The sequence below is a fragment of the Lactuca virosa genome, chromosome 5, assembly GCF_052849685.1.
Source record: "Lactuca virosa cultivar CGN04683 chromosome 5, Lactuca_virosa_CGN04683_v6, whole genome shotgun sequence".
Lineage (NCBI taxonomy): Eukaryota > Viridiplantae > Streptophyta > Magnoliopsida > Asterales > Asteraceae > Lactuca > Lactuca virosa.
Genome location: NC_136430.1, coordinates 151232381 through 151304469, shown reverse-complemented (window position 1 = coordinate 151304469; position 72089 = coordinate 151232381). Strand labels below are relative to the sequence as shown.

General features: G+C 38.0%; 1 protein-coding gene across 2 annotated transcripts; it reads right to left on the bottom strand.

Annotated features, from left to right (window-relative positions):
* Positions 1–27229: 27229 nt before the first annotated feature.
* On the bottom strand, positions 27230–36548 carry LOC145115443 (ATP-dependent RNA helicase DEAH12, chloroplastic-like). Of its 2 annotated transcripts, none has more exons than XM_079051738.1 (4): positions 36464–36548; positions 35455–36302; positions 29697–32826; positions 27230–28625 (listed from the first exon to the last, which is right to left on the bottom strand). In XM_079051738.1, exons 2-4 carry the CDS (start codon positions 36289–36291, stop codon positions 27388–27390), a joined length of 5205 nt encoding a protein of 1734 aa, XP_078907864.1. In that variant the 5' UTR covers positions 36292–36302; positions 36464–36548; the 3' UTR covers positions 27230–27387. The 2 variants fall into 2 exon arrangements, with proteins under 2 accessions (XP_078907864.1, XP_078907865.1); XM_079051739.1 differs by having other exon boundaries at positions 36477–36493.
* Between the last annotated feature and the right edge of the window lie 35541 nt (positions 36549–72089).

Genomic DNA, 72089 nt, shown 5'->3' with positions numbered 1-72089 from the left:
GGGGAGGATGTCCCGAAGACAGCCTTCCGAACTCGTTATGGGCACTACGAATTCGTAGTGATGCCGTTCGGATTAACAAACGCGCCCGCGATATTCATGGATTTAATGAATAGGGTGTGTCGTCCTTACTTGGATCAGTCCGTCATCGTCTTCATCGATGACATACTTATCTACTCTCGTAGTAAGGAAGAGCATAGTCAACATCTGCGACTAGTCTTAGAAACACTGCGGTCGGAGAAGCTCTATGCGAAGTTCTCAAAATGCGAATTTTGGATCCGAAGAGTCGAATTCTTAGGGCACGTGGTTAGCAAAGAGGGAATACACATGGACCCTTCCAAAATCAAAGCCATTGAGAGCTGGTCAGCACCGAAGACGCCTACAGAAATTCGTCAATTTCTAGGCCTCGCTGGCTACTATCGCAAGTTCATTCAGAACTTCTCCCGCATTGCGAAACCTCTTACAACACTGACCCAGAAGGGCGTGGCCTTTGACTGGGAAGAGAAGCAGGAGAGAGCGTTCCAAATGCTTAAGCGAGCCTTGTGCACCGCACCAATACTATCCCTCCCCGAAGGGATAGAAGACTTCGTCGTCTATTGCGATGCGTCAAATGAAGGACTCGGATGTGTTCTGATGCAACGAGGTAAGGTCATCGCCTACGCCTCGAGACAGCTGAAGACACACGAGGTCAACTACACTACTCACGATCTTGAGCTAGGAGCAGTTGTGTTTGCTCTGAAGATCTGGAGACACTACCTATATGGAACAAAAAGCACTATCTTTACAGACCACAAAAGCCTACAACATATATTCGACCAAAAGGAGCTCAACATGAGACAACGACGGTGGGTCGAGCTACTCAGTGATTACGAATGTGAAATTCGTTATCATCCGGGTAAAGCCAACGTAGTAGCGGACGCCCTAAGTCGAAAAGAATATTCTGGTCGTAGAGTCAAATCATTGACTATGACTATCCATTCACACTTGTCCATACAAATTAAGGAAGCTCAGCTCGACGCTTTGAAACCTGAAAATGTGGCGGGTGAATCCCTAAGAGGGATGGATAAGAACTTGGAAGTCAAGGGTGGCGGAGCTTATTATCTCATGGATCGGATCTGGACCCCGAAACGTGGTGGTTTCAGAGACTTGGTCATGAACGAGGCGCACAACACTCGTTATTCCGTCCACCCAGGTTCAGATAAGATGTATCTGGATCTTAAAAAGCTATACTGGTGGCCTAACATGAAAGCAGAGATTGCTACCTTCGTGAGTAAATGCCTTACTTGCGCCAAGGTCAAGGTCGAATACCAGAAGCCGTCAGGATTACTCCAGCAACCGGAGATACATGAATGGAAGTGGGAGCGGATTACTATGGACTTCATAACCAAGTTGCCCAAGACAACGGGTGGACTTGATACCATATGGGTCATCGTCGACAGATTGACCAAGTCCGCACACTTCCTGCCTATCAAAGAAACAGACAAGATGGAGAAGCTTACAAGAACCTACATTCGGGAGATTGTACGACTGCACGGTGTTCCCATATCCATTATCTCGGACAGAGATAGTAGATTCACTTCGAGGTTCTGGCAGTCGTTACAAAGTTCCCTAGGAACTAGGCTGGACATGAGTACCGCCTACCATCCACAGACCGACGGACAAAGTGAGAGGACTATCCAAACCTTGGAATATATGTTGCGAGCCTGTGTGATCAACTTTGGGAAAGCATGGGATACTCATTTACCCCTTGTCGAATTTTCCTACAACAACAGTTATTACACGAGCATAAAGGCTGCTCCATTTGAGGCCATCTATGGCCGAAAGTGCAGATCCCCTCTGTGCTGGGATGAGGTGGGTGATACCCAGTTAGCTAAAGGACGAGTTCCTGAAAGCACTCTCACAGGTCCGGAGATCATTCGGGAAACGACAGAGAAGATCGTTCAGATTCGTGAACGATTGAAAGCCTCTAGATACCGACAGAAAAGCTACGCAGATAAACGAAGGAAACCGTTGGAATTCCAGGTGGGCGACCGTGTTCTCTTGAAGGTCTCACCCTGGAAGGGCTTAATACGCTTTGGAAAGCGTGGAAAGCTAAACCCAAGATACATAGGGCCTTTCGAGATTCTCGCTAGGATCGGCCCTGTAGCTTACAAACTTAACTTACCTCGTGAACTCAGTAACGTACATTCTACTTTCCACGTCTCGAACTTGAAAAAGTGTCTGTCCGACGAGACTCTTGTAATTCTACTCGACGAGATCGAGATCAACGAGAGCCTCAACTTCGTGGAAGAACCTGTAGAGATCATGGACCGAGACGTCAAGCAAACAAAGCAAAGCCGTATCCCGATAGTGAAGGTTCGCTGGAACGCCAAGCGAGGACCTGAATTCACTTGGGAGCGAGAGGATCAGATGAAACTGAAATATCCTCATCTTTTTGCTTAGTTATTTGTAACTACTTAATGGCTTAAACTCTAATTTCGGGACGAAATTCTCTCTAACGGGGGATGATGTGGCAACCTGAAATTTTTATCATGTACAATAAACCGGTTCAACCAAAATTAGACTTGTTTTGCTATCCTTTAGAACTGTATAAAGTCTATTTGAGTGTTCTAAACCTAGTACCATCAAGGTAGGAGCCTAGAAAGGGGATAACTCGATGCATATCAAGCAAAATTGGCCCAAACACTCCAACATATGGAGTGTGCGGCCACACACTTGTGTGTACGGCCACACACAAGAGTGTGCGGCCACACACCCATCCCAACCGCACACTCCCACCTATATATTCAACACTTAGTCATTTTGAACACTTTTTCCACTTCTTCAAAGCTAGAACTCGTTTTGTCTCAAGTATCATCCAAAGTTTCACTTCAATCTTTGATCAAGTGAGTGATTCATCCTTTGAATAGATAATACATGACCTTAACTAGCCTTTTCCCTTGATTTGATCCATGAAAACACCTATTTGGTGTTAGATCACCAAGAACACCAAGAACACACACTACTTTTGGGGCTTCTAACTACACTTTTAAGCCTCTAAATCGGGTATACACTTGCAGTAGCTTGTTATAAGCTAAAGACCCTTGAATTTACACATGAAAAACGCCATTTCATATGATCTTCAAGTGTGTACGGCCGCACACACCAAGTATAGCCGCACACACTCTTTTTAGGTCCAAAAATGGCAATGAACTCCATATAAGGCTAAAGCATGAAGTAAGAAACCTTCCTAGATGAGTCTTAAAGCCTTAAAATACGTTTTGGCACATTCCATAGGGAGTGTGCGGCCGCACACACACCCTGGCCGCACACCCTGGCCGCACACACACAAATAGTGTGTAATTTGACCATACACTCCCTTGTATAGCCATATACCCCTTATATACAATCATATATGGTTGTAACACTTCAAAATAAGTGTTTACTAGTCCCTAAGGTGGTTCAAATTCAATAATTAGTTGTTATAAGCACTAATTGTATTCATATATGTATCATTATATGTTAAATAGGATCCGCATGTGTGTTCAAGTCTTCACTTGACACTTAGCATCCTATACCATCCGTTCATCCAAACCACTCACTACAGGTGAGTTCATACCCCTTAATTAACCTTTTAAATGTTTTTAAATGCTTTTATGGGGGGGGGGGAATACAAGTTGAACAATTTTAGTTATTATATCAATCACATGTGATTAATAACTACTAAACAAGTGGATTTCTTACTTTTCGAACTGTGTTATCAAACTGTTTTACTTCAAACTGTTTTACAAACTCTTATACATATCAAATACTTTTATTAAACTCTTTTAAACTTATTTTCTGTTAAATGTGTAACTATATAGATATAGTTATATAAGTAGGATTGAAAGGACTTAGGACTGATAGCTCACCTTACTTCCTGTTCCTTGTTTGGTTGTGGACTTAGGGTATTCAGGTTATTTGTCCGAAGGCCGTTTGAATCCTAGTTATATATTATGTATATGTATATAGGTATAAAGGTTCCTTCTTTCATTCAGTTCAATACCTTTGGGTAGCAAGGGTATACACACATGTTCATACATTCAAACAACATTACTAGTAAGCTATAATAGGTATAGTTTAGGGAGATACTAATACTATTACTAGAACAATGAAACATACAAAGAGTCAGTCCATACATGAGTCAATACTATACAGAGAGAACATAACATACAGATAGAGAATACTATGATGAGAAACAAACAATACCATACAGAGAGAACATACATACATGCTAGACATGGAGAGAACACACAATACAGCTAGCACATACATATAGTAGAACATTACTACAGTTATGTGAGCCACGTAACGGGGCTTGGCATTACCTGTCATGACCGTTTTTGTATCCAGAATCTCCTTAAGTGGGGAGCGTATGAGTTTGTGTATAGATCTATACTGGATTGACTATCCTACACCTTGTTGCTCGATACAGTGGGACTTGCAAGTCTACGGGTGCCAAACGTCATTTCTTCCGACGTCTTACATTGTCGCGTTCTATAGTCGGTAGCAGGATACAGGCCGATCACATGGTACTTTAAATAACAATTGGTTTAATACAACAGTAGTTACTTAATACAACACTACAGTACTATTTCATTTTCCCATTGCAGTCAATTTGTGATATTCACACAATAAACAGTAATGTAAAAACTATATTTTTGGTTCATGATAGTCAGATTTGGGAAAATACATACTCTTATAAGAGACACACACACAGACACTAGATGCCTTGGTAGAAGGCTACTTTTAGTAGGAAACATAGGGTTTTCTAAGGGAGTTCAAACAATTACAAACTTTTTCAAACTTATACATTACGGACTTACAAACACTTTCATACAAATACAGACACTAATATACTTATGAACTCACCAGCTTTAAAGCTGATAAACTCTTTCAAAATAACTTGTATTCTCAGGTCACCATTAGACAGGTACCGGTGCCAGGTTTTGAGAAGATGGAGCTCGTTCAAGACTCATCTTTTATTTTGATGTATATTTTTGGTGTCTATATAACTTGACAGAACACACTTGTATTAAATTATATTATTAATGCAATGGATGATGTTGTTGCTTGTTTACTACTTTGCATTGTTGTGATACTGTACATGACGTCCTCCACCCCCGAACGATTCCGTCGTTCCGGTTTTGGGGTGTGACAGTTGTCGAGTAATTGGCTTGTGCACTGTCAAGTGTTTTTGAGGCATAATAAATGACATGAGGAACTCGATCTTTTCTTTGCCCCAACACTGCACCAACTGCATGATTGCTAGCATCACACATGATTTCAAAAGGCAAACTCCAATCCGGTGATTGAAGTATTGGTGCTGAGATTAACAACTCCTTCAACTGATCAAAAACTTACTTGCACTCTTTGGAAAATTCGAATTCTGCATGATTTTGTAGGAGCTCACACATGGGACGAGATATCTTGGAAAAATCTTTGACGAATCTTCTATAAAAACCTGCATGACCAAGAAACGAGCGTACCTCACGAACACAAGTGGGATAAGGTAAATATTTAATGACATCTATTTTTGATTTATCTACCTCTAGCCCCTTAGAAGACACAATATGACCCAGTATGAGACCTTTGTCAACCATAAAATGGCATTTTTCATAATTCAAAACAAGGTTGGTCTCAATACATCTTTGCAAAATCTTTTTCAAATTACCCAAACATTCATGAAAAGAATTACCATAAACTGTGAAGTCGTCCATCAAAACTTCAATGATTTCCTCAACATACTCCGAAAAAATACTTACCATGCACCTTTGAAAAGTGGCGGGAGCATTGCAAAGTCCAAAAGGCATTCGCCTATATGCAAATGTTCAGAAGGGACATGTGAAATTGGTTTTCTCTTGATCCTCGGGTGAAACGGGTATTTGATGGAAACCGAAATACCCATCCAAGCACCAATAGTGAGTTTTTCCCGCTAACCTTTCCATATTTGGTCAATGAAGGGAAGTGGGAAATGGTCTTTCCGGGTTGAGGAATTGAGTCTTCTATAATCAATACACACTCTCCACCCGTTTTGCACACGGGTGGGGACTAATTTACCTTGGTCATTCTTTGTAACGATAATACCTGTCTTCTTTGGTACAACTTGGACCGGGCTTACCCACTTGCTATCCGATATAGGATAGATCATCCCCGCATTCAACAACTTCAAAATCTCTTTCTTCACAACCTCCATCATTGGAGGATTCAAACGCCTTTGAGCTTCTCGGGAGGGCTTGTAATCTTCTTCCATAAGGATCTTGTGCATGCAAAGTGAAGGACTTAGCCCTTTGATGTCGGCTATAGTCCACCCAATAGCTTCCTTATACTCCTTTAAGGTGGTGACAAGCTCTTCTTCTTCTTTTGTTGATAACTTTGTGGAGATAATCACTGGTAAAGTCTCTTTCTCTCCAAGATACGCATATTTGAGATGCTCGGGTAAAGTCTTGAGTTCCAATTCTGGTGCCTGCACAATAGAAGGAACAAGTTTCTCATTAGACATTGGTAATTTTAGCTTTGGAACATCAAACCTCATTTTCTTCTTTTGATCCATGCAAGATACAACTTCCAAAATCTCTTCATCAATTTTGAATTTCTTGGAAAGTTTTTCCACTCCATCCTTTTGAAGATTCTTGTCTAAAATAAGAGCTAGCACATCGAGATTATACAAATCAAAACACTCTTCGGTTAATGGTTCTATGACATCTACAAAATTCAAAGATGAAATATCACTTGGATATCTCATAGCATCATAGATGTTGAAATTTATCACCTCTCCATCAAATTCCATGGACAATGTACCATCATAAACATCAATTTTTGTCCTGTCTGTTTTCAAAAAGGGTCTTCCTAAAAGAATTGAACTTAAATTTGGTGAGTCATCATCATCCATGTCAAGGACATAAAAATCTGTTGGAAATACTAGTTCATTCACTTGGACTAACACATCTTCTAGCACACCTTTTAGATGTACTAAAGATCTATCAGCCAATTGAATGATTACCCCGGTCTTCTTCAATATGCCAATATTTAAAGTTTTGAAAATAGAGTATGGCAAAACATTGATAGAAGCTCCAAGGTCTAGCATAGCTCGTGGAACATGAAGATTACCTAACTTGCAAGGACCCGTAAAAACACTCGGATCCTTACATTTTTGAGGTAATCTTTTCTGTAACACTACAGATACATTTTCACCCACTTTGACAGTTTCATTCCCTTTCAATCTTTTCTTAGATGTGCATAATTTCTTAAGGAATTTAGCATACCTAGGGACTTGTTTGATGGCATAAATAAGTGGAATATTTACCTCAACCTTTCTGACATCTCTATGATTTCATTGTCTTCCCTTTCACGCTTTGACTTGCTTAACCTTGTGGGAAATGGAGGAGGAGCGACTTTTTCTTCAATGGGAACTTGCTTTGAAGGTGTTTTTGACTTCTCTTCTTCTTTTTCTAACTCCGTCTCTTCTTCTTCTTCAATCATCTTTGGACCTTCATATTATTTGCCATTTCTCAAAGTGATGGCACATGCACTATGCTTTGGATTCTTTTCGGTTTGTGCCAGTAGTTTGCCTTGTGACTCCAATTTACTCACAGAAGTGGCGAGTTGAGTCATTTGTTGCTCCAAAGTCTTGATACTCGCCTTGGTCTCATTTTGAAATGTTTGAGTACTTGTGGCTAAACTCTTGACAATGTCTTCCAAAGACATTCCTGATCCGCTTGAACTACTTCCTTGATGCACGTTTTGAGGTTGGAATTGAGATTGATGAGGAGGTTGATTTGGTTGGAAATATGGTTGATATATTTGTTGATGATGCATTTGATTTTGAAATAGAGGTCTTGCTTGAAAAGGTGGTGGCCTTGGCTGAAAATTGGTATTGGTTTGGTGCCAATTTGGATTACTTCTTGGCTGAAAGTTTCCTTGTTGTTGACTTGAGAATCCCATAGCTTGAACCGGCTCTATATCTTCTTGTAACATCGGGCACATATCAGTGGCGTGTCCAACTTGGGTACAAATACCACAAGGTCTAACTGCTGGTGGTTGCACACTCTTGTCCTTAGCAAGCATCATCACTACTTTAGTCAACTCAGAAAGTTGACTCTCAATTTTTGGGGTAGAAATTTCTTTCACTCCTCTTGGTGTATCATTGTACCATTCTTCTTCTTGAGTTGTATGCTTGGACTCTTCTACCATGTTCTTGATAAGAGCTCTGATTTCTGTTGGAGTTTTATCAGCTATTGATCCACCACTTGATGCATTGAGTAATCTCCTATCCCCTGATGACATTCCCTCACAAAAATATTGTAACAATTGATACTCTGAAATCCCATGTTTTGGACATCTTGAACATAACTTCTTAAACCGTTCCCAGTAAGTATGCAAAGCTTCTCTCTTTTGTTCCTTGATACCAATTATTTCCTTGCATAAAGCTGAAGCTCTCAATTCTGGAAAATATTTATCCAAAAATATCCTTGCAAGTTCATTCCATGTTGTGACTGACCCCGGTGGTAAGTCATATAACCATTCCTTAGCTGAATCTTGTAAAGCAAAGGGGAATGCCCTTAACTTGATTTGATCTTCTGTAACTTCATGTGGCTTCATACCCACACAAACAACATGAAATTCCTTAAGGAATTTATGTGGGTCTTCATTCTCAAGACCACGAAATGAAGGTAACAAGTGAATGAGTCCTGATTTGAGTTCAAAGTTTATTGCTGCAGGATTATTGATGCATAATGGTTGTTGGGTAACATCTTGAGTGGCCCACTGTCTAAAGGTTTGTTCGGGTGGTGGATTTGGAGGTGGATTCCCGCCATGGTTGTCTCCCATGGTATGAGTAGGGATAAAAGTGTGAGATTCGGGTAAAGGTGAAGATGGTGGGGAGGTACTTTTGGATATTGGTGAAGATGTGGTTGAAGGATTTGATGAAGAAGCTTCGGATTGTTGTTGTTTCTTTAAAAGTCTGGCTTGCTTCCTTCTTTGTTTTGCAGATTTCTCTATCTCCAAATCAACTGGTAAAGGTGTACCTGTACGAAAAGATCTTGGCATAAACAATTAGTACTACTGTGTCCACGGCAACGGCGCCAATTTGTTAGGCGTGTCAAAGCTAACAAATAAAGGGTAAAATAACTCCTTAAACACTACTACTTTTTACTAAAAATGTAATACAAGGTAAGTAGGATCGATCCACAGAGACACGAGATAAATGCTTATACCTTTTTGCACAAGGTACAAATGAGATCACAAAAGAGGGGGGGGGGGGGGTTAGATGGAATGATTTAAATAAAGGACTGAAGTAATAAGTAAACAACTGATTAAGTAAAATAAACACAAGATTCGTAAATACTCCAACTTTATGAAAGACTAATTAACAATGTGATTCAAAATATGAAATGATATTTGTTTGATTCTATCTAAGTTGGTATTAGAAGTGCTAATAAGCTCTAGCAATTCACATTCACCATTTTAATTAATTAAAATAAGTTCTTTAATTAATTCTAATCTAACTAACGTAATCTAAACAAGTTCTTAGAATAGGTGGAAAGATTGCATTATGTTTGTGTGAATTTTACCAACAACATTCAATACTTCTCATAAGCTTGGAAGTGTAAGAATGTGTGAATTTGATTTACACCAGGATTATTTTAAGAAAGTTCAATCTAGTATTTGTTACTTGTTCTATATGACAAAACAATTACGGAAATTTGCATATTAGATAACTTGAATGAATCAACCCTAACTCAATTGGCCAAAAAGAACTAGAATTGAAATCAAACCTTCAATTAAAACAAAATCAAATTCACTAGATAGCATTTAAAACAAACACCAAGTCAAATGATTGAATTCACACACATAATTGTCAATACATGAAGTTAGAGAGTTAGGTTTCTAGCCACTCATGACTAGAACAAAGAACAAACCAAGAAGTTGAAATTAAAGTCTTACAAATTGAAATCCAAGTGTTTTCAAGCAATAACTGTCTTCAAAATGCTCCCCAAAATCGCCTCTAGAACTCACAAAATCCACTCCCTTTCTTATGGAACTGGTTGCCCCTTTTTAGAAAGGAGATAAGTTGTTTTAAATTGACGACCTCGTTTACACGGCCCGTGTAAACATAATGGTAACATTTACACGGCCGTGTAAGCAAAAAAAGTAGAATGCTCAATTTGGTCAGGCCTTCAAAGTTCGATGCTTGATAGAATGCATTTACACGGCCCGTGTAAACACAAGGCTTGCATTTACACGGCCGTGTAAACTTCTGTAAAGCTAAATTCTTCATTTTCTTGATATCTTCCTCCTCGATGCTCCACAAGTCCCGAAACTTCATCCATATCTCTTATTCATCACCTCAATTAAGATCCTACCTCCAAAAGTCCCTGAAATATCATAAAAGTGTGTGAATGAAATTGCATAATGAAAAATCCCGAAAAATATGCAAAATGCATGAGTTTAAACCTAAATGCAATGCATTTTTATGGAGTAAAACTACAAAATGGATGCATGAAATGCACCTAACAGACGTGTTTTTTTTAGCTTAAAATCACTTCGCAGACCTTAGAAGAGGCTGGCCCAAGTCTGTGTGGTGAAGACCTCGCGCAGACGTTTTTATGTCTGCACACTTCAAAAAAACAAACGCACTTCAAACCTCTAAGTCTGCGCGTGGTTTGCGCCACGCAGACAGAAGAGACCACGCAGATATGCAGAGAAAAAACAAACACCACCTAGATCTCTCTGAGGAGCTTAGTCAGATCCACAACACTTTCTATGTCTCACAGTTGCATAAGTGCATTCAGTATGAGGAGGCAGTAGTCTTCCTAGATGATATTCAGGTCGATGAGCGCTTGAATTACGTGGAGAGGCCAGTCGTTGTTCTTAATAGGAAGGTGAAGGTTCTACGGAACAAGGAAGTATATTTGGTAAAGGTACAGTGGGAGCACAGGAGGGGATCGGAGTGGACGTGGGAGCCGGAGGCAGAGATGCGGGAGCACTATCCAGAATTGTTTGCCGCAGCAGACTTCGAGGACGAAGTCTAGTTCAAGCGGGGGAGAATTGTAACACCCCGACTCCCAGGTATAAAATATAAAAGCAAAAAGTCATATTCTTGGACCTACTCGACGAGTTGGTTGCCCCCAAATCGTCGTGTAAAAGCGGGTCAGGCCACGTATTTTATGAGGGCTACTCGACGAGTCGGAGGACCCCGACTCGACGAGTAGGAGCTGGAGAATGAAAACCTATTTTTTAGGGTTTGAACCCTATTTAAAGGACCTTAATTCCTTTCCTCCACCCCCTTACTACCCTTGTGAAGGCCAAAAGAACCCTAAACAACTTAGACCTTGTTCTTGAGTGTTTGTGAGGATTAAAGAGTGCTTTTGGTGCATTTTATGAAGGAGGCTTGAAGTATAAGGAGCTTGGGACAAAGAGGAGCTTGTGGATCTGTCTCTACTTCATCTTGGCATCATTTTGAAGGTATCAAGTCGTTACCTTGGCTTATCTTTAATTGGATCTCTTCATGCCTAAGTTTAGTGCCATCTTTAGGATATTTGGGAGTCATTTCGGGTATTGGGGTAAGATCTGAAGTTGTAACTTTAGATATGGACTCCCCTTGGTCCCTATAGCCATAAAGTTATGAGATTTGGCAAGCTTGGGCCTTTCCCTTTTATTTAACCTTTCCCTTAGGCTAGTTTTGGCAATTAGGACCATGCATGTACGTAAATTTGCAACTTTATGTGGAAACCATGCCCTAGGAGGTTGGATCTGCAATATGGAGCTTTCGAGTGGCTTAAAAGAATCTGTATAAAAAATGGACTGCATGAACTCGACGAGTCGCTTAGCCGACTCGGCGAGTCGGATGAAGGTTGCCCGTATTGGGTTCTGCATGAACTCGGCGAGTCAGTAAGAGGACTCGACGAGTCAAATAGGGTTTTCCCTGACATCTGGACACGTAGGGACTCGACGAGTTGGTTGGAAACTCGGTGAGTCAGTTAGGGTTTATGACTTTCTGAATTCTTAAGGAACTCGACGACTTGCTAGATTCACTCGACGAATTGGGTCAACATGAACTGTTGACTTTGACCGATTAACTTTGACTTTGACCAAGGGTTGACCAGTTTGACTTCTGGAGTATTTCGGTAATTTGGGAATTTATGGGAATCGACCATTGGTGGTTGTAGGTGTTGGACTTGGAGCTTCATTTGGTGGAGTTTGATCTTATCACTTAGAGCTACTTGTGAGGAGAGTTCTCCTCACTATATCAACAGGGTCTAAGGCACCAATACCGGCCCTTATCGGATTTGTATCCGGGTTTATTGCATGATATGCTTATTGATTTACATCCTGGTAGTTAGGATGGTGATATGCTTAGTGAAATGGTAGGTCGGTATCCTGGTTTATAGGATGGTTGCTATGTTAGAGATTTGTTAGATCGGTATCCTGGTTATAGGATGGTTGCTATGTTATTGATCGGTTAGATCGGTATCCAATTATAGGATGGTTTCCATGTTAGCGATATGTTAGATCTGTATGACTATCTGTACTTGCATGCTAGCATATGATATATATGTGCACATGTTTGTTGGTTTGGGGGATTGGGTTGAGGCAAGTCCTGTTTTGTGCTGTAGGCCAAGATACCCAGGGCGGACCGGATAGACTGCAGACCCGCTTAGGGCACACTAGTCAGGACGAAGGCCCGGCGAGCGGTTCCGGATAGGCTGAAGGCCCTGAGAGGCGGTCCAGACATGCCGATGGCTCGGAGAGCGGTCCAGATAGACTGATGGCCTGTGAGGCGGTCCAGTCAGACTGATGGCTCATTATGCATGTTGTGTTTGTTTATATGATATGGTTATATCTGTATGGCGTTGGTATTTTAGGGGAACTCACTAAGCTTTGGGCTTACAGTTGTTGATTTTGTTTTAGGTACTTCTGATGATTGCGGGAAGGCGAAGGCGTGATCGTACACCTCCTATTGTTTATGATTTGATTCTGGGATACTCTGACACTGAACTATTTTGAAAACAAGTTTTGTAATAATCATTGGTTTTGAAATGTTTTTAAAAGTTTAAATTTGGCATGATTTTTATGGATGTTCCATAGAACTAGGAGACTAATAGGACTTAGTCAAAGTACTTACTTGGACAAGGTGCTGAAACGTTTTAGCATGGAGAATTCCAAGAAAGGGGAACCGCCAATCCAAAGCAATACCAAGCTGAGTAAGACTCAGAGTCTGAGTACCAATGCCGAGATAGAGGAAATGAGTCGAGTACCATATGCTTTTGAGAGGCCAGCAGGGCCAGATTCAGTGCAGCACGTGCGGGAAACTACTCGATGGATTCTTTCGTTCCAAGGGTTTGAGTAAGTGTAATTTTGGGTTTATCCACTGTCTGTGTTTGAACTATATTTTCAAGAGAATTCATATGCCAATTGCATACCAAGAATTATTAGCGGATAGCAAAAGGTCATTTCCCTAATTACGGGATTGGGAGTGTACAGTGTCATCTTAGTTTATGGTCGAGATCGGATCAGGGGTGTTCTATGGAAGGTCTGCAGTCAGGGTTCTGCAGGATGGTTATCCAACATCGACAGGATTTGGTTGTCTTAGTAACCGTTATTGATTGTCTAGTATTGGAACACTTGAAATGGTAAGAGTGGCTTCCAGAAGAATGGTCATGGGATGGTAAGAAGGATTGAGAATCCTTCCAGTATAGTGTGTTGTAAGATGGTAGTGGAATCAAAGTGGGGGAGAATCGTTCAAGGATTTGGAAACAGGAGCAGTTTTGGAACTGGGATACGTTTAGCATCTTTGTCAGGAAGGAAGACAGTCCAAGTGGTTATATGGATCGAGGATAGTGTGAGTTGGAAGTTCAAAAAACTTACCAATAATGAGATCGTGTTCCCGGAATGTTTGATTGCAAGCCTTAGGAAATCAGGTTGGGGATTCCAGTCAGGACATGAGTTCAGTTTGGGATGATAGTTCGTGTGTATGCTCGATATTAGAGGTGTTCGAATTAGTAATCAACAATTGAGATAGTGTGAGAAAGTATTGTAAGTATGCGGGTGTAACCGTAGCATTCACTAGCAGCCAGATAGTGTTAGAGTGTTGTAAGTCTGCGGGTGTAGCCGTAGCATTCACTAGCACCAGATAGTGTTAGAGTGTTGTAAGTTTGCGGGTGTAGCCGTAGCATTCACTAGCAGTCATATAGTGCTAGAGTGTTATAAGTCTGCGGGTGTAGTCGTAGCAATCACTAGCAGCCAGATAGTGCTAGAGTGTTGTAAGTCTGCGGGTGTAGCCGTAGCATTCACAAGGTTGGCAGATAGTGCTATAATATTGTGAGATTGCGGGTGTAGCTGTAGCATCCACTAGTTTGGTAGATAGCATGGTAGTGTTGTTAGATCGCAGAGGGAACAGTAGTACCCACCGGTTCGGGTGCAGCAGTGAGGATATGGAAGTCCACGGACTGGTTTACGGATTTCGCCAGATGAATTAGACCTGTTTGAGACAGTGATTAGACTGTAGGAACATCACTGCAGTCAGGGAATCAAGGGAGCAATGGACCGTTTAAGGTCGTTTGTGATATAAGACTACCCTTGGTCACGTAGAAATCACCTAGCCTTGGATTTGGTATTGTTAGGACTCGACGTATGGACCCAATCAGTCATATCAGAAGGTCGTTAGAGCTACAACGGCAAGATAACTAGTGGAAACTATTGATAGACAAGGATTTTGTTCGGAAGTCGCGTGGGGTGACTGTGAGATTGCTCTTGGCTCCGCAACTGGGCTGGAACCCGATATTTCAGATGACTGACAAACGAATTAAGACCAGGGAGGTCTCAGTGGATTTTGAAAGATAGCCAGGATGCATCATACTGTTCCAGACAGTTCAGTGTTTCAGGCAGTTCAGTGCTTCGGACAGTTTCAGTGTCTCAAGCAGTAGTGGTATTTTAGGACTTCATATATGGTTAGAGTTAAAGATAGCTTGGGTTATGCTAATTCACTCACAGCGGGATTATCTGAGCCTTGGCCAAGTATAAGTGATCTGCAGGGATAATTGGGTATGTGATTCTGTTTTCTAGTGGGAACCTCGAGTTATCAGGAGTTGAATAGTCAGTTGAGAGATAAGTGGACTGGATTCAACAATAAGGAATTCGGTGTGGGTGTCTGTCAGGGAGTCAGACCATCCCGAGACTGCAGATTTCAGAATGAGTAATGTGATCATAATGCAAGGAATTCGCTTATCTTTGGGTTTTAGAACCCTGCGAGGGTTGGTTACGGTTACCCTGGGAAGGCTAGGGTGTGCTCGGGATTGTGGCCATGTCACTTGAGTGGTTTGGCGTGTAAGGGATGGTAAGGAATGATTTCGAGGATGAAATCTAATTTAAGTGGGGGAGAGTTGTAACATCCCGTTTATTAAATAAATCAATAGACAAATTAACGAAAGAATAGTAACCCTAAAATCAATAATAATATAGCAAGGTGTTGGTCTCGAGGAGTTAATTGTTACAATTTTAGAAGTTAGGGGGTTAAAAGTTTAAGTTTTGGAGTGGTTGGTAAATATTTATGAAGGCATGGACTGCTTGGTAAATTATTGGTACTTAATTTGAAGAGATTGTGGAGGCTAAGGGGCTGTTTGGTAAGTTTTTGACCTAAACTGAAATGAAATTATAGAATCAAGGGCTAAAGGGTAAATTTTGGATTAAAGTTGAAGAAGATTTGGTGAGGAGGGGCTGGTATTGTAAAAACCTTCAAATGTTTGAAGAGAGGCACGAGTTATACCCGGTGTTCCCTCCCGTCGTCTAACCCTAAACCTAAGACACCATTTCACAGCCGCCACCCTCAAGGAGCTCCCTAGCCGCCGTTGCATTACCGAGTCTGCTGCCGCTGCTAACCCTCCATCGGAACGCCACCACGATTATCGGACGTCGGGAGCAACGTCGAAACGTCAGTGGATCACCGAAGAACCGCCGAGACCGGTGCATCTGTTCGTCATGTGTGGGTCGTGCGCCACCAGAAACGCCGGTAAGTCCACCGCAACCCTACGTTTCTCTCTCTCTCTCTCTGTCTCGTTCTTTTCTGTGGGTCCGACGACGGAATCATCGTCATAATCGCCGGTGGCCCTTGAACCGCCATTTCAGCTTGATCCGACGACAACAACCTCCTAGTAGGTGGTTGGGAGCTTAGTTCTCGTGTCATTTATGTGCTTGTGTTGCTTCTATGAGCCGAATGTGTGGACATGCATGTGTTTTTGGCTAGAAACCCACCGCCACCACCTCATGGTGGTGGCTGCCACCGTTTTCTGCCACTCATTGCCGCCACCAGCCACCGTGTAGAGGTGGTTGTGTGTGTGTGTGTGTCATATGGTGTGTGAGTGTGTGTATTCTATTGATAATTGTTGTAGAAATTTTTCTTAGTCAAAAGTGAAGAAAGACCACCACCGCCGCCGTGAGGTGGTGGCTGCCGCCGCGAGCCGCCGTCGACCACCACCACCCGAGGTGGCAGTGGGTGGTGCTCGACATAGTGAAACCCTAATCGGCCCAATAGCTTGATCTTGGACTTCATTAGCATCTGCTTGGGTTAGAAACCCTAATTAGGGTTTAGAAAACCCTAATTTTAGAAAATGTTAGTTTTGGACTGTCGGGACCCGCATTTGGAACGGTGGATTGATGTATGGCCTATGCCCAATTACACTGTATGATTGACTGTAACATACACGTTCAGAAATCGTGTTTTGTAAATGTTAAAAGTAAATAATATTATGAAATATTATGTGATATTGAGTATTGAGTTCTAACAGATAGTTTTTACTAGAAATGAAGTAAAACTATGTTTAGAATCACTCGGAAAATATTGGAAGTCTTATGAGATTCCAATTAAAAGTTAAATATCGAAATTTAACGAAAATATAAAATTTGAAATAAGTAGAATTTTATTATTGAAAGTTGTAGACAATTTCGTTAGAAACATTTAGGCGAAAACCTCATCGAAATCCGAGTTATAACGAAGAAGTTATGACCAATCGAAGATTCGCGACAAAACCGGCACGGCACCGAATGACATAAAAAGTGAGTTTTCGATAAACTACTTTTTAGCCTTGGTGATCTAAATGAAAGTTGTAGTATTTGTTAAACCAAGAATTTTCATAAAAAGAACGTCCAAATCTGACTTCGTATGAGGAAGTTATGATTTTTCTAAGTTTCAGAATAGCAGTAGACAGCTAAAAACTCGAAATAAAGATCGAGTGATTTTTAGCCGACGCGGCCTAAACGAGAATCGAAGGTCTCTTCAATAGTAGTACAACGGTAAAAAGACAGACGAAAACGGACGTCGGATGAAGAGGTTATGAATTTTTAACGGATTTTCCTGTCCCGGTCTGTTAAAAATAATAACATTAAAAATAAAGTCAAAATTAGCCGACGGAGTCCAAACGAAAGTTGTAGAGCATAATTTCACCTACGTGTGCATATAAAGAACGTCAAAAACGGAGCTCGTATGCGATAGTTATGGATTTTTGAAGTTTGGGGCACAAAATTTGAGAAAAATCCCAAAATCCGAGGAATTTCGCATGGTCAGACTTCGGCCACGTCACCCTCGCTCACAGCATGCCACGTGTCCAAATTGATGAGTCATCCAAGGCCAGCTGTCGACCCGTGTCGCACCCTCCTCGCACCGAAGGCTCGGCCAATCAGAAGTCGCCACCTGCCTTCCCCGTGTCTCGGTCTCGCATCAGCCGCGTGTGCAGCCCTCACATCCGACGCCTGGCACCCTCGCATGCGAGCCATGTGCCCCCTTCAGTCCGAAGTTCCTCCTATAAATAGGAGGGTGTGAATCCTCCCAGGTAAGTTTGGAAAATTGCCCATTTTCACCCCTAAATCAATATTTCTTGCATTTCAACTTCCCCCGAAGCCCCGGGATCATACCAAACATCTGAAATACGTTCCGAAGTGCCCGTAGACCCCGAAAAATTTATCTTTTCGGTTTTGAAGCTCAACCCTCGCAGGGCCCGGTTTTCAATAAAACTCTCGGTTTTCAACGAAGAAAGTTATTTATTATAACGAAGTGCTGCACAAATTACTATTTTAACCCCCGATTAATTCACGGTGAGTTCAGTATATAGGAACAATTGTATGTTATGTGTTATATGTGCTATATGCTTTCCTGAGTTATTTTGGTTTTATATTGTTGATCATGTAGAGCATGTCTCGTATCACTTCTGGTATTGGCTTTGAGCCTCTGGCCATGTAGAGCATGTCTCGTATGATTCTGGTATCGGATTTATGCCTTTGGCCATGTAGAGCATGTCTCGTATCACTTCTGGTATTGGCTTTGTGCCTTTGTCCATGTAGAGCATGACTCGTATAACTTCTGGTATTGGCATAGGGCTATGTAGGGCTGAAAGCCTGTATATTCTAGCAAAATGATAATCAGAAATTGTATGTTTTCTATGCCATTTGGGCTGAAGTGTTATTGATGTATATCAAGTATTGAAATTGTTATGTCTCGTTGATTGTATATCTTTGAATCAAATCATTGATTGATATGGAAAGTTTGTCGCATAATTCACATATGCCTTTGTTGTTCCTTGTCCCCTTTGCTTCTGCCATATTGAAGTATATATATGGCATAACGTTATATTGTGTCTATTATTGAACTCACTAAGCGTCACCACTTACCCCTCTCAATGTTTAACAATTGCAGGTAATGAGAATCCAGTATAGTCTTATACTGTTGGAAGATTTAGAATAGTTTATACTATTACTTTTGTGCTTGGGTTTACGTTTGTATAAAACTTTAATATCCTGGGTAGTTATGTAATATACTAAAACTTAGTCGGTTTGTATCCAGTCTTTTGTAATCACACTATCAATGTAAGATATTATTTATGAATATGCATGTAGCATGTTTTGGAGTAATAATGTTTTTAGTATGAAAGTTTTGGGTCTTTCATTGACCCAGTAGATTAATGGACTTAATTGACTAAGTCCTTAATGGGTTAAGTGTTTGTAATTAACCCTAATCATCATTTCATGTGAAATCCTTGATTGTGTTGGGTTTAGAGTTGGGCTTTTCTGTTGGGCCTAGATGTCTGGAGTCTTGATGGGCCAACTATTAACAAGTAAATTGACTAGAACACTTGGATTGGGCTTAAGGATAAGGCCCACTGGAAAGGTTTAGGCCCGATTTGGAAAATTGGGCCATAGATGGGCCATATCTGGGCCTTGATGATTATGATACATTGGACCATCAGAATGTCAAGTGTTGGACCAAAAATAAATGTTTGGGCCTTAAGGCAAGACCATGTAGATGTTTGGGCCCAATTTGGAAAATTGGGCCATAATTGGGCCTTGGTTGATTACTTGACTTTTTGGCTTTCAGGGTATGAGTTTGGGCCTTAATCTTGGACCAAACTAGGTTAGGGGTAAAATGGTCATTTTACCCTAAGCGGGGATTTCAGAGTTATGCATTGGAAACCCAAATGGTTAATTTAAATAAATCGTTATAGCTATATTTAATTTAGACAATAAGTTATATAGTTCAATACATATCGATTGAAGGCAAACGGGCAACAAGTTGCGCCGCTAGCCGTTTCTGGGTTTTATTTTGATGTTGACAGTTTAGGGATCTGTCAGCTAGTAGCCAGAGATTTATTCGCAAGACTCCAGCAGTGCGAGGTGAGTTTTCCTTCAGTAGGAACGGGTCTAAGGCACCAAGGTCGGCCCATATATGTGATATATTAGTAGCTGAGTGTGGGTGGGGCCCGTATCTCATTATAATCAGAGTATAGATATCAGTCAGATTGTTGGATTGCTATACTTGTTGTCTGTGTGAGACTTGTATGTGTTTGTTTATGTATGTGAGTGAGGGTGGGGCCCGTATCTCATTATTATTCGATTGTGGGCGGGGCCCAAATCTCATAGTTGCCGAGTATGGGCGGGGCCCGAATCTCGTAGTATTATTTGAGTATAGATATATGACTGCTTGATAGGAGTAGATACACTTGTTGACTGTGTGATACTTGTATGCATGTTAGTTGTGAAGTGTGGGCGAGACCCAAATCTCTTAGACAGTGGAGTGTGGGCGGGGCCCGAATCTCCTAGACAGCGGAGTGTGGGCGGGGACCGAATCTCCTAGACAGCGGAGTGTGGGCGGGGCCCGAATCTCCATGAGAGTGGGCGGGGCTCGTATCTCCTAGTTGCATGTTATGTGTATGGTATGTGGTAGTTTGGGGAGACTCACTAAGCTTCGTGCTTACGGTTTTCAGTTTTGGTTTCAGGTACTTCGGTTTTCAAAAGAGGAGCTCGGGTTGATTGCAGTGCACACACCATTTGTTCAGCCTGAGATGTTTATACTCTGATATATTTGACAGATGTTATGATATTTTTGGGATACACGACTTATAATTTTTATATGTCAAATGATAATTATGGTTTTATTAATGATTTAAAATGAAATTTTTAGACTGTATTTTTGGGATGTTTCAATTATGTTATATATATATATATATATATATATATATATATATATATATATATATATATATATATATATATATCATCTCCCTATTCTAATAAAAGAATAGGCTTATTCCCTTTTTGTCATATGTCACACTATTAGACTTCCTAATTAATATCATGCCACTTGTCAACCTATTGATTCTCCATTTCAAATTTTAGATTTCCCATTCTAATTACATTAAATTAATATATATATATATATATATATATATATATATATATATATATATATATAAAGGTAAATTTGTAAAAAAAAAAGAAAAAAGAAAACGATCAAAAAGTTGTTTGCCAACGTTTCATTTCTTCCTAACGGTCCAAATTTTCAAATTTTGCCAACGGTGGAAACCCACCGGCGGTATTATACCGGAAGTGAAAAAACATACCGCCAGTGAAAAAACATGTCCGGCGCAGTGTTTACCGCCGGTGAAACCCTCCACATCAGCATATCGCCGGTGAAACCCTCATGACACCGTTTAACCTAACCAAAAAAGAAAAACATCTACTTTTTTGCTGAGGAAATTCATTTTTTCGCAAATGGCATTTGAGGAAATCTGTTTCTTTGTAGATGGATAGGAAAGAATTTTATAGATGCTATATGTGAAATTCTCCCATTTATATGAAAATATTTTTGATTTTTCTCCCTTGAGTACTAAAATGAGTTTCGTGTGCCACTTATCATTTTCTCAAGTATCATCTTTGAAAATCATGGCTATAAATGAGGTCAATTCTTTTTGAAATATAAATATTACAAGTTATTGTATTTAGGACAATGATAAAAAAATATCATGAGGTTATTTTGCAAATTTTCGTTACATAATTTTCAGATATAAAACACAAAATACCTGAGGACTCTCACTAAACCAAGGTATCATTTATGATAACGCACATATGAGTGGTATGTTCATGAAACACCTTAGTATTAACTAAAACGGATCGGGGATACCCCGCTACCCGTGTAGACCCGATCCGTTGGAGTGATATGTTCATGAAACACCTTAGTATTAACTAAAACGGATCGGGGATACCCCGCTACCCGTGGGGACCCGACCCGAACGGATCGGGGATTCCCTGCCTTAGCGGGTAACGGATCGGGGATGTGTATTAGATATCTTACCCGAAATAGGGATGGGGTGGGGACGGGTATTGTACTATCTGTATCGTTTAAAACCCGATATATATATATATATATATATATATATATATATATATATATAGGCTTAGGTTATTTTGTTTTTACTAACTATTGTATGTCAGAATACACAGATCTGGACCAACGGATGAAATTAATCAATGAACATGATTTGAGAGTGTCTGATATTACAATGGGATAACATGTACCATATAATCACACAAATTTTAGCAAAAGGGTATTTTGGACAATTAACTACATTTATAAAAGGAAATTTTCGGATTTTTAGGGATACTTAATTCTCCTAATTTTAAAAATCTGAATTTTTTTAATTAATTCAATTTTAATTCTAACGTAATTTGTAAACATAACCGATTTTAATCTATCAGAATATTTTTTTGCTAGAATGATGTTCTTTCAGAATTTTATTCTATTAAAATATTATTGAAGAATAACAAAATTCTTGAATCCGATGTTGAAAAATAACAACATTCTAATATATTTTTATAAATCCGAACTTAAATACATATTCTTACAGATTAAAGCCTTATACATTTTAATATAATTATACATATTCTAAAAGAATATCAATAAAAATGAATAAAATTCTTAAAAAATAACAACATTCTTTAACTTTGAGTGTGATCAATATATTATGCATTCTTCAAGTTATTCCTATCAAGTCTTCAACATATTCTTCCAGCCATCCTATCACAAATATAATAAAAACTAAGAATGGTTAAAAACATGATATCACTTTATATATTCTGACAGAATACATAGAGTATGACAGAATACATAGAATACATTCTAGCAGAATACATAGAATACATTCTAACAGAATACATAGAATACATTTTTGCTAGTTGTAACTTTAATTGCCACTATAAAGAATTAAAAACTTGTTACTTGCAACTTGCAATCGTATTTCTATATGATAAAACTTAACAAACCAACAATTTGCAATTTAACAATCTTGAAATTTTTGTACAATAGAAAAAATAGTAAAATTTAGCAAACCATTCTTACAACAATGATATTCTATGAGAATGCTCTTGAAAGAATACTCATAGAATGTATTCCTTGGCTCATGATGCTTTCCTGAAAGGTTTTCAATCAATTCTTACACTATCATTTACCATGTTTTCTTTCTTTTCAATCAATCCGGTTAAAACATGAAATACTATGAAAAATTTTCCATTCCAGAATGCTTTAGTAGTAAGTGCAAATTAACAACATAAATTAAAAATTAAACAAAACAAATATTTACAATCCATAACATATAAAATCAAATTAATGCTAAGATTGCTAGTCGGAGAACGCAACTAACATCTCATACATTTATACATATAATAACTAAATATATGTAAAAGAAAAACTATTTCCATAGTAGTCATATTTTTTATTGCCAAATATTATTGCTTTTAATCCCATAATGTAGAACGTACCACCAAAATTCCATAAAAATCTTGGTTTCTTTTTTGGGATTAAATTTTGTGATCAGAACATATAACAAATGTTAAACAAAAAGGGAAAAGAAAGAACGTGAAAAATAAGACTAGAACAAAACGACGACTAATAATTTATGATTTTATTACCAACTTTGTTTATAGATAATCAACATTCATGGGTTGCCACAGATCTTTTTGAGTTTGATTGCTTCAAGCGTTGAATTCTAAGTTTTTTTTGTTGGGAGGCAGCAATGGTGACTTGTGATACGGCGCCTGCAATGGAGGTAAATTGGTTATTAAGTGTAATGGTTGTAGTCATCACAAAGATACAAGCGTGGAGATATAGGGTTTGTGAAAAATGATATCCCTAATTTGAAGGGATATTAATTGAATTAATTGTTTACCATAATTAGTTATAGCAAAGATTATTATTATACCCTTAAATAATTTATTTAATTATTTATTAATTCCTGAATTCTCATTAGTCCTTAGAAGTACACAATAGTTGTTAGAAACATTTGAACCTATATATATATATATATATATATATATATATATATATATATATATATATCTTTCTCTCTCTCTCTATCTATATATATATATATATATATATATATATATATACACACACACACACTAGATGTTTGCGAGCGCAAAGCGGCGGTGATAGATAGTTTTTTGACGAATAGTTTCTTATCAGAAAATAATTATTAAATGAAAAAACATCATAAATGGTCCCTGTGGTTTCCCCATATCTGAAGTTTAGTTCGCGTGGTTTAAAAACATTATAGATGGTCTATGTGCTTTCACAACTTTTGACGATTGGTCCTTATTGCTAATTCCGTTAAGTTTTGTCCGTTAACTGAAAGACATTTTCGTCATTTCACTACCACAATGACCATTTATGATGTTTTCACTTATTTAAAAAAAATGAAATAATATGCAAAGGAGGTCCCACCTTCTCTCTCTCTCTCTCTCTCTCTCTCTCTCTCTCTATATATATATATATATATATATATATATATATATATATATATATATATATATCTTCTTCTTCTTTTTCTTCACCTGATCTAGTCAGCCAAAACCCATGAACACTAAGCTTCATTTGTTCTTCACTGATGAACATTATGAACACCAAGTGTTCAAAGACTAGCTTCCACTTCCTACCTCCCACCGCAACCACCACCACCACCCGCCTTCTACCACATTCTTCCCGCATCTTCTTCCACGAAGCTAATCTTAAGAAATTAAACCTATAGGAACAATGTTCATACCAGAGATCGAAGAAATTGAACCCGCAGAACTCCACCTATCCCCTTCTTCATCCACCTTCATTTTTAGCATCTCGTCCACCCACCTTCTTGATTTGCACGCTTGATCTTGAACCCTTAGCCAAAACATAAAATTCAGAAAGAAAAAAAAAAAAAAAAAAAAAAAAAAAAAAAAAAAAACCCAAACTATAAAAAAAGTGAAAATCTAAAATCATACATAATCGAAAAATCATTACCCCTCGACAAAAAACAAAAACTCAAATATGAAATCCAAAATCACGAATAATACCTAAATCAAAAATCGCAAATAGATTGATGAAGAAGAGGCAACATTCATGACTAATACACCGGATTCAGTTGGGCTTTTTCGCAGGTTTGAAAACTCATCTTCGGGATGAACACACACATACACACACACCGTTCATAGATGAGGGCTTGAATATTTTTCAGAATTCATTTCAGAGACAAGGTGCAAACCCATATCCGATTTATGGGAGACCCCTACCCCGCGTAGGTTTTCTCCACCCCCTTCTCCTTGATTGATATCCAGTACAATAAGACTGTGGCTTCTTTTCTTTTTCTTTTTTTGATTTTTTCTGGTGTAGTAAAGAACAACATGGGATGTCGATTATTGAAGTTTATGGAGGTGGGTGAAGAAGACGATGATTGGATGGATCAATAAGGGTGGATGGTTAAGGTGTTAAGGTCAAGGTTGGAATGGGTAAGGTGATGAACTTGCAAAATCAGGTGTTCTTCCATCTAATAATTAGGGATTTAACGACCATGGTGTTTAGAATAACATATTAGAGATTTGGGGACTAAACCAATCGTCAAAAGTTTTGAAAGCACATTGACCATCTATGATGTTTTTAAACCACGGGGACTAAACTTCAGATCTGGGGAAACCAGAGGGACCATTTATGATGTTTTTTCTTATTAAATTTTATTATCAATTATTATTTAATAAAAAATTATCAATTTTAAATAAAATATTTATGTTTATACTTTATATTTGTATTGTTTGTTTATAGTGTTAATGTAAATTAATTAATATTGGTGTGTCTAGTTTAAAAAAATGTAAATAAATTTATATATACATGAACTTAATATTTGAACATTTTCATTTTACTCGAAATTTAATTTCTTAATTACTTTCTTTAATTCAAGTCTTCAAACTTTTGGCAAGTATTAATAAATTATTTATATATAATTGATTTGTACAAAAAGTTTTATAACTTATACATTTTAAACTTCAACATATGACTAATATATATATATATATATATATATATATATATATATATATATATATATATATATATATAATAAAGCATATGAGTCATATCTTGAATTTTAAGAGGTATAAGTTACAAAGCTTTTTATACAAATCAATTATGCATAAATAATTCATTAATACTTGCCAAAAGTTTGAAGATTTGAATTAAGGAAAGTAATTAAAAATTCAATTTGGAGCAAAATGAAAATTTTAAAATATTAAATTCATATATATAAATTAATTTATATTTTTTAAACTAAACACCAATATTAATTAATTTACATAGTATAAACATGTAATATAAACATAAGGTATGAACATAAATATTTTATTTAAAAGTGGTAATTTTTATTACATAATAACCAATAATAAAATTTAATCATTATTTCCCCCTAAAAATTATTCGCCAAAAAAAAAAACGATTGAACACCACCGCTTTGCATGAGCACACATCTAGTATGTATATATATATATATATATATATATATATATATATATATATATATATAAGTTCAAAATTTCATTAATTAATATTTAACAGATTTCAGTTTACAACACAATTGATAATTGAATGCATCTCTTAGTAAGTTGTGAGTCTATTCCTATTTAATATATAGCTTTTAATTTACAACACATATAATATAGATTTTATGTACTAGAATTTGAGTTTTTTAGACTAAATCGATTTGCAATCTATATGTGAAACTATCTGTCAAAATTTAAGAATGGTGTTGTATTTAGTTGTTTTTGAGGATCAAATATTAACAGTTGAACTTTTTAATTATTTATTTATGGTTTTTATATTTTAGATTTAGAAAACAATAATTTTATTTTCTAAACGGATATCCTCGTTTCCCGAATCCAACGGAAATTTATTTACCCGACCCCGTCGGGATTTAGCGGGGCGGGAACGGGGACGGATGTGGGGATTAGAGGTCGGGTACGGGGACGGAAATAGCAGCCTCCGCCAATATCCACCACGGTTTGCATCCCTATCATCAACCCTTTAGTTAGTAACTCTACTATCATTGAATTAGTTCCTATATGTTCAATTGATTTTTTGTCTAACCTGAACTCTCTCCTTGACAATTAAGTACTCGACGTCAATAAGACAATAAACCTTGATTTCCTTAAGTTATTTTTGTTGTTGAAGTAACGCGCTACAAACTTGTTCTTATAATATGAACTCAATTGCTTGGTTGATGTTAGCTACAAGTTTATGTTTAGCATACTTACTAAAGTTTTCTCCTCCAACCAACATGAAAATACAACTTGACGTTGAGTAATGGAGTAACATCTTTCAATAACTTGACACTGTCGTGTCGTTGTCAATAACTAAAATGCCGTTTGAAAAGGCTTTAAAATAAGTTGACCATAGTGCAAGTTTTTTTAGAAAAGTTTACCTGTACTGCTAGCAATTTATTTAAAATTGATTTTTCATTTTTCTTTCTTTTGCTTATTGATTATATAAATATAAATTAAAGGTTTGTCGGACCCACGATGATTGTATCTAGAATATATTGAGGTTTTTAAGTTACTAAGTTTGAAAAATTACAAACGATAACTCCACCACTATGGATTGGACATGAAACGCCGAAAAAATAACTTGGAATAGTTAAAAGTCTTCTCCCCAATCAACGATAACCAAATATTTACATCTAATATATGCATATACACAGACATCTCTCTCTCTACGAGTATGAGTACGGGTACGAGTAGCGAAAAACAAACACAAGTTCAAATTACTAACCCTTCATTTGCATGATGCACGGCGCTCAAATGACGATAACACTCCCCACTATTATTAAAAACTTCAAGACACACCCAACAAATATGGCGTCCACACCTACACTCCATGTGATTACAGCCGTCAACCTTCTCAATGGCAAACCCACAGCTCGGACATACCCTCACATCCTCCTTCCCTCTCATCCACTCCTTCAAAGACATGTCCGGGTCCCGCTTAAACTCCAAATACTTGTCACAAGACAAAAACGGATGATACTCCAAATGGCAGCGCGTACACGTCTCCACCGAACACGCCCCACAAACAAACGGCTGGCCATCACCACCACCACCACCGCCTTGTTTCTCCGCCACCCGGTACACTGACGGACAATCCGGCGAAGGGCAGTATTTGTATTTCCCACCGCTCAATCCCACAAACGAACTTAACGAAGCCCGAAAAAGCTCTTCGAGCTTTTCCGCCGCCAAAAGCGACCGCAAATCCACCGTTAAAATCATGGCCGGACAGTTTTCATGAGCACAAATCATCGGGAAACCCGAGTGGCTTTTGATGGCGGACTCGCATTGCTCCATCAGACACATCCTGCAAAACTCGTGCCCACATTTTTCTAGGCGGAAACCATCTTCCACGTCACAAAGACATATCGGACAGCTGGCAGCTTGACTTTGACTTTCGGTGTCGGGACTCGTTTTCACGAGATGGTGAATTGTTTCCTCGACGTTTTGCTTTAATTCTTTATTTCCACGGACCGAGATGGTATGGTAGCGAGTGTTGAGGGTGAAATCAGATCCCGGGAATTTTTCTTTGAGCCCGTGGAGGTCGGGGCCGAATTTTCCGACCACCTTTTTCATTAAATCGGGAGGGAAATCGGGCCCACGGAGATGAATATCGAGCTGTTTGGTCTCGTGAAGTGTGACGAGGGCGTTCACGAACCGGTTTTGGGCCCGGTCAATGTTGGTCAACGGGCCGAAGATTCGGATGCTTTGGTTGTGTCTATCGAAGAGAAAGTAAGTGCCTGTTTCACGTTGGATTGATTTCTGGATAGCGAATCCTTCACGGGAGAGAACCAGTTGTAAAATTGGAGTGGTGAGACGAGGGTCGCTTACGGTTTTTCCATTCATCAACTCTTCTAACGGCCGTCTTGATTCTGCCATGATTTTTGTGGCTTTGGCCGAGATTTTGACGCGATATGAGCCGTTATCGTTCCTGTCAAACAAGAATTTGGCGCCTACAAAAAGATAATAGTCATTAGAAAATAATCATAGGTGGCTCTGTTTAAATTAAAATATGTAGTAGCAAGTATTTTTGTTTATTTGGGGGTTATAGCAACCTACTTTTATGGCATTGAGAGTTTGATTTATATTTATTTTCTTGTCAAGGCATAGTACTTCCAAACCTCTACCAATATAGAACTATGCTTACAATTTTTTCTTATTAGAACATTCTACTTGGAAATTTCTACCCACTTATAGCTACAATTATGCTTTTTTAGATTTTATCCATTGTACTTATAAACTTTTTCCCACAGTGAAAATTGCTTTGCATTTGCATGGCATATAATAGGAAGAAATGTAAGGATCCTGCTATAACAACATATAAATGAAATTATGTTACTGTCTACATGCAACCAATAGCAATGTACTTCCAGCTATTCATTTATTATAGTAAACTACTTCCATTTCTTTCTTTCACCCATCTTTTCTTGTTAAGGCATTGTACTTTAAAAGTTCTACCTAACTATATATAGCATTGTACTCCCACTTTTTTCCATGGCTGGACGCTATACTTTGAAAATCTACCCAATAATTTGGTAGACTTGAATGGCATTGCTATAATTTGGTAGATTTTTCAAAGTATGACATTGCAACACAAAAAGTGAAAGTTTATTTCTAAGATGGATTTGATAACCAGCCCAAAAGAATATGAACTTGTTAGCATTAAATGAAAACATATATTATCAGATATACCTTTTCGAAGATGGATTTGATAACCAGATAACAAATGCAAGAAATAGCAACGTACTTTCATTTATTTGTGTATTATAGCATCTATATTTATTTCTATCGATTGCAAGATTCTATTTTTATCTTCTTTTGTATTTTGAAACATCTACTCAAATATAGCATTGCACTTTCAATTTATTTCTTACTAGATCATTATACTCTGAAACATTTACCAATGAAAATAAATTATACTTGTGTATATTTTTCAAACTACAATATTAGAAATGATAGTAGGATGCAGAAATAACCAAACCAACAAAAGTAGGATTGCATTTAACCCAAAAAAAAAAAGTTACCATTTCGAAGCTCGAGGTTTTTCAGTACAGAATGAAGCTGGTCCTTTATAACCATATAAACTGAAGCGGAGCAGGAAACAGTGCTGTGAAACAGCTGTTGACTCTTCATCTTCTGCCATGGCTGACACCCTGACAATGCTTTCCCATCAATCTGCTCCAACGCTTTGGCAGCCTCCAAATGCAAACTCCCATCAAAACTAATTTCTGCTTTCATAAAATAATCCGCCAGTTCAGGTTCAAAGATATGAACACCAACACACTCATTCCTACTATTCCCAACAGGAGGCATAAAAGCCCGGATTTCTCGCAAAAGTGCTTCTTCAAGAGCAACAATGGAGGGATCTTGTATTATCACACCCCGGGGAAGATAAATATCCACTATATTCCGACTGGTTGCGGCTCTTAACTCATCGAAAAGTTCGGCTTCAAAAATATCATTATCGAGCCCAACTAACATCACGCTGTCGTTGGATTTCATGCTGGGTTTACATCTTATAGATCTCCCCCGGATGAAGGCCATTGAAAAATCTTGAATAATGGCCGGAATGTCATCTGGGCTTTCACATTTTACAAAAGCAATCCCCCGGTTTCGCCTACGTGGCCATGAAATTTTCGCTTTGACCGCCGGAAAAGTCAAGAATTTGTTCTCCCCGCCATGTCTCGAGGGGACGATTGTCAGCAAGCCACCCGGGATATCGACTGTGCTCGATTTTATCGCGTTTTCAGCGGCCTCCGGTGTGAGAAAAGTTACCCGGCCCCACTTCTCCATCTTGTCAGTCACCCCGGGGAAGGGGAAGCGATGAACGGAGCAAATCTCGCCGGAAAACCGTGTCTCGAGAAGAAATAAAAGTTCCTTTTCTTCAACATCGGAGGACACCAATATGTCCACCGTGAGACATTTTTTATCGAGTTCAAGGTGTTTTATCTCACCTCCGGCACCGAACAAAGCTACCGGAGATGAAGTATGCCGCCCGGAAAACAGTAATTTTTCAATGCACTCGTTTTCTAACCATTTCATTTCGCGCTCCAATGCAGCATTTATAAACTCGAAAACCCGATCCATGTGTTCAGTGGATGCAAATATGTGGACTTCGTTTCGGTCAACTGAGACCTCGAGCCCAATCCGGTCATCTTTTACAACATCTCTGATTTGGGAAACAAGATGTTTAAGACTTGAATTGGCCTTCCCGCAAAACCGTTTTAGCAACGTACTTCCAAAACCTGTCAACACCTTCGATTGTAGTTTCCGGCGGTCGATTTGCGGGATATTGAATTCCGGGGGTGACAAAGTATGCAGAGATTCAAAATTCACAGCACTAACACAGACCAAATACTGATTTGGCATCGCGATAATTTCCCCAAAAACAACCCAATCTGGGCGTTCATTGAATATTAGTAGAGAGCAGGAAGGGTGTAAATGAACGTGGGTCCCAGTCGATGCCACTTCGTACCCGAGATTATCGTTTCCAGAGTACATTGCAATGTTTTCGGCTAAAGCCGAGAGGATAACATCCCGGAGAATGTTATCGTATTCGGATTCGGAATTCGATTCCGGAGTCCAATGCCAGTAAGTCGGAATGATGATATTGAGCTCATTTTGAAGACAATTTTCAATTTCGATCACGGCTTCTTGACATCTTCGCATAGATTTGGCGTTTATGCTGTTATCCCAACACCATTGATTTCTTTTCTCACGAGGGATTCGTTCCCAATTCCGGTAAACGGAGAGCAAAGTGAATAAATCGCCACCCGGATGGCAGAACTGGACCTTGTAACAATCGGATTTCTGCTTATCTTCTTCTCTACCAACCCTACAAAAAATGCTGCTGGAATTTGCCATTACAGCAGCAAGAACCACCCCTTCTCGCCCCAACCGGTGTTCAAAACATTTGAGAATCATTTTCCCCAGCCTCGGCTCGATCCCTAACTTCACCAACATCCGACCATCTTTCGTTAACTTATGAACACCATTCTCCAACACAACCGCACCCAACTGAACAAGATTCTTGATGGCGGACTCGATAGCGGAATCGGAAGGCGCGTCGATGAAATCAAACGTGTTGACATCATGAATTCCGAGGGCGAGGATCCGAAGCACCGCGATTCCGAGGTTTACCTGACGGATTTCCGGTTCCTGATGGAACGGCATCGAGTTAAAATCGGCTTCCGAGTAGAGCCGGTAACATTTTCCCGGTTCAGTCCTCCCGGCCCGCCCGGCTCGTTGGTTAGCCGAACTCTGGCTAACCCGGCTAACCCGCAGAACATTTGTCCCGGTTGTCGGTTCGTACCGGCTCTCTTTAACCATACCGGAATCAACAACATACTTGACTCCCGGAATCGTGAGCGAGGTTTCAGCAAGATTGGTTGAGAATATCACTTTCCTTTTATCAGGGTAATCCAAATACACCCGGTGTTGTTCGTCGTGGGACAATTTCCCATGTAGTGGTAATGCAACAGTGGACATAAGTTTAAACTGTTCACATGCCCATTCAACCTCCATTTGAGAGGTTAAAAACGCGAGAATTGTCCCCGGTCCCTCATTCCGATGAATCTCGCCGACCGTTCTGACCACATCGGAAACATAATTGGGGATGAAACCGGAATGGGAATGGGAATGGAATGCTCCAGGGACGTATTTGATATCGACCGGAAAAGTTCTTCCGACCACATGAAACGTACCGCACCCGAAAAAGTACTTGGAAAGCTGATCGGAATCGGCGGTGGCTGACATTATAATAAGCCGGAGATCGGTTCTCCGGTGAAGTAAATCCTTAATTAATGCTAACAGGAGATCGGTGTTTAAGCTTCTTTCGTGTGCCTCGTCAACTATGATGCAGGAAATTGAGGAGAAATTCTTGTCGTTCATGTAGTGTTGAAGCAGGCAGTGATCGGTTGTGTATATAACCCTGGAATCGAATTGAAGAGATGAGTAAGTTGGAGAGCAAATGACCGAATTGTCCTCTAAACATCCACGGGTTTCTTCCTGGACCCTGGTGGCCAGTGACATGGCAGCAAGCTTGCGGGGTTGGGTGCAAACTATGGACTTGTTGGCAGCTACTTCTGAATCAGTAAGGAACTGAACCAGCTGTGTGCTTTTTCCTGAACCTGTTTCTCCTACCAATACCATTGCCTGCAGGATGATGAATTCAGTACATAAGTAAACTATTCATTTCTTTATTTTATTAATATACCATCACCATGCTTTCTATTATATTAAACCTTAGCATATTTTTATTATTATTACGACAACCTACTTTAAAAAATCTACCCAAGTACAGCAGTGAAAAATATGGATGATATTGCTATGACTCTGGAGATTTTGCAAAGTACAATGTTGTAATAAGAAGATATTATAGTAAGATGCTAAAAGTAATAGGGATATATATATATATATATATATATATATATATATTCAACAATAGCAATGTACTTTCATTTATTTGTGTATTGTGGAGTGCAACTTTCATATCCTTATATTACAGTGTGGTACTTTTAACATTTCTTTTTTATTAAGGCACTGTACTTTGAAAGATCAACCCAAATATGGCTTTGTACTTTCATTTTATATTCTTATTAGGACATTGTACTTTAGAAAATCTATTATAGAAAAGGAAATTGTTTTGTATTCACATGACATTGCCTTTAATTGGGTATTCTTTTTTTAAGTGCAATGATGTAAAGGAAGAAGTGGTATGTAAAACTTCAAATTGGACAAATGATATTTAGGGTAAAGTATTAAATATTGAAAACCTGAATGAATATAAAATTACTAATTCCAAGGAAAAAGCCGAGCAAGTAATTCAATCTCCAAAATCCTTGTCATATAACAAATCCAACATGGCAAGTTGAACAAAATGATTACATTCGTCATGAAAAAACTCATAAAACACTTCCTGTTTGTACTAGAAAGAAACAGCAGTCACAAATCCAACATGGCAACACTTCCTGCAGAGCTATTTTCAAGTGATGAGGGCATTTACGTCTTTTGCTCAGACGTGATGTCGAGAGTGTTTCACCTTGTTCCATTTTTTTGGGTGGGATACTTTTTTCCCATTGACATCAACCGCAGCCTAAGTCATCTAGATACATACCAGACACAATACATTACAAGGGGTGGGGTTATCCAGTTAGTTCTAAAGTAATATATATATATATATATATATATATATATATATATATATATATATAAAGGTACTAAAATATCTAAAACCACATGATTTTAAAAAAATCTTCACAAAGGCACTCAAATATCTAAAAGCGCCCACTGTTTCATATGAATATGGGCCCCAAACATTTAAACAAACAATATCTAAAATATGACAAACGGTTTGTGCCAATCATTCAAGAAGTTCCAGTTATTGAATGATAAATGACTAGATACCCAATTTAAATAAATAAAAAATATTATATTCCAAAGTTGTAGTTGTAAACAAGGTCATGTATAATTTTTTTTTCATTATGAACAAATCCACAATCATTGTAGAAAACGTCAATCATAAATTCCCAGCCATGGGGGAATGAAATCCAACACATGAATCAGTTAATTAAAGAAGAGAAAAAGCTTTTATTGTGTTACTTAAGTTATGAAAGAGCTTCTAAGCCCAAGGGTTAAGATTAAGAATAACATTAACCAAAATGGAATAACCACTTAGAATAATGAAACTGATTCGAGAAGTTCAAAATTGTATGAATACCAGCCTCTTTTGTATCTTGATTAATTGGATTTAATTGTGAAAAATCCTACAGAAAGATCTTGTAGTCGTGTCTCCAAGTATTCCTTGATCATTTCCTCTAGAAAAGAATCCCCTCTGATTCTATAAATTTTTCTAGTATAACTTTTTCTTCAATATCTACTTCTCACCTCAATTAATATTGAACGAAATTCTACTTCAGCAGAGATTATCTTTGACAATGGTAACAGCCATATCTAGTTCTTATCACAATATACTCTAACGGGCCAAGAAAACTTACCATCAAGGGCAAAATGGTAGCTTTGCCCTTACCAGTAATCAAAACAAATTATGATGATGTTCATATGTCATCCCAAGGATCAAAGCCACCAACTTTAAACTTTATTAAAAAATCCATCCATGAAAGAATGACAGGTTTCATCAAGTGTGATGACTATGATGATATGAATAATAGCAAAACAACAACTTTGGGGTTCTTATCTCATAATATGATGAATACAGGCAAAGGAATCTTTAAGAGTGTTGGTCAACATTGGTAAACAGTGTAACAATACAATACATGCATAACAATAGGCCAGAAACTCTCACACACTTGTTCAAGTCCAAATGTCACTGTAACAACCTGAGGCTTCCAAAGATACATGCTTGTATTACTTAAAAATGCATGAGTTCATGAACATATAGAAAAATAATAATGATGAACCTGATGGATATATGTTTATGATAAAAATGAACATATTTTGGGATTTTAGAAAAACAACGAACATAAGAATATCCTTAAAGGACAACAACTTGCAATTGCAAATACCCTTTCTGAAACAAATGGAGTAAAACTTGTTTGAAGTTATCTTGCAACTTTCTTTAACAAATATGTTTATCACAAATACCTTTACACTAAATAGTAGTCAGGGATGTAAATATTTTGACAGTAAATAGTTAACATTATAAAAACAAAAACCAACTGTGAAAAGACAGTCCTAAACATACCCTATTTCAAGAAAGCAAAGCATTTTGTAAATCTTGATACAAAATAACATTCATATTGATAAGGATTAAAGAAACTCTACCTGTTGGCAGTGTATCTGCCAAATAATCTCCTTACGATCAGCATAAATAGGCAACCCATCATCAAGCCTCCGGCACTCCCTTTTTATCAACCAGTGAATCTTACTCCAAACAATATTGCCTTTCAACTTTAACACCTTAACATCAGAACTATCAATCACCTTCCCATTGACATAATCAAGTATACATTCCATTCCAGACTTGAACTCTCCAATCCTCTTGCCGATCAACAGTTTCTCACGTACAAGCCCTTCCTTCTTCTTTGATAACTCCATGTGTGTCACATATTTCTTGGGCTTCCTTAGCAAGCCATCTATCTTAGCAATCTCGTTGGAAACCTGATCCAGCTTCTTCTCCCATCTCTTCACCAGCTCCCCTTCTATAAACCTTTTTATACGCTCGCTAAACAAAACCCTAAGTCGAGAATTGTACTCCTCTGTATCAGAAGGGACGATTAAATTCTGTCGAAGCCTCGGCATAAAGGAGAGACCCCCGTTCAGTAAAACTTCCCACAAATAAACAATCGTTTCGAGCGCATTAGGCCACTGCTGATAGAAAAACCTACCAGCAACCACACCCTTTTCGTAAATAAAAAAATCGTCAGGGTCGCACGTGAATTTCCCCATCAGAGTTACAATTTCATGACGATTGTAGGTGTTGTGATCGTTGTTTTGGGAACATAGTTCTATTACGAAATTGGGACGTCGGCGGATGGTGGAGGACGATGGAGGACAGTCTCGATCTCGCCTCCGGTGGTGATGATACTGATCGAATGACCAGTTGTTAGCCATATAAGAAGCTCTGTTCCGGTACCCAGGAGCGAATTGATCACTGCGCATTGGAAGAATCGCTACAGGAAACACAAAAGAGTGAGTGAAAACGAGGGTTTTGCAGGTAGGTGAAAAGAACAGGAAGAATGACTATAAACCAAAAACTGATGAACACAAAATATGTTGAAAGAGAAACAGAGATCGTAGAGGGTTTTTGGTAAAGGGAAACCGAGGGGGCTACCTGCTTTATATACCTGTACACACTTTTTCTGCCGAATTAAGGATGCGACATTGTAGAGGTGGGAAAGACAACGTATTTGAGAAGAAGAAAGTCTTTTTTTAAATTTTAAATTACTTTTTTAATAATAACATTATTATCAGTATAAAAAATTACTTATGATTATCTTAATTATTGTACTTTTCAAAAAACAAAACGATTCCCTAACTATGTATTAATATTTTTTAAGGTATCATTTATTTGGGGAATTTGGGACAAAAAGAATTAGGAAATAGTAATTTAATAGACAAAATGTTAATATTACAAATTTACAACTATTACTAATATTATTATGGTAGGTAATCTAATTAAAGTTTGATAAAATTAAAATTGTTATAAGGGTACAAGAATGTAACTAAAAAATCTTTATCTTTATATTAAAATATCTAACATAAAAATTACAAAAATATAATGAGTTATTATTTGATTCACTTGACATGTAAATCAGACATGAATCTAATGATTCCGAATACCGGTGCTTGGGGTAAAAGCATGAAGAATGAAACAACTTGTGCGGCAAGCTACTCTATAATATGTTTGCATTCGATAGGTTATTCTGTAATTTTGATAACTAGATTTAATTTTATAAACAATAGTAGTATGTCATATGAATCCAGCATGTTTTTGTAACTTCAACATCTTGATATAATTCGGATTTACACTTAAAATGAATATGAATATTATGTACGTGCTTCTATATTTTTGCAATTAAGGCAGTATGCTAAAACTAAACGTGATTTCAGCTTTTCTTTTCGATGGAGATCTGTAAATTTAATGAAAATATTATCATCAAATCCTTCATCTATAGAATAAACTATCAAAGCACTTTATATACTTTTAATTCGTGTATCACGTGAAACCATCTCTGGAAGCTTCATATGGCTAGGGTACAATTAAAACTCATAGGTAATCAAAACCACAATAATTCAACCGTTACCAATAAAAAAGAATTTACTATAAATATACTAAAAGAGAGTTTTGTGCATTCTACTAAATATTTTCATTTATTATTGGATCATGACATGATATATACTCAAATTAAAAAGAAAAAAAGAAAAAAAAATGCATTAAATGCGTTATTTATTAAAGAAAAATCTTCAAAAATGTTCTTCGTGTCTTAACTTTTTTTTTACTTCAAAAATGATCCATATGTTTGAAAACTTCTAATGGATGGTCCTGTTGGGTCATTCCGTTAAATTGGAGCCGTTAATTGCCTTTACGTGCAAAACATGTGAGGGTAATTTCGTCTTTTCACTTAAACTCCACTTCTTTACTAAATAATTATCTTACGGCCTTATAATTTATCACCATCAACATTCTCTTCTGAAGCTAGTAAACTGCAAGTGACCCAGTTAACTACAAGCCTTGTAGTTGCCACCGATGATGACCATTGGTCAAAATTACATAAACGAAACCTCTTAGCATGTGAGAATTCTGATGAGTTCTTGTTTAACACGGTGTAAGAGCTCGACAAAGTCGATTTATCATACTTTAGAAGAAAATTCCAACTAATGGTTTGGGCAATTAGCCAAGTAGACTTATCCTTAAAGATAGTGTTTCGTATGTAGACTGATTAGTTGAACTACATTGTACAGTATTGGACTGAACTGGATTAAAAATATTATATGTCCAATTTTTGGTTTAACAATTACATAAAGGGACAATACATTAAAATTACAAAATTGTCATATATATATATATATATATATATATATATATATATATATATATATATATATAGGCCTATGTTATTCTATTCTAACTAATTATTGTGTTATTGTATGAATGATTGTGGGCCAATCATTTTACTTATTTTAAGAAAGTGGTTATTACATATTATTGAATTAAATATAATTGAAAAATACCATCTAATTTAACTATAAGGGTATTTTAGTCAGTTAATATAGATTTAATAAAGGAAATTTGCATATTTTAAGGAAAATTGCATATTTTAAGGGAAAATAGATTCTATTAATTTTAAAAATCTGATTGTATGGATGATAATTCTCCTATTTTGGAAATTCTGACGGAATATGTTTATCAATATATAGAAAAATAACAAAAATTATTGAACCATACAAGAATACACATTCTGATATAATATATATTTTGATTTAATGAACTTCTTGAAGAATAACAAAATTTTGGATACAAGTTAAAAAAAAAATTCATTACATTCTTAGAAAAAAGAAAAAAATTTATATACTATTCTATGAGAATGTTACACTTATTAATAACAAAGAAATACAAATATATAAATCATTCTACCAGAATATACTATTATTCTGCTAGAATAATCCATTCTTTTTGGAAGATTGGTGGTCATTGTTCATCTTCATCCCGTAGAATAACTCATTCGATGTCCCCTCTTCCCTCTATATTTTCCTATCAAAAATCAAAATCAAACACCAATTCCTCCCAATGATTTCTGTTCAAACAATAAAAAAAAATGTAGCAGCAAATCAAGTAAAATATAACAGCTAAAGCATAGAATTATTCCAAGTTTCACTATGACCAAAATCACACTCAAATTCTGTTTCTCCTATTGGTCCTTCCATTGCAGCCATTCTACCTCCTGAACACTCAATAAAAGATTAAACTCAAATAAAATCAACACTCCATTCTAAAATAATATATACAAGGATAAAAACTTTTTGTGAGATATGGATGATCAAGAAACACCCATCAATTCACTGTAAAACATCAACACCAAATATCCATTCCTTCATCAGTCTGTGTCAAAACAAACAAAGAAAAAGGAATTTTCATTGTTCTTATGTTCCTCTCTATCAATTTCTGTCAAATACAAATCCAAACATCCATCTTTATCCTACATTGATTCTTATCCCAAAAAAAAAAAAACGAGGCTGCTAAAGCAAACCTCATGCTCATCTGTTTCACTCATATTTCAATGGAGCTATTGCTAGATCAAGAAAAAAAGAGAGAAAAAGAACAGGGGAGCTGCCGTAGCAGCCCCCGTCCACGCACCTTTCAACCACCGAGAGCAAAACCTACCGAAGTGGGTGTTTCCCCGGAGCAAAACCAGTCGGCGACAACCCCCTCTGATCCCTCGACCTCTTTCCTACCGCGACGATGTTGCTGCCCTACCCCATCCCGTTCTTCCCTTCGGCACGTCGAACCCAGGAGACCACATCACTGCTTTTTCACGTCTTCGATGCTTCGGCCTCATCGAGCCCCAGAGTCGGCGATCCTCCTCCTGATGGATCGACCAGTTCCTACGGGGGGGGGGGGGGGGGGGGTTTAGGTTAAAATCAAAACTTTGGATCGTGGTGGTAATTAAAAGGGGATAAATTAGGTTAAAATCAACTAGGATAATTATAGGAAAGTATTTGTGGAAGTTGTTTATAAAATTACCTAATTACCCTTATTTATTTATTTAATTATTTATTTATATTTTAAATTTTGATTGCCCACATTTATGCATACAATAACACAATAAATACTTTAAACAAATGAACCTAGCTCTCTCTCTCTCTCTCTCTCTATATATATATATATATATATATATATATATATATATATATATATATATATATATATATATATATATATATATATATATATATATATATATATATATAGTCCGGATCTGGTAGGAAGCCAAAAATTGGTAGGAACCGCAACGACTATTATCCACCAATCATTTCGTCAATGACATAAACATCAAACCCATTTACTTGGTCGTGACGCACGACCATGGAACGTAATACAGACTCAAAGAAATAATCATGTGCGACGAACGTCCATGAAACGTCATTTAAATGGGTTTTTCTTTTCTTTTTCGTTTTCTTTTTCGTTTTTTTATTATTTTTTTATTTTTTTAATTTTTTTTAAATTAGATAATAATTTATTCGGTTTTTAAGTTTTTTATTTTATTTTTGTTTATTTTATTTTTTGTTTTTTGTATTTTTTGTTTTTATTATTTTTTTAAAAGACTTTTTTGATCAATATATACTCGGTTTTTCAGTTTTTCTATTTTTTTCGTTTTTCGTTTTTCTTATTTTCCTTTTAATTTTTTGAATTAAATATTGATTCGAGTTTGTGATGTTACCATTATAAAAAGTTTCGAATCAGAACGATATTATTCATCATATCTTTTTGGATCATATTAATTTTGATCACAAAAATTAGGATCATATTATTTTGAATCATAAAATTTTGGATAATATCATTTTGAATCATAGTAATTTGGATCATATCTTTTATGAATCATATGATTTTCGATTATAATATATTGAATTAAATAAAGTTTTGTTCGATACAACATTTGGATCATTATATTTTTTGAATCATTTAATTTTGAATAATAAAATATATAATATTTAAGGATCATAAAATATTTGAATCAAAATATTTTTAAATCATAATAAGTTAAGGATCATAAAATATTGAATCATAAATATTTTGAATCATCTCTATTTGGATCATATTATGTTCAACAGTTTTTTTAAACTTTTAATCTTTTAAAATCAAGTTTAGTATCTAAAACACCTTATTTAAAAAATATATATATTTTTACAAAGTCATTAGAATAGTGGGTAGAAGTATTATTTATTTCTTTATAATTTTTGGAGAATTTTTTTCTATGTTTTTTTATAAATATATAAAATTAAAAAAAATATTTTTTTTTTCAAATTTGCTTGATTGTGCTCATTTTGTAAAAAAATAATTTTAAGAACTTTGATTTTTTTCAGAATTTTTTTCAAATAAAAAAAAACTTATCAGCAAAAACCTAATTGGGTAGAAAAAATTAAATAAACAACCAACTAGAACAAGCCATGTGGCGGAGAGAGAAATTGTTGGACATAGGCGCGTCTATTCGCCTGTGAAACGTCCGTTTCATTCTAAAACTAGGTTATAACCCGTGGAAATCACGGTTGTAGACAAATATTTTTTATATAATAAGATAAAAAAATTATTTAATTACACAATTGGTAAAAAAAAATATAATATTTGGTGTATATTGGTATATTTAGAATATTTTATATAAATAGTATTTAGAATGGTTACAAAAATTAAATATTTTTATTTAATTCATCATTTTAAAAGACAATAGAGACATTGGTTAGAAGATACTCGTTTGACTTTATTAAAACCCCAAGAAGAACCTAATTGTTTGTGAAAAGTCACGTTATAAGTTTTTCTTTTAGACGATTAACATCGACAAAAATATATAAAATGGAACATCCCAAAAATACGGTCTAAAATTCCGTTTTTAAAACATTAATAAAACCATAACTCATAAATTATTATAAATAAAATCATAATCCATGTGTCTCAAAACATCACATCAAAAGTTGTATCAAAATCATATGACAAAATATCAGAGTCTAAAACGCCCCTGGCTGAACTATAGTGTGTGCGCTGCAATCATCTTTAGCCCTTCCCTTTGCTAGTGTAAGGACCTGAAAACAAAACTGTAAACCGTAAGCACGAAGCTTGGTGAGTTCCCCCAAGCTACCACATACCATACACATAATCACATACTGGGCCTAGCCCACTGCATCGGTCCCCGCCCGGCATCGGACGAATCTGGCATCGGGCCCCGCCCGACATCGGACCGAGGTCCGGCATAACTTGGGCCTAGCCCCTGCATCGTACCCCGCCCGGCATCGGACCGAAGTCCGGTATACATATCATATCAACAAACATAACATACACATAAACATAACATGAAAGCTAACATTCCTCGGGCTTGCCCCGTCATCGGACCAAAGTCCGGAACACATAATCAGACACATACAAGAATCACGAAGACATCAAGCATACTAACTTCCTCGGGCCTGCCCCGACATTAGAACGAAGTTCGGAATATAAAATCTACATCGGGCTAACCCCGACACATACAATCACACATAAACGGGTCAGCCTTGGTGCCTTAGACCTGTTCCTATAGGAGAAGACTCACCTCTCAAACTGAATGCTGAACTCGTGCGTGAGGAATCTATGTTGGCTGCTCCGACGTCTCCCCGACTAACTCTATAAAATAATACTTTGTCAAAATCTGATAATCTCCTTAGGGAAAAATGACCATTTTACCCCTTGGTCCTACTTGGTCCATATCTAAGGTCCAAGACCCTAATACAAAAGGCCCCACACTAGGTAGGCTTCCCAAGCCCACTAATGGCCCACTAATGGCCCAATTTGCTAAATTGAGCCCATTCCCTCTAATGGGCCTTACCATAAGCCCAAACATATTCTTGGCCCAAATTATCTGACTTCCGATGGCCCATTAAGGCCCAAAGTCCAAAGTATGGGCCAAACCGAGGCCCAAAACATGCCAAGCCCATATCTGTTGAGTATGCGGGGTGTACTCCTCTGTACGCTAAGCGTACTGGCTAAATGGCGTGTACGCTGCGCGTACCTGCATGTACGCCCAGCGTACTTCCCTGTTAAGTCACTTTTCCCATTAAGTGCTTAATACTCTAATCCAAAGGCTATAATCACAGATCCAAGTCCTCTTCAATGTCTTGATCCATCAAGTCGATCACTTGGTGGCTTGCAACCCACCAAATGAGCCCAAACATTGAATAATAGTAACTAACTCCATAGAAATGGCTAGATCTCATGCATGGTTACATAAAGGCCTTAAAGGTTGAAACTCTACTGCTAAAGGAATGCTTTAAGCTCCAAGGGTGGCAAACCTAAGCTCAAAAACGAAGTTGCATGATAAAGATCCATCCTTTGGACCTAAAAAGGTCCAAAGCTCCATAATCCTAGATCTAAGCTTCTATGAGGAAAGTTGGAAGCTTTATACCTCCTTTGAGTGCCAAAAGATGAAATAGTCCCAGATCCTTGAGCTCAAGATACTCAAGTTCTTCTTCTTCAACTCCTATTCTCTTCTTCCAAGCTTTTCTTCACCCAAATAAGCTCAAAAGGTCAAACACACACAACAATGGAGTATGAAGGCGTATTAGGGTTTTCTGAGGGTGAGGGGCTGGTAAGGAGGCAAGGGGGTGGCTATAATGGGGTATTTATATGTCTTAAACCCTAAAAATTAGGGTTTTGGCATCTGCTCACGTACGCTGCGCATACAAGCGCGTCCCCCATATCCAATGCGTGCCTCTACGCCCCGCGTACACCAAGGCTACGCCCAGCGTACATCTTATGGGCGGCCCAATTCTTTGGCCCACTTGTCCCATTATTAGTCCAATTAACAAATATCAATTACTTAAATTAAATAATACCTCGAGAGACGGATGTTACAATTCTCCCCCACTTGAATCAAAATTCATCCTCGAAGTCTGCTACATCCGGAAACAACTTCGGGTAGTGCTCCCTCATCTCCTCCTCGGGCTCCCAGGTCCACTCCGATCCCTTGCGGTGCTGCCACTACACCTTCACCAGCTCCACTTTCTTTTTCCTCAGCTCTTTCGTCTTCCTGTCGAGGATAGCCACTGGTATGTCGATGTAGTTTAGGCTATCATCAACCTGAATGTCCTCTAAAGGTACAACTGCTGACTCATCCACTAAGCACTTCCGCAGCTGAGAAACGTGGAAAGTTGTGACAACCCGAAACTTTTTCCCTTATCCTTACCCAGTTTCCGTTTATAAAATTTGGGTTTTTAGTTAATTCCGTCAAATTTCTTAGTTTGGGAAGGACCATACGTTTTAAATAAGTCCGAATTGATTTATTTCCGTTCACGTTAGTATCATTTTTGGTCTATCGGAATATTCTAAACTTAGTTCGATCGAGTTTCGTATTCGAAAACGAGGTTTTCTAAGTCAAATCATAACATTCGGGCCAAACAACCCTTTGAGAGGAGCTTACGGCCGCAAACACAGCTTACGGCTGTAAACTCTGTTTACGACCGTAAACCATGTTCACGGCCGTAAACCCTCCACCCTACCCCCTTGGCCATAAACTCACCCCTATATAAGGGATGAGTGGCCTTCATCTCTCACTTTACACACTCCAGAAGCTTTCTCTCTCTACTCTCTCTCTTCCTCTCTCTACAAACTTCGAATTCTCTCCGAGATCTTCAAGAAGTAAGTGTTTTTCCACCTTGAATGTTGTTACAAATCCATTTCTAGTGATGAATCCATGTCTCATCTCCTAAATCTCATCTTTTTTCTAGATTTTCTCTCTCACCAAGAACACCAAGAACACACACTAGTTATTGGTGGCTAAAAACCTGATTTCAAGCTTCTACTACGTAAGTACACTACCCCTAGCTTGTTGGATACAAGAATCACTTGTTAAACACCTAGAAATCGTGACCAGAAGGGTGTTTACGGTCAAGGCAATCTCCCTTGACCGTAAACTCTATTTATAGGGTGCAAAGTTGCCACAACACCCTCCTAAGCCTAAAAACGAGGTTTAGAACACTTCCAGAAGGCTAGAAAGGACCTTGAAACACCAAAAATCGCACTTTTCGCCAAAGTGTTTACGGCCGTAAACACCTGGGCCGTAAACCCATGGACCGTAAACACCTGGGCCGTAAACTCTTGATTACGGCCGCAAACTCCCCTCTTCAAACACATGTGATTCTAACACTTAGTTTTAAGTGTTTCCTAGTCCCTAAGGTGGTTTCCTTCCATAACAAATAGTGTTATGCCCTCACCTAATGTATATATGTACTTTTACATGCTAAATAGGATCCGTTTGTGCCCGAGGCTTTATTTGACACTCAGAAATTCCTAGCAACTTACACTCGAATCCCAAGTCAAACAGTGAGTTCACACCCCTACACTTTTTCCGAGTTCTTCATGTTTTCAGGGGGGGAATACAAGCAAAAGTACAAGGAAACTTGTGCTCAAGTATATTATTTTGTTTAAAATAATTATATGTTCAGTATGCTTTTAACACAGAAAACAGTTTTACCAAACGATTAAGAAATCAACTAGTAGAAACAGTTTTCAAAACTAAAGCAAGGAACTTGTGAATCTTGTCATAAAATGCTATATTTTGCAAAGGATTCATACAAAACGTAAACAGGATTTTCAGTATTATTACTTGTAAATTTGTTAGGCTAAGTTTTGAGACACGTCCTTGGTAACACTCCACCGGATACGAGAGTGTAGGACTAACCCTTGTAACCAGAATCTCTTGAAGGGAGAGCGTGACTATTGTGTATAGATCTATATGGGATTGACTATCCCGCACCTTCGCTGCCAGCTACATCGGGACCGTTAGGTTCAGGGGTGACAAAGTCATAAAAAGATACTGGCCCCGTTACGTGCCTTATCCAGTCTATGTATGGTTATGACACTCACACCTTAGGTAGCGGAAATTTACTTTTGTAATAATGAAACAAGTGAACTAACCTCAAAGTAATAACCGATTTGATTACTAGAGGGCATTAGTAATACCCTTAGGATCTAGTTCTCTACTTATTTATTAGTTTTATTTATGTAATAAGGCTAATACATCTCACTGAGAACAAACAGGGTTTTTCAAGGAAACTACATCTAACGATACAAGTATGGTAGATACTTGTACACCTCATACCAGAACAGATAACCAACTATCAACTTTTAAGGAAAATATAGGAATTTCCTGGGATAACTCAACCTTACAAAAACAGGCTGTTAAACAAATAACGAATGGAAAAATCAAACATCTTTCATAAGAAAATATAGGATTTTCTTGGGAAACACTTTTCAAAGGATCAAAGAAACATTTCTTTCACCATAACTAAACGCTTATGAACTCACCAGCTTTATGCTGATATTTTAAAACTGCTTGTATTCTCAGGGCAACAATAGATAGGTACTCTTGCCAACTTTTGGAGAAGACTGAGCATTTTGGAGCCACGTCTTTTACTTTTGTTATATACTGTTATGTATAAACCATGTTTTCAAACAATGTAAATATTCTTATTATAATGTAATGGTTGTGTTTACTTCGCTTACTATGATACAAATGTTGTGATACTACACATGACGTCCTCCGCCCCAGAACGTTTCCGCCATCGGTTTTGGGGTGTGACAAAAGTGATGTGGATCTGGCTGAGCTCTGCCGGAAGATCCAGTCGATATGTCACCTTACCCACCCGGGCTATAACCCTGAAAGGACCGATATACCTAGAGCCCAACTGGCCCCGCTTCCGGAACCGGATGACACCTTTCCAAGGTGACACCTTCAGGAGGACCATGTCACCTACCTGAAACTCCAAGTCTGAACGCCGCTTGTCGGCGTAACTCTTTTGCCGACTCTGAGCAGTCTGGAGCCTGCTCCGGACCTACTGGATCCTCTCTGTGGTCTTGAGTACTACCTTCGTACTCCCCATGACCCTCTGACCGACCTCACCCCAATAGAATGGGGTCCTATACTTCCTCCCGTAAAGCATCTCGAAGGGAGGCCGGTCTATACTGGCGTGGTAACTGTTGTTATACGAAAATTCCGCTAACGGAAGATACGTATCCCAACTGCCACCGAAATCCAAAACACATGCATGAAGCATGTCCTCGAGAGTCTGAATCATCCTCTCGCTCTGTCCATCGGTCTGGGGGTGGAAAGCAGTGCTGAAGTGGAGACGAGTGCCCATCTCGTCGTGAAACCGCTTCCAAAATCTGGAAGTAAAACGGACATCTCGATTTGACACCACCAAGACAGGCACTCCATGTCGTGCCACTACCTCTCGCACATAAATCTCGGCCAATTTCTCGGATAGTATACTCTCTTGGATCGGGATAAAATGAGCGCTCTTGGTCAAGCGATCCACGATGACCCATATCGAATCAACCCCACGTGCGGTCATGGGAATCTTAGTGATGAAATCCATAGTAATGTCCTTCTACTTCCACACGGGAATCTTTAAGGGATGCATCTTGCTGTGAGGCCTCTGGTGCTCTGCATTGACCTTCCTGCAGGTCAGACATCTCTCTACGTACCAAGCTACATCCCGCTTCATGCAGGGCCACCAATAATCGGGTCGAAGATCTCTGTACATCTTCGTTGCCCCAGGATAGATGGAGAACCTCGACTTATGGGAATCATCCATCAAAACATGTCGTACTCTGCCCCAGTATGGAACCCAGACCCCCCCATGCAGGGTCAACAACCCTCGGCTGTGTTAATCAAATGAGGTCACCCGTCCCACAATCCTATCGCACTTCTGGCGCTCTTCCTTCAGGCCCTCCACCCGCGCCACTCTAATCTACTCCAACAATGGAGTAATCACTGCCGTCGTCAGACAAATGTCTCGAATCGGGGCCGCTACCGCCTTGCAGCTCAAGGCATCGGCCACCACATTGCCTTGCACGGGTGGTAAAAGATCTCACAGTTATAATCCTTTACCACATCTAACCACCGACATTGCCTCATGTTCAGATTCGGCTGATCCATGAAGTACCTCAAATTCTTATGGTCCGTGTAAATGGTACATCGAACCCCATAGAGGTAGTGCCGCCAAATCTTGAGGGCGAAAACCACAGCCCCCAGCTCTAAATCGTGTGTCGGATAGTTAGCCTCGTGAGGCTTCAACTGCCTCGATGCATAAGTTATCACGTGACCTCGTTGCATCAAAACCACACCCATGCCTGTGATTGAAGCGTCACAGTAAACTACAAAATCATCTACACCCTCCGGCAGAGTGAGAATCGGTGCCTCGCACAACCGCTGCCTGAGCGTCTCGAAGGCTGCCTGCTGCTCAGGTCCCCAGGGAAAAACCACCGACTTCTTGGTCAGTCGGGTCAACGAAACTGCAATCTTGGAGAAGTCCTGGATAAATCTCCTGTAATAACCCGCTAGACCCAGAAAACTCCGAATCTCAGATGGAGACCTCGGAATCTCCCACTGCATCACGACCTCTATCTTGGCCGGATCGACCATAATACCCTTATGATTGACGAGATGCCCAAGGAACTGCACCTCGCGCAACCAGATTTCACACTTGGAGAACTTCGCAAAAAGTCTCTCCCTCCTCAGTGTCTCCAGCACCCCCTCAGGTGCTCCTCATGCTGCTCCTAAGTCTTGGAGTAAACCAAGATGTCATCAATGAAGACTATTACAGACCGATCTAGCATTGGTCTACACACGCGGTTCATGAGGTCCACGAACGCGGCTGGGGCATTGGTAAGCCCAAACGGCATCACCACAAACTCATAATGACCATAGCGAGTCCTAAAAGCTATCTTTTGCACATCATCGTCCCTGAATAGCATCTGATGATACCTTGATCGTAGATCAATTTTGGAGAACCAAGATGCTCCCTGAAGCTGATCAAACAAATAATCTATCCTCGGAAGTGGGTAACAGTTCTTCACCGTTACCTTGTTCAGCTCCCGGTAGTCTATACACATGCGATGTATCCCATCCTTCTTCTTCACAAACAGGATCGGGGATCCCCATGGTGAACAGCTCGGCCTGATGAAACCCTTGTCTAGCAGCTCTTGCAGCTGCGTAGACAACTCCTGCATCTCGGGAGGAGCCAACCGATATGGTGCCTTGGCTATCGGAGCCGCACCAGGGACTAGGTCAATCCTAAACTCGACCTGTCTCTCCAGAGGTATCCCGGGTAGATCCTCCGGGAATACGTCCGGGTACTCTCACACTACCGGTACATCATCAACTGTCGCCTTACCCTTATCTCGGGTATCCATCACATACACGACATAACCTGCGCAACCCTGCTGAAGGTAACGCCTCGCCCTCGTTGCTGAGCATACGACCGGTCCGCGTTGTGCCCTCTCACACTGAATCACTAACCCTCCCCCACTAGGAGTCTGAATCCTTACTAGCTGCTGCTCGCAGTCGATCACTGCCCCATTGGGGCTCAACCAGTCCATACCAACTATAACCTTATTCCCTCGCAGGGGAATAGGGACTAGATCCACAGAAAACTGCTCATCAAACAACTGCAGTGTACATTCTCGGTGAACCCTAGCAACCCTGACGGTCCTATCATCTTCTATCTCGACATCAAGTGGGCAATCCATCTCCCCCGGAGCTCCTACAAATCGCTTGCTGAGCGCAAGTGACACAAAAGATCGGGTGGCACCCGAATCGAATAGTACCAAAGATGATATATTGTTCACTAAGAACGATCCTATAACAAAACATACAAACATAAGTAACAAACAATATCAAATAGTAAATAAGAAAAAGATACATACCCATCACCACTTCAGGCGCTACTCGTGCCTCCTCAGCTGTCAACTGAAAGGCTCTGCTCTTGGTCACCGGTGTCTCTGCCCGACCCTGGCGGCCGTCTGTGATCCTCAATGTTACAGGAGCGGGTGCTGCCACCTGCCCTGCTGCTGCTAAACTCGGACGCTGGGACCGCTTGTGTCCCCTCTGATTGCACTGAAAGCAAATCAGATCTGATGATGTCGTGGTGATGGTAGTAGCTGTACAATCCCTGCTCATATGCCAAGTTCGGCCGCACTTGAAGTAGCCGAAACTCCCCGCCTTGCACACCCAATCGTGCAACTTGCTTCATTTGCCACAACGGTTGCGGTTCTGCTGGCTCCTAGACCTGTGGTCAGACACCTTGGGCTTCTTGCCCGAACTCTCCATGCCAGACGCCACCTCTGGCTTCCTCTTCCTCTCCATCTCTAAATCAATTTCTCTCTCACGAGCCCTCGCTATCATATCCTCCAGCATCCTGCAGTTGGAGCGGCTCACAAACTGTCTGATATCGCTCCTCAACATCTCATGATATCGGGCCTTTTTCATCTCCTCGTCTGCCACGTACTGCGGAACGAGAAGGGCCCTCTCCCTGAACTTAGCGGTAATCTCCGCTACTGTCTCAGTCGTCTTTCGTAAATCCTGGAACTCCCTAGCTAGCTACTGCACCTCTATCACGGGTGCAAACTCGGCTCTGAAACTAGCTGAGAAGTCAGCCCAAGTCATGGTATCAAGAGCCGCATCATCACCGATGGCATGTCCGACCTCCTCCCACCAGTCTCATGCCCTGTCCTTCAGAAGACAGGACGCAAGTTGAACCTTGTCCCCCTTGGGACATCTGCTAGTGTGGAATGCGTTGGCGACATCATCCAACCATATGGTGCTCGCAATGGGGTCCCAAGCCCCATGGTAGTCGGGAGCTCCATAATCTCTGAACTCCCTGAAAGTCAGTGTGTGCGACCCCATCATGGCCGCTATCTCAGTATGGAAAGCACTCAGCTTCTCATCCAAAAGCTCTAAAATACCCTCCTTGACCGATCCAAAGATCACAGGAGTCTGCTCTTGTAATGCCCGCAGATTCGGGCTAGTAAATTTAGAGACGATAAGCGTAAAAAAATGAGTTTTTGATAGATGATTAATTAAAATAAATAATATTAACTAAGTTGTAGTATATGTCACAAGGTTTCCGTGCATATAAAGAACACTGAAATCCGAGTTATAACGAAGAATTTATGACCTGTCGAAGTTTCGCGACAAAACCGGCACGACACCGGGAATCATAAAAAGTGAGTTTATGATAGAATACTCTTTAGCCATAGTGATCTAATAGAAAGTTTTAAAGTACGTCTCCACCTACGCGTGGATATAAAGAACGTCGAATACGGAGTTCGTATGCAAAAGTTATGACCTTCCGAAGATGTAGTTGTCTGAGGGCATGACACGTGGCAGAAACCCTAGCCGCCTGAAGTCACGACGTGAACATGAATTTCACGACATGAAACGTGTCAGGGACACTAATCGGGGATAGAAAACACGTGTTAGAGCTACGGGATGACTCATGGAAGTTCACGACGTGAACCTATCATGTTCACGACGTGAATGGGCCCATAAAACCCTATAAATAGCAAGTTCAACCCTTTCACTCCTTACACCATTTCTTTTCTCTCTCCCTCGTTTGCTGAAGGCGTTCCGCGTCCCGAGTCCGACAATCACGAACCGCTGACCGTTTCTAGTTAGATTCTATCAACTCACGCTACTAAGGTGAGTGCGTAGTTACTTTCATCTTACACATAGATATGAAGTATTTAATATAAATTACGTGCTATGTGTGCATATTATTTGTGTTCCTGATATCTATGCTGGATGAACGTTTTATACATGTTTTAAATGATTTAAACTGTATATGTATTTTATATCTACGAATATGTTGGGTAGAACATGGGTAGATAAATAATGAGGGATGAAATATGATAGATGAATATTGGAAGATGCGCCATAACCCTTAGGTTTTTTTTATTTACGTGTTCACCAGTTGTAATCTAAATATCATGGCAGCTGCGCCTAATGGATAATATTGGCAGCTGTGCCTAATAGATACAACATAATCTTGGCAGCTGCGCCTAAAGGATAATATTTGCAGCTGTGCCTAATAGAGAATGTCATAATCCTGGCAGCTGTGCCTAAATGATAATATTGGCAGATGTGCCTAATAGATAATATTGGCAGCTGTGCCATAGGCAACGATGGACTTCGTGCCTATTCCTTAGGAGAATTCTTAGGAATGAAAAAGTGAATGCTAGATGATTCTTAGGGTAGATCCTTAAGAATAAAGAAGATAATGGGGATGGGTAATTGGGTTGATTGTTTGATGATTAAACATAATAATTATATTATTGTGGGTTGAAAACCCTATGTACTCACCAGGTTTCCCAACCTGACCCACTCAGTCTATTTGTATCACAGGTATCGATACGAAGTTACTTTACACTGAGAGATTAAAGAAGATGTAGATCACTAGTGTAAATAAATGTAAGGTCTGTTTATGCTTATGTTTCAGTATTGACGATGACATCCCAAAGTTTTAATATGAACAAAATACATTTCTTCGGAAATGCTTTGATAATATATTTATCATGTTTTGTGGGAACAAATCCCGCAATATATTTATTTAAAAATATACTCTGATTTTCAAATAAAGCATAAACAAATCAGTCTTTTCTGGCCGTGAAATTTGGGGATGTCACAGCTCTAGAATGCTGTGTGTAATCTCAGACGAAATAAACTCCCTCGTCTGCTCATCCAACTGCCCGACTCCAGAGCCCGAGCCTGATCCCTCACCACTGCCTGAAGTGCCAACTGGCCTAGTGCGTAGAACCACCATACTGAAAATACACCATAACAAACATCAGTATACATGTCATATCTCGAGGGATCTTACATACTACAAGTTTCCTGGATTCATCTCAGCCTTCCTTGATTCGAGTATGGATCCTCTGCTTTCAGTAGTACGGGCCCATACTACTTTCCACATCTATCCATACTTTCCTCAAGAACTGTCTCGACTCCACCAAGTCCCTTCTACTACTACTACTGATCTCATGCTAAACTCATCCTAGGCTTGCCCTAGGGTAATCACCACCCACTCTTCGCTATCATCTGCATAAGAAGTACCTGCTATCTCCCCCTAACTAGCTCGTGAATACTATTACATACCACTAAGACTAGATAATCCTTCGAATGAGAGATCCTACCCTACAACGGTTGGACTCAAACAGGAGCTGTGCAATAGAGCTAGACCTAACCTTCTGAAATTATTTAATCCTCGCAATATATAACTTAACATATTCATTTACTAGTTAGTAAGAGATAGCTAGAACCCCTAAAAGCACAAAGCACGCAACATTCGAGCATCGAGTACACATAATCAAGCATATCACATTCAGGCCATCACTGTCTAATCTGTACTAGCATGCGGTTCATAAAAGCTGAGATACACATAACAGGCACATAAGGCATCCAACATCCTTCCTAGATCCTTAGTCCTAAACTAGCATGCAATTCTTATAAAGCTGATACACATATAATAGGCACATAAGGCATCCTTCCTAGATCCTTAGTCCTAATATGGCATGCAGTTCTCATAAACATATCATAACATAAACTTGTATGGGTAATTTGGGAGTACTTACTTGAGCTCGGCTGATTGCATGCACCACACCCTTTTTCTCTTTTCAAAGTTCTTTTCTCTTTTAAAAATTCTTTTATAAAAATGATTTTCTTTTGAAAATTTTCATACCATGTCCTTAGTTTGAGTTCAGACACACCCGAGAGTGTGCCCGAATCCCTCAAACCAAGGCTTTGATACCAACTTGAAACATCCCAAAAATACGGTCCAAAATTTTCATTTTTAAAACATTAATAAAATCATAACTCATAAATTATTATAAATGAAATCATAATCCATGTGTCTCAAAACATCACATCAAATACTGTATCAAAATCATATGACAAAATATCAGAGTCTAAAACACCCCAGGCTGAATATGGTGTGTGCGCGCTGCAATCATCCTGAGCTCTTCCCTTTGCTAGTGGAAGTACCTGAAAACAAAACTGTAAACCGTAAGCACGAAGCTTAGTGAGTTCTCCCAAGCTACCACATACCATACACATAATCACATACTGGGCCTCGCCCACTGCATCGGGCCCCGCCCGACATCGGACGAATCCGACATCGGGTCTCGCCCGGCATCGGGCCCCGCCCGGTATCGGACCGAGGTCCGGCATAACTTGGGCCTAGCCCCTGCATTGGGCCCCGCCCGGCATCGGACTGAAGCGGGGACGGGTCGGGGATGGGTATGGAACTATCCACCCGTTTAAGACCTGATATATATATATATATATATATATATATATATATATATATATATATATATATATATATATATATATATATAGGGTTGAGATCCGTTGAGAACTCATAGTTTCCCGAGAACCTAAGAACTAAAGGTGGAGCGTTAGATCAAAATCAACTCATTAAGGGCATGATCGTCATCTTACCGATCTCATTTAATGTTTAATTTTTAATAAAAAGTTCTAAAAATTAACATAATAAATCAAATTTCGGATATTTTTTAAAAAAAATAATTTTCGATTTTTTTAAAAAAAATGGATATTTTTTAATTTTTTTAGAAAACATGAATTTTTAAAAAAAATTGACGAAATTTTTTTTTTTTAAAATTAAACTGCATTTTTTTTCAAAAAAAAACTGTAATTTTATAAAAAAAACAGCATTGTTTTTTTAAAAAAACTGCATATAAAAAAAACTGCAATTTTATCAAAAAACTGCATTTTTTTTATAAAAATCTGCAGTTTTTTTCAAAAAAAAAAAAAACTGTAATTTTTTTTATAAAACTGCATTCTTTTAAAAACTAAATTTTTAAAAATCAGTAAACTAAAAAAAACTAGAATATTTAAAAAAACTCTAATTTTTTGAACAAAACAAATCAACGTTTTAGGTGCATATATGCATATTTCTTATACTATAATATTCGTAATTAATCATAACAAAAATCCATTTTTATTTAATAATCTATAAACATAATAGTACAAGTATTTGATTCGATACAAAATAAAATATAAAAAAGCAAAAAACACTACAAAATTTCAAAGCGTTTTCATGTATTCGTGTCAAGATTTCCATATTTTCTTTAATTTATCAGTTTTCACCTCTTCAATATTTTCCACAAATTCTTCCAAATCTACAAGAAAAATAAAAAAAATTGATTAATGCAAGAAAACTCACAAAAATACATGTGTGCATATAGACGTAATTCATATGTGATTCACTTGTTATTTATATGTGAATCACATGTAATTCATATGAGATTTACTTGTAAGTTACATGTGATTCATATGTGAATTACATGTGAATCACATGCAATTCATATGTGAGTCACTTGAGATTTACTTATGAATTACATGTGAATCATATGTAACTTATATGTGAATCACTTGTGATTTACATATGAATTACATCTAATTTATATGTAAATTACATATGAATCACATGTAACTCATATATGATTTACATGTGAATTACATGTGAATCACATGTAATTCATATTTGAATCACTTGTTATTTTCTTGTGAATTACATTTGATTCACTTGTGATTTACACGTGAATCACATGTAATTTATATGTGATTCACTTATGATATATTGCCAAAATGAAACAAATTAAAATAGATTATATGGTTAGAAAAAATAAATAATTAGGATGATTTACATGTGAATTACATGTGATTCACATGTAAATCACAAATGATTCACATGTGTCACAAGTGATTCACATGTAAATTACAAGTGATTCATGAAGCTCAATATAGAAGCAATTAAAATAAACTATATGGTTAGAAAAAATAAATAATTAAGATGATTTACATGTGAATTACACGTGATTCACATATAAATCACAAATGATTCACATGTGTCACAAGTGATTCATAAAGCTCAATATAGAAGCAATTACCACAAATCAGATGTGGTTAATTAGCTAATATATAAAATATAATGTTATTAACAAATGAGCTGCAATTTTTATCATATTCCTGTATAAGTTGATCAACATTTTATACGTAATATTAATATGTAAATGTTGCAGATTTTAGTGTAGAAATCAAATAACACCATCAACATTTTAGTTTAGCATCCTCCCCAACATCAGGGCTTTCTTTCTCGAAAAATGTGGTGAATAGTTTGAAGAGGACTAATGATTTGTTGAATCAAGAAGTTCTTAAATTACGTAGGCAGGTAGATTCCCAAAGTTTTTTAAAATTACAATGTTTTGTTTTTTACTTTTTATGAATCTTGTGAGGTTGATAGCCTCAGACATCAATGTGAAATTCAAGAAGCAGAACTTCAAAAATGAAGAAAACAATCCCAGGAAGCAATGGTATTGGCTGCAGAGGAATCTACTAAATGTAATGCTGCTAAAGATGTGATAAAGTCTCTTACATCACATGTATTTTCTTACAGTTAATAATTTGAAAAAAAAAGATTTTATGATTGAATTTGTTATTATATATTGTAGCTTAAAGATATGGCAGAGAGATTGTCACCTGGATTCTATGACCTTGACAACATTAAGTTGCCAAATGGTCTGAATAAAAAATAAGTAAAAGAAAAAATACCTTTCGAGGTTTAGCCTTCCTTCATAACATGTGGATCTTGTTTATTGAAGCCAATAGTTGTAGCTGGTAATCCATCGGTAACCAAATGAACCCAAAGTAGTTGCACCTGGAACAAGTGATGATGCTTCATGTGGTAAGATTTAAGAAAATACAAGGACTAGGGATGGGCAATAATGTAATTTTACATGATTGGAAGAAGTTTACAGGGACAAGAGTATCAGGTATCCCAAGTAGAACTGCAAAAAAGATACAAACTAGTTCTCCAATGTTTGAAGGAATCCTATAACTAATGAAATGCCATGTGACGGTAGTTGGTGGTGGTGGTGAAGGGATTGGGAGTTGATTTTGGTTTTCTTGTTTTTTTCTTTACCTTGTTGGTGTTGTCTGCTAGCTCTTTGACTAAGTTTCCACCACCAATTGCATATCCAGTCATTAGAGAAAAGAAATTTATTATTGATTAGCCCAAAGTATTGATCTTCACAACTAAGAGTATTCATAATATCAGGTATAAAATCAAATTGAAATATGTGACTATTCAGAATATCCTGAATAAATCAATCACCAACATCTATTCATAAAAAAATGATAATGTACAGAGCATCCATTCATTAAAAAAATTGATAATTTCTTATACAAACATCTGCAATAAAAGTTTATGATTAGCAAATAACAGTCAAAATCTTTTTTCAATATTTATACAACTTGATTTTATGTTTGTCAAAATATGAAGCCCTCACTCAACATTAAATTCATCAAATAAATATATACTAAAGCAAATTCTAAACTTAAAAACACAATGAATGAAATGCGTCGTCAATCGTGCTTTTGGTCGACCTCACATTTTCTAATGATGATAAGATAAATCAAAGCAAAAAAAATTAAAAAAAAACAAATCAGAAAACTTATAGGTTATAGTTAAGCAACAATTTGGCAAGACTCAGATCGTAGGATTGAAACTGGATATGTAAATTGATCAAGCCGATTGAAAATACTAACCTGGAGATGATGATTATATGAAGTCTATAAATATAGGAAGGTGTTGCGATGTTCGTTGGTCTGAAAAACAGAAGATCTGAAATAACGATTGCCATAAACATCAACGATTTCAAAATCGCTTCATGAAACACGATTGAAACACGATCGACGTTGTTGATCGATCTCGATGAATCGATGATCATGAATCCGACGATTTAGGGCTTCAAATATCGCAATCGAAAGTGAACACGAACGTTGTCGATCTATAGGTTCGTAAATTCTTCACCGATGATCTGGATATGAAAGTTGTTGATTGGTAGCCGACGTTCATTGTCGACGGACTTAGAGGTGGGCCGATTGAGGGAGGATAGAGACGAGGGGAAGAGATACGGTGGAGACGTGAGAGAGAGAGAGAGGGAGAGAGATCTGATAAGGAATGGTGACCAGGACACGTTGTGTATGAGTCAATTTCTATAACCCTAAAATGCCCCTAATTCGATTTAATTTCTATGCCCCCGTCCCTTTATTTTTTCACTTATTTACAAAAATGCCACAATGCATCTTGACCATCCTTTTTTTTGATCCAACGCTCCACTTTTAGTTCTCGGGTTCTCGGAAAACTATGAGTTCTCAAATGATCATTCCTCTCTCTCTCTCTCTCTCTGTATATATATATATATATATATATATATATATATATATATATATATATATATATATATATATATATATATAGGGTTAGGTTATAATGTGGATGACATCTATTGTGTGGATGTAGGGATGAATATGAACCAATGTATTTGGTTATTTTAAGAAAATGATTTATCAATATTATTAATTTAAAGAAAATATAATATATGTCATTTAATTAAAAAAAGGGTAATATTGTACATTTGCATTATCTTCAAATTAGGAAACATGAGTTTAATTAATGAAATTTCCGGAATTTAAGGGATATTTGATTTTTTTTATTTTGAATTCTGATTTTTTTAATTAATTCAATTTTAATTCTAACGTTATTTTTAATTTTACCCGATTTTTTATTCTGCCAGAATGACTTTTTAACCGAATGACATTCTATGAGAATGTTAGAATACTAATTTTGCAGAATAACATTGCATTTGAATAACATATCATTTGAAAGGTTAAAATATTAATGTAAAAGATATATTCTTGCAGAATCTATTTACACTTTTATACGAATGAAAATAAAAATACATTTATAAAGTGAAATACATCAAATGAATAAAAAATCTAAGAAAAAACATTCTTGCAATTCTTGAAGAATCCCCATCTGCTCTTGGTTTGTTTCCAGTATTTATGTAATGTAACGCGTAAAAAAGATTCATTTTTTAAATAATACCATGTCACTGATCTGCAGACCTGTAAACAGAATAATTGGCATTCTGTGAGAATCTGATTATTACATAAAACACATGTTCTTGATATAATATTCTGTTAGAATGTAAAAGATTATCATAATTATATAACTATGAACAAGCGATGATTTCAAAATCAAAATACATAAAGCAATGTAGAAAAAGAGATAATGATACATACCTCCTTGCGGTATCAATTTCCCATGAAGAACATCAATAATTTCCGATTTTCCACTTAAATATCTCCTTTATAGGTAGTAATCTGATATAAATAAGTTAAGCTCACATCCTTTAAAAATGATTCTAGAATTTTGACCCAACCCCCTAGAATTTGAAACAAGAAGCATAGCATCCTTCACATGATTAAAAAATATTGTACAAAACAAAATATTATTGATGATTAAAGATGATGGATGAATCAGATATAAGCAAACAAAAAAAATCTATACTTGTGGCAAAGGAACTCCTAAACAAATTTAACTTCAACAAAATGCATTACAAACACCAGAATCACAAATTACATACTCGAAGGAATCATTGGCAAAAGAACTCCTAAACATTTTAAGAATCGATTTCACAACAATCAATTTTTGGAAAATCAGAGAAAAACAAACCTGGTGGGTGTGCGAGGTTGACGATGGGGGCGACGGTGTTGTGAGAAGTAGAAGATTTCTCATTGTCTCTACCTGTTCTGATGCCAACTTTCCTCTGTTGTGCCACCCACATGGATCTCCTCTTTTTTCCATGCTAAATTAATTGAAACATGTTCCGAATCACCTATTCCTTGTGTTCCATCCTCGAATTAGAATTCTCCTTCTCCAATCAGAAAAAGTTAGGGATAAAAAAGGTTTACATGGTGTCGCTGGCCACTGGTCGGAGGTGGTTCAGTGGATGGCGGCAGCGACTGGAGAGGAGGCCAGAGAGAGATGATGTGGAGAAGGGGAGAGTCGATTGTAAAGGCACATAGATCTTGAGAGGCGAGAGAGAGAAACAATGGGTATCTTTCTTCTTCTTTCTCTTTTAATTTTGCGGTTCTCTGATCATGGGAAAAAAGATGACTCGTTCTTGTGATCTTTTCCCCCTCTAAGGATTACTTCACTGATCAAAAGATCTTGAATTATGATGAGTCATGCTCTTTTGATGATAAAGACATTGAATCGTTGAAAGCTAATGGGGCCTTCCCTTCAGGTGTTGTCTTTAAAGGTTTTGACGTTTTAGCTCAACCATAATTTGTGTCTCCAACTTGGGTATGTTTTCCCAAATACCCTTTCTCCCTAGGTCTTTCTTACCCTTTTACTAGAATTGTTTATGAGTTTTTCAAAGTCACGAATATTTCTTATATCCAGGCCATGCCAATGGTTTGGAGAATCCTTTCCTGGGTTGATCGGTTGAATGAATCCAAGGATTTGAACATTGGTTTGCCTGAATTAGTCCACATTTATGACCTTTACACCTTTGGCTCTTATCGTTTCCTATTAAGAGTTAAACCAAACAAATCACATCTTGTTCTAAAGTCCAAACAAAATGATGGTGCTTGGAAAGAAAGGTATTTCTACGTGAGACGTAACTCCATCCCCGATGGTGATCTTCTATCAAGAACCTGGATCATAAAGGGTAGGGTTTATTTATTATGTTAAGATCCCGAGATTCACTTTCTTATTTTGTTTGTTTTGATGTTGCTTTTAAGTTTGAGGAAGTCGTCCCTGCCGCTGCTGATATTGAAGATAAGGTTGCTAGCTTTCTCGCTCTGCCTGTAGCTGACCGATCCTTCAAGTTTGAGCAATTTGTTCTCCAATAGAGTTTCTCTTCTATTACTTCAATGGCTACTAGTAAGGATCCTTATTTTTTATTTATTTCATTCTGAGGATCCCAAATTAATTGAGGATCCTTTGTAATACTTGGGATCTAAGGCTTTACGCTCCAGTGCTTGCTTTGCCCTCTCTGATCTGGAAGATGATATGTCCAGCGGTATGATTGTGGTTAAGAATGAAAAAGATTCCTCCTCTCTCCCTTCGAAAAGATCTCAAATTGATCTCACCGTAAGGACCCCAGGATATTGGAAGAGGAAAATTGTTGAGGGCACAAATCTGAGCTTGGAAAATCTCGGGACCGAGGAGGCACTCAAGAAACTGGTCTCTTTCTCTCAAGATGTAAGTATTTCTCGAATTTTGGTCTTTGCCTTCTGTTTTCTAATTTTGCTTTTACTGATGATGTTCTTGTTTCATGTCTTCGACCATATCTCTCAGTCAACTGCTGTTTTGAAGATCTGGGATGAAAAGGTTGAGCGGGCTTTGGAAGAGTAGGAGGAGGTATGGAAGGCAACCAATGAGGATCTCCTGATGAGGGTGGAACTGTCGAGCAAAGAGAAATCTGAGAAGGAGGATGAGCATGTCGCTGCTATTGAGGATGTTATTGTTGAGGTTAAAAGTATTGCTATTGTGGCCATTTTGGTGGCAAAAATCAAGCTTGTAGAGGACGTAGAGAATGTGGGATCCTGGAACGTAGTCGGTTGGCATGAAGCCCTAGCTAAGTTGACTGGAAAGCCTGTTAATTCTATTTAGGATCATACAGAGAAGAAGAAGAGAAAAGAGGAGGAGAAAATTAATAAGAAGAAGGAAGAGAAGAAGATGAAGAAGAAAGAGAAGGAGGTAACTCCGGGTGGTGATGATCAAACCATGGTTTAGGTCTGATTAGTTTTAAAAACAATTTTATTATTTTGGTGTGTAAGACAATATTTTCCCTTCTTTTTTTGTGGGGTTGACGGGCAAACCCTTTTATTTTATGCTTTGGTTGCTTATATTTTCTTTCTGTGTGGTTGTAGGATAAAAATAGGTTTTGATAAGGATTTCCAAACGATTAAGATCCTAAAAGGTTCAGGTTTTACAATAACTTTTTGGGATCCTGGTAATCTAAGATAACTAATGAAGATCTTAAAACAGTTAAGATCCTTAAAAAAGATAAGCCTTCAATTATAGTATAGGAGAGTCTTCTTGTAAGGAAAATATTTTTTAGGAAATAAGGATAGATAAAACCTTGTGATCATTAGGTTTAGTCTTGGCCTTTAGAATTTTCCTTTAGGATTCTATCTTTTAGAAAATTTTCATGTTATAAGTCCTTTAGTTGCCCGCGTTCTTGGAATTTGTATTGGGAGGATCCTTATTTGGATGGTCCAACTTAGGAATTTGTTGAAGAAGATCCTTACTTAGATTACATTGGGAAAAATTTTCTTTAGAAAATATTAGGAAAGGTCCCATCTTACGATATTCTAGGGAAGATCCCAACTTAATAAATTCCGGGGAAGATCCCAACTTAAGAAGTTATAGGGAAAATCCCAACTTAAGAAATTTCGGGGAAGATCCCAACTTAAGAAATTATGGGGAAGATTCTAACTTAAGAAATACTGGGGAAGATCCCAACTTAAGATATACTGGGGAAGATCTTAACTTAAGAAATTTTGGGGAAGATCCCAACTTAAGATAACATGACAATGTTATAAACCATATATTAAATGTTAGGATCTTAACATATGTTCAGAAATAAGAGGGTTACCAAGTCTCTAATGCGTGAAATGATACCCTTACTCACATCCCATAGTAAGATATCATGCGTCTAAGCGAGGTGTAGAAACCTAAACTCGTGATAAAGAGGTCATTAAATCTTTAAACCTTAGAGGGGATTAAGTACCCTTAGTCCGAGGAGAGTTGATCGGTTTCTATTCGTAGCGGATAGTGTTTTGGTCAAAAATCAATTGAGTAAATATTAACCAAGTTGAATGAGAGGTTGTGGTGTTGTTGGTAAAGTGATTATCGAAATTAGAAGAAGATTGCACAAGTGATTTACAAGGAAAACCCTTTATCCTTGCTAGGTTCTCCGACACAAAACCTTGGGAGGTGATAATGATCACATGCCTTTTTTAATTGTATTGATTGAAATATGAATTATAGAGGTGAAAGTAAGTAAACGAGTACAAGTGTAGCAGTGAGTCTATCTTTGTGTAGTGTGCGATGTACATGTGTATTTATAGTCTAGTCTAAATAACAATAAGTCCGATATTTCCAGGATCCTCTCGAATAAAAATGAACATGTTGGCTTGACTTGGTATTTACGGGTCTTTTGCCTGGTAAAAACGCTTCTTCGTTAAGAATGAGTCTTATGTTGACTATTTTTGCACATGTGAGAAAAAGACTAGAAATGTATCTGTTAAAAATGTTAGGAAATAATAGTAATGCTAATGGTCAGGAACCTGAAAGTTCTTGAAGATCTAGGATCCTAAATAGTGTTAAGGATCTTGGCCCTAACAATTGTCTCCAAATTATACTTGCGAAATTTTTAGGTTACTTTCTGAATATTTAAAGATATAATTTCATTTAAACAGAGATAAGGTTTTTAATTTCAAACCCTAATGGATAGAATTTTATCCATTTAACCCTCATGATGACACGGTCAAATCAATCCTCTCTCTCTCTCTCTCTCTCCCTCTTGTTTCCCAGATAAATAGGAGTAAATATTGAGAAGTTCTTTCACTCGTTTTTTGATCATCACCGGCTATACCAAAGGTATCCTTCTTCCTCATTCTCTTTAGTTTTTGCAATCTCTTAACGATGAGTAAAAAGATGGTTTGCTGTCGTGCTAGCATCATTTCCCCTTATGACGATGACTTCATCGATCAAAAGCTCCTCACCAATAGTGAGACTTGTTCGTTTGATGAAGAGGATATTGGGTTCTTGAAATCCAATGGGGGTTTTTCCCATAGATACGATTTTTAGGTCTTTTGATGATTCACTTCAACTAAATTTTATTTCTTCCTCTTGCGTATGCTTTCCTGAATACCCCTTTTCTTTGGGTTTGAAGTACCCCATTTTCTAAAATCATTTTTGAGTTTTTTTGAAACCACAAAAATATTATATATCCAAGCCTTTCCTATCATATGGAGGATCCTAGTTGAACCAATCCAACATTTTAGGCATAGGCGTCGCTGAACTGGATCACGTTTATGATCTCTCCACATTTGGGAATTTCCGTTTTGTGCTCAAGATCAAACCTAACAAATCTCCACTCATTCTGAAATCAAAACACAATGACGGAGCCTGGAAAGAGAAGTACTTTTTTGTGAGGCGTGACACTATTCTCGATGGGGATCTCTTGCCAAAGACCTGGATAAAAAAGGGTAGGATTTAATCATTAGTTGCAAGGATCCTGGAATTCACTTTCTTATTTTTTTTATTGTGATGTAGGCTTCAAATTTGAAGAGATCGTTCCTGCCGTCGAGGATACTGAAGACAAGGTCGCAAACTTCCTTACTCTATTTACAACTGATAAGTCTTTCAAGCTCGAGTACTCCAGTCTCCAAGAGGGCTCTTCCACCACTGCTTCAATGGCTACCGATAAGGATCCTGCTTTCTTCTTATTATCTACATTATTTTCGTGATCCTGAATTGACGGGGATCCTTGATACAGGATCCAAAATTACTCTCTCTAGTTCTTGATTTGGCCTCTCGGATCTGGAAGATGACATGTCCAGTGGTTTGATCGTGGTCAAGAAGGAAAAGGCTGCCTCCTCTCTTCCTCCGAAGAGGGTTCACATTGATCTCACTATTAAGATTCCAGGCTCCCAGAAGAGGAAAAGCACTAAGGCCATGAATTTGAGCTTGGAAAACCTCAAAGCCGAGGAAGCGCTCAGGAAGCTGATCTCTTTTTCTCAAGCAGTAAGTATATCAAGAACTCCGATCTTTATTTTTCTGGTTTCATTTATACTAATGTCATTCTTGTTTCAGGTTTCTGACCACATTTATCGGTCCACTGCTGACTTGAACGCCAAAGCTGAGAAGGATAAGCTAGCCTTAAAGGAACAGGAGAAAGTGTGGAAAGCCACCAACAAAGATCTCCTAATGAGGTTGGAGCTGCTGAGTAAAGAGAAGGCTGAGAAAGAGGAAGAGCATGTTGCGGAGATTGCGAAGGTGATAGATGAGGTGAAGGGTAGCGCTGATGTGGCTGTTTGGAAAGAAAAGATAAAACTTGCAGAGGATGTGGCCAACACGGGATCCTAGAATGTAGTTGGCTGGTGTGAAGCCCTAACTAAATTAACTGGTGAGCCTGTTAACACCAGTCACGATCCTACAAGGCGGCTGAAGATGGGAGGAAAGGAGGAAGAAGCAGAGAAGGTTTCTGGTGGTGATGATCAAACCATGTTTTAGGTTTGATTATTAAAAACAGTGCTAGTACTTTGGGTGTAAGACAATTAACTTTTTCTTTTTTGGTGGGGTTGGTAGGCAACCCTTTTTTTTATTTTATGCCATGGTTGTTTATATCTTCTTGCATGGTTGATGTGGTTGTAGTAGTAGATTTCCTGAGGATCCCTGGATGATTAGGATCCTAAAGTGTTTAGATTTTAGAAGAACTATTTGGATCTTAATAATTTAAAACGGTAAGTCAAGTACTTAATACTTTAAAACAGTTAGGATCCTTAGAAAGATAAATCTTTAGTTATAACATAGAAAGATAGTTTTTAAGAAGCAAGGATAGATAGAACCTGATAATCCTTAGGTTTAATTTTTATCTTTTTTAATTCTTATGACTTAGGAGGAAATTCGTGTTATAAGTCCTTCAGTTCCCTAGGATCTTGGAGCTTGTATAGGGAAGGATCCCTCTTAAGATAATCCAACTTAGGAATTTGCTAGGGAAAATCCCTATTTAGCTTCTGCTAGAAAAATTCATCTTTAGGAAATATCGGGGAAAGCCCAACTTAGGAAATTCACTGGGGAAAATCCCAACTTAGGAAAGTATCTGGGGAGTAACCCAACTTAAAAAAGTAACCATGGAGGATCTGAACTTCGAAAATAATTGGGGAAGATCCCAACTTAAGAAATTCATTGGGGAAGATCCCAACTTAAGATAACATGTCAATGTTATAAACCTTTGATTAAACGTTAGGATCTTAATATATGGTCAAAAATAAGAGGGTTGCCAAGTCACTAAGCATGAATTGATCCCCTTACTCACTTCCCATAGTAAGATAATGTGCGTCGAAACGAGGTGTAGAAACCTAAACTCGTGAGAAAGAGGTTATCAACTCTTTAAACCTTAGACGAGATTAAGTACCCTTAGTCGAAGGTGAGATGATCAATCTCTATTTGTAGTGGCTAGGACCGTTGAATTTCTTCGCATTGCAAATGTTAGCTTGGGGTGGGTGTTATCCTAGCTAACGCCCCTCCGATGCTTAAGTTAGTAATGGTTTTCGAAAAGATAAACAAAAGAATTTAGATAAAAGTAAAGGGTAAAGAATGTGTACCTTGGATCTTGTTGGAAAATGAAAATTTTCACTTACATGAAATATGCCTTTAGGTGTATGGCATTCAAGGATCTTGGAAATATGTCTCCTTCTAAGGCAGCCAACCAATATGCCCCCTTTCCTGACTTTGAATTAATAAGATATGGCCCTTCCAGGGCCGGCCCATGGGCCTGGGCAAACTGGGCGACCGCCCCGGGCCCCTAAATAGTAAAGGGCCCCATATTTCTACATGTTATTGGGTTATACTGGTGACAGCCCAAATTTTTTAAGCCTTATGTACTTGGCCCGATACTATCAGTTACAAAGCGCTGATCCAAATTGAAAAGGTAAGAGTAAGCGTGCGACATGCCTACTGACCTACTGTGGTTCCGACTTCCAAGGCCAGTTTAATCTCTTCAATCTCCAGCTTTGCTTGAATCGCTTCCATGGAAAACCCAAACGACACCATCATCCACCTCTCCCGATGCAACACCCTAATGTTTAGTTCACATTCTTCTATTTCTAGTTTAAGTTAATCAATTCTTCTTATTTTTCTGATTCTCCAAATTCGTAGCCCAATACTCAATACTCTTTCTTTCTCTTCTAATTTCTGATTTCATTTTTCTGAAACAACAGTAGCAGCAATCGAGATTAGTGGAAATTGAATTTCTTTTGATAGTTAAGAGTTGAGACTCGAGATTAACTGCAACACCAATTGGATTTCTTTCAATCTTTCAGAATCGGAAGTTTTTATCTGGGTAAGTCTGTAATTTCTGAATCCGTGGACTTGATTTCCTTTTTTCATTAAAAATATGTTGGATGTAGACTGCAGTGGACAATGATTTTGTTTATTCATTTCTGATTCTACAACTGCCCAATCTATCTATGGACATTGATTCATTGAAATATAAATAGAGTTTTCTGATTTCGTATTTTCATTTAGAATCTGCATAATCGATTTTGTTATGAATCATTGTTCATCATTGAAATAGAATTTTCTGATTTCGATTTTGTATGAATCATTTCTTAATTTGATTTCTCTGTTTAACTGTTTTTTAAACTTCAGAATTCTCATTTCTTTTGGGCTGCTGAAGGATTATTAGTTTATTAATAGCCAAGAGGCAAGACTAAGATTCTAAGAGAGAAACTAAGCAGCAGGTTACAGGTACTCTCTTTTTCATTTTTTTGTTAATCTATGTTTTGTGATTTTGGATAATTCGAAATTTCTTAATTTTAAAGACAATTTTGTTTTAATTTGATATCTCTGTTTTCTAATCTTCAGATTTCTCACTTCTGTTTTGAGATCAGTTGAATGAGGATATAAAAAACAAAGAGAGAGTTGAAGCCTGCTGTGCATGTAGTCTCATCTAATTTTATTTTGTTTATCTGTTTGTTTGTTTTTTTATGATTGATTGTTGATATATCTTGATTTTTATAGGTTAAAAATGTCTCCTAGAAAATACAATTTAATGAAGATAAAATAGGAACTATGAATAAGTTTGTAAAAAACTTAATTTTTTCTATTGTACAACATAATGTTATCTTTAGTTTTTCTTTTCTATGTATTTTCTAATGTTTTTATTAGGGTTGAGAGTATTTTCTAACATTTTTATTCTATTGTTTTAAATTAATAGTTGCTAGGTTGTTTGGTTTGGGGATTTTCCTGGAGCCTTTTTTTCATAGGTGGGGAGTATCTAGCCTTCGATTGAATTTTTTTAATCAATAAAAAACTACGAAGGTGACTCCCTCCCTTACACAACAAAAAATTCTAAGGGCCCTAAATTTTTATTTTGCCTCGGGCCCCAAATTGTCTAGGACCGGCCTTGGGCCCTTCCCATTTAGCTGTCAACTTTTCTGCATTAGGATCCTTGATTTTAGAATGCTTTCCTTAGAACCAAGTCACCTACCTGGAATCTTCTAACTTTGATGTTTTTGTTGTATGCTTTAGCGATTCTTTGTTGATGAGCAGCAATGCGGATCCTGGCAAGATCCCTGAGTTCATCAACAGTGTCGAGATCTTGAGAAAGGATCTCATTGTTGTTTTCATGATTTTGGAGTTGGTATCTTGCCGTAAGGATTACCACTTCAGTTGGGATCACGAACTCTTTCCCAAATACCAAGGAATAGGGAGTTTGACCTGTGGTTTATTTTGATCTAGTCCTATCTGCCCATAGAACGAAAGGGAGTTCCTATGTCCATCTTCCTTTCTTTTCATCTAGCCTTTTCTTCAAATTGTTTACTATAATCTTGCTGCTAGATTCTGCTTGACCATTGGCTTGAGGATGAATAGGAGTGTATGTTATCATTTTAATCTCCTAACTAGAGCAAAAGTCTCTAGTTCTTTTGCTTATGAATTAATACCCATTAACACATATGATTTCGGTCAGGATCCCGAACCTGGTCAGGATATTGTGTTTAATGAATGTGACTACCTCCTTATCTCTCACTTGAGCAAAGGCTTCAGCCTCTATCCATTTTAAGAAATAGTCCGTCATTACTAGCATGAAGATCTTTCCACTAGGAGCCTTTGGTAAATTTCCAACTATATCCATTCCCTATTTCATGAATGGACAGGAGGAGATGATTAGGTGTAGAGGTTCTACTAGTTGCTGAAGAATGTGGTTATGTCTCTGAAAAGCATCACATTTTTATGGATGTAAGAAGACATCTTTTTTCATTTTTGGTCAGTAGTACCCCGTCGTTAGTATCTTGGATCATAAGGACCTGCCCCCAGTATAGTTACCACAATCTCCTCCATGTATGTATTTTAGGACTTCTACAGCTTCATGATTTTCCAAACATCTTAGGTATGGACATGTCATGTACTTTTTGTATAATTTGCCTTAGATCATCACAAAGCGCGATACCCTCATCTTGAATGCTTTGTCGCTTCTTTCTTCTTTTGGTATTGTGCCATCTCAAAGGTATTTTCTAATGGGTTTTATCCAGGATCTTAAAGGATCCTGATAATTTGGATCAAGATTTTGTTCACAAGGATCCTAGTGAGTGGGTTTAGGATCATGATCCTGAATTGTTTCGATATTGGCTGTCTGATCATGGTCGCATGGATCTTCTGATCTCTTGGCGGGATCCTCAATCACTGGGATCATTACATGGATTATTGGAATCCTTGTTTCTGGTGGGATCCCAAGGCAAGATCCCAGATTGGCCAATGCATTTACTTCGACATTATCTTCCCTGGGAACTTCGTTTAGGCTAAAGGCTTCGAATCAGGAGGCTAATTTTTTAAGAATTTGAAGGTATGATGCTAGCTTTCCGCCTTTAACTGCATAGGATCCATTAAAGTGCTTAGTAATTAATAACAAATTGACGAATACCTGAAGATCCTTGGCTAGTTGCAGTACCATTATCAGTGCTTCGTATTCCACTTCATTGTTGGTTGCGTTAAACTCACAGCTAACGGCATGGGGTAGTGTAACACCCTGTTCCTGGTATGTATTTTAATAAGAACTATTCATTTTTGCAAAGGGACTCGATGAGTTGGAGGCCCCAAACTCGTCGAGCAGGAATGGAATTTTTAGACGCGGGACTTGAAGTCTACTAGACGAGTTGAGAAGCCTCAACTCGACGAGTAGAGCTGCCAGAGTGTAACCCTAATTTTCAAGGTTTGCACCCTATTCAAGGACCTTAACACTTCATTGTGGCCTCCCCTCATTTCCTCCCCCGGTCCAGAAAACCCTAATTTGTGATCTAGAGCCTTTTGAGAGTGTGTGAGTGAAAAGAGGGCAATTCTTTGGTATTTCCTTGTAGGAATGGAAGCTTAAAGTGATTGGTTGAAGGAGGAAGCTTTGGATCCAGAGATTTCGTTGTCAAAGCAGCCTTATTGAGGTATAAAGTCCATATATTGACAATTCATTTACTAGATCTCTTCATGGGGTAGTTAGGGCTTTAAGGAGCATATTTCGGAACCATTCATAGATGCAAGCATGTTTTTGAGTCATGACTTCAAATCTGGAGCCTTTAGGGGACTCCATGGCATAAAGGTGCCAACTTTATGGCCATTGGAGTCCCATGCAACTCGTCAACCACTTTTTAGGGCTTTTGGAGCTAAATAACCCATGCATGGACGTAAAGTTAGAAACTTTACGTGATATACCGACCCTAGGGAACCAGATCTATGGTTTGGAAGCTTAGAACCCGACTGGAAACGACTGAATAAATTTAGACTATAGGGGACTCGATGAGTTGTTCATACAACTCAGCGAGTTGGGTCGTGGTCCCCCAATCTTTTCTATTACTGAGCAAACTCGTTGAGTCTAGAAGATGACTCGGCGAGTTGGCCATGGTTTGGGTTATCAAGATTGAGGAACTCTACGAGTTCAAGGAGGGACTCAACAATTTGTGGGTAAAAAGTACTGACTATGCTATGAGGATGAACTCGTCGAGTTCATGAAAGGACTCGATGAGTAGGATTGAGATTTCAGGGTTTTATGGATTATGGAACTCGACGAGTTGATGGACCAACTCGGCGAGTTGAGTCAACCAGGATGTTAACTTTGACTTTGACCATTGACCAGAATTGACCCTTAAAGGGGTTATGAGTATGAAAGAGTAATTAAAAGAGATTTTATTATGTAGGAGTTTGAGGAGAGTTGATTCCAGAGCCGAGGACAGTTCAAATACTTCACGACATTGAGGTGACTAGGTGAGTTACCTTCCAGTAGAAGTGGGTCTAAGGCCACAATGCCGGCCCACTAGTAGGAGTTGTTTGTTAGATAATTGTGTTTGTGATAATTGTCTTGTATGCCACTATTTGTTATGTTTTATGTGCTAGTATGGTATGATGTCATGTGATAGTGGTAGTAGGGGAAATAGTCCCCGTATCCGGTAGAAAGGACCGAAGAGGTAGGTCGGGCACCCTGGTATGCCTGGAAGTATGTTTATGTGGTAGTAGTTGGGGTGAAATAGTCCCCGTAGACGGTTGAGATAAAACAAAGGGGTAGGTCGGACACCTCGATATGTCTGACATGGGTAGGTTAGGCACCCCGGTATGCCTAACAGTGGTAGGTTGAGCACCCCGGTATGCTCAGCAGGATAGGTCAAGCACCCAGATATGCCTGGCGGTATGTTTATTGTATGGTATGTGGTATGATGGGGGAACTCACTAAGCTTCGTGCTTACGGTTTACAGTTTTGGTTTCAGGTACCTCTTTTTCGAAGGGGAAGGAGCCGGCATGACTGCAGCGCATCACACACACGATTTTCCGCATATGATATTCTTGGGAGTTATACTCTGATGTTGTTTTATCATAATATGTTTTGACTATTGATACTTTGGTTTTGATATGAGTTGATACTATGGTTGTTTTCAAACAAATGGTTTTATAATTATTATATTAAAAATGAAATTTTAGGTCTTGAAATTTGGGATGTTACAAGTTGGTATCAGAGCCTTGGTTTGAGGGATTCGGACACACATTTGGGGGTGTCTAGACTTAAACCAAGGATTTGAAAAGTTTTTACAAAAATAAATTTTTCCAAAATTAAAATTAAGGTTTTTGAGAAAGAACAAGGAGCGTGATGCATGCAATTGGCCAAGCTCAAGTAAGTTTTCCCCAAGATACCCATACATGTTTGTTATGTTATATGACATGATTATGAGAACTGCATGCTAGATTAGGGATGAGGGTCTAGGAAGGATGCCTTATATGCATGTTGTATGTGTATGAGAACTGCATGCTAGATTAGGGCTAAGGATCCAGGAAGATGCCTTATGTACCTGCTATATGTGCTTATTGAATTACATGCTAGAACTGATTAGTCAGTGATATGATGGCATGAATAGGATATGCTTGGTTGGGTTACACAATGCTCGAATGCTGCTTGCTTTATGCTTTTAGGAGTTCTAGTTATCTTTAATTAACTAGTACACGAATACATTAAGTTACATATTATGAGGACTAAATAATTTCAGAAGGTTAGGTCTAGCCCTATTTCGTAGCTCTTGTCTGAGTCCAAACGTTGTAGGATAGGACCTCTCATTCGAAAAATTATCTGGTCTTAGTAATATGTAATGGTATTCACAAGCTAGTTAGGGGGAGATAGCAGGGACTTCTTACGCAGCTGATGGTGGGGAGTAGGTCTGAGATTACCCTAGGGTGAGCCTAGGATGAGATTAGCATGAAGAGCGATAGTAGTAGAAGGGACTTGGTGAAGTCAAGGTAAT

Excerpts from the sequence above, each read along its gene's own strand:
- LOC145115443 (XM_079051738.1), bottom strand. The coding sequence starts at position 36,291 with ATGCGCAGTGATCAATTCGCTCCTGGGTACCGGAACAGAGCTTCTTAT. Across the intron at positions 32,827-35,454 it reads GGCAGATACACTGCCAACAG|GCAATGGTATTGGTAGGAGA; the intron begins GTAGAGTTTCTT and ends ATCATCCTGCAG. Across the intron at positions 28,626-29,696 it reads AAACCTCGAGCTTCGAAATG|GCGCCAAATTCTTGTTTGAC; the intron begins GTAACTTTTTTT and ends ATCTTTTTGTAG.